Consider the following 72,089-nt stretch of genomic DNA (forward strand, 5'->3'; position numbering starts at 1 on the left):
ATTTTCTAATATTAGAAAATTCTAGTAACCGCGCCAAAATACGGGTGCACCTGCGTGTCCACATGCGATTTTGCCACCTGCCCAAGTGCAGTAGCAGAATTGTGCTGGATTCCACTAGCACTCAGAGCCATGGGGGTGAGCATACATCACTGTTCCACCTTAGCAACCCACCTCTGGGCTATAGACAACACAGGATAAACAGAGGTAATAATATAAAACCAGGCGAAGATGGTTATTGAGAAAGCTCCAAGGTTTTTTGGGGGGATGGGGAGGAGAGCTCCAGTTTCAGGGGTGGGTTGCTCCCAGTTTGGACTGTTCTTAGGATTGGTAGCACCAGCAGTGGGAGGCTCACTTACCCATCCAGGAAACTTCTGTACATGCGCAGAAGCGTCATGCATAAGCAAGCATGTGAAATGGGTAGCAAAATAATTTACAACTCACCATTGTCTAGTTTGTAAGATGGCAGGCGTAGTATAACAATCAAACCTCTGCCTCTTTTCTGCATGCATAATTACCATTTTGCACAACCTCCTGTGAATATCCCAGAGGGTAGTTTTACCATTTTTGTAAATGACCCTTCCTTGTTGCCTCAATCTATAGGTAGCTCTCCAAATGTTGCTGTAGCATGGATTGTTTTAGGCTGCAACATTTACTAAGAGTGCTGTTATAAATTTACTGCACAAATTCTACAATATTTGCAGTATAAAATAAATATCCAAGTGTTTGGACCCCTGAGACATAAGCAAATACAGTATATTCTTCCTAGGGAACCTTATTAAGTCTGCCTTCCAGCAGAATTTATATAAGAATGTACATCAAATCCGAGATGAGACGCTGTGGTGTTTAGGCTGTTCCAAAGTAGTAAGATATTTTACAGACTCCAAGTCTTGGATTCAAGTCTCAGACTAGATTCAACTCATTCTTAATCTGGGATTCACTTTGGAAGAAGTACCTTAAATGGAGGATAGTCCATGGAAAACAAAAATTCTGAAACAGTTTCCAATTTTTTCCCCAACAGCTGCCAGTTTAAATCAAATTTGTCAAAAGTTACTAAGGGCCCTAAGACTATTGGATAAAAGTTAAGCTGCAACCTTGAATTAAACCTACCTCACCTGCCAAATGAATCTCTACTTTGGTTGGACAACTGCCAGTGCACTCTGACATTTGGGATACACTCAGAGATCCTAATGAATTTAGATTGAACAGTTTCCAGGGGCTAATTGTGCACTGGGCTCCATTAAGTCAATGACTTAACTTTAAAATATTTGATAGCATCCAGCACAAAGCTGCTTCCCTTTTCATAGAAACATTGTCTCTTTACTGGATGTTCAACATTGACCTTCTTGCCTGAGGCATGGGATACAACCTCAAATTTAATATTGTTAATCTTTGGTTGTATTAACAAATTTGATTTGATTTAACCTGTTTAAAATATGTTTAAAGCATTTAATCTGTTCTGTAATGTGATCTTGGTCCTTCTAATTGGCAAACGCTTACAAGCCTTATTATTTATTTATTTTATTTATTATTTGGATTTGTATGCCGCCCCTCTCCGAAGACTCGGGGCGGCTTGTCTTGTAAAAGATTATTATGAGTGCAGAAAAGGATCCTCAGATATGTTTTCAGGCCAATTGGTGTCCAGGACAAGATCACAGCATTGTCTGCATCAGTAGTGGGTTCTAAATCCCATTGCTACTGGTTCATGTGCATGCACACTTGCACATGTGCACAATGCTTCTGCACAGGCAACCCACCGCTGGTCTGCATGCTATAGTAAAGATATTATTCCAAGATTTCCTCATTGCAGTGTAACAGAATGCAATTAATTTTGCTAGTCTCTGATTAATTTATATATATATTTAAACTTGTGTTTTATATTTTAAATGTTATGCCCTATAATGTGCCTTATTTTAATTGTGATACTTCTGACACAATAAACAAACATTCCAGGATTTTCAAAACTGCATTGTGGAGAAAACCATGATTATTCGAAACAGGGCTGGACATCTTTGGGAATGTTTATGGCTGACATTTTGATATTTTTGACTCATGTTTTCTATAAAAAATTATTTGAAAAAATTCCTTCCAAATTTACCTGAGAACAAATGCAGCACCTCTTTATTGAAAGAAGGAAGCCAAAGATTCTAAGGATTCTAAGCATGATTTTTCTTACTTTTAGGAAGTTCATGCAGCTTTTAATTACTAAGTTCATGGAATGTCCAAAGCATTAACCTGAATTTGAAGCATACAAACCGATAATTATCATCAAGAGTTCTTTTCATTGTGACAGGTATAGATTGACTGAGTGATTGAAAGAATGAATGAATGAATGAATTCAGAAATAAATGTTCGTTCTATATTTGGCTGACTAAATTTGGCCAGAGTCCTTTTGTTCAGCTACTGAAAGTTTTGCAGTTGAAATAAGTCTTTCTGATTTATGACTTAAGCTATAGAAATAGAAGGATATAGAAGAATATAATGGAACTGGAAAAGGTGCAAAAAAGGGCAAAAAGAGTGATAAAGGATATGGAGCACCTCCCTTATGATACTAGGTTGCAACACTTTGGTCTCTTCAGCCTTGAAAGACAGCATTTAAAGAGTAACTTGATCGAAGTGTATAAAATCATGCATTGGATAGAAAAGGTGGATAGAGAAAAATTATTTTCTCTATCACACAATACTAGGACAAGGGGACACTCCCTATAACTCATAGGTAAGAAAGTGAGGACAAATCAAGGGAAATATTTATTCACCCAGAGGGTCGTTGGTTTATGGAATTCACTTCCAGAAGAGGTTGTGACCGTTGTCAGCCTTGATAGCTTCAAGGCAGAATTAGACAGATTCATGGATGCCAAGTGTATTGGTGGTTATTGAAATGGATGTCCATGTGCCGCCTCTATGTTGGTTGAGGCAGGCAGGATTCCCTTGAGTACCATTTGTTGGGGGTCAGGGGAAAAGGAGGGTTCTGCCTTCTCTTTCTGCTCAAGATCCCCATGGACAATTGGTGAGCCTCTGTGTGACACAGAATGCTGGACTAGATGGGCTTTGGCCTGATTCAGCATTGTTCTTCTTATGTTATTATATTCTTAAATATATGACTTTGCTTTGTCTTAGGCAGAGCTTTCATAAAGATTGAGAAGTACAACTGAGTTATGAAATTTCTATGGAATAAAAAAAGTGATGGGGAATTTTGTGGAGTTGGCTACGTATGCCATTTATTGCATTTGGTAGCAATAAAATATAGGACTATGGGGTTTTTTTTCTTTTCTTCATGACTGCCATTTTTAAAAAGCTGTTCCACTTCAAAACAAACACCATGTTTTTCAGAAGTGAGATTTTATTTTTTAATGAAACAGAAAAGTCCTCAAAGAACAATGTGGTGGCCTAGTATTGAAGATGCTTGCCTTGAAAGACAAAATAGAGGCTCGGTGGCACAGTGGTTCGAGTGCAGTACTGCAATCTACTTCTGCTGATCACCAGCTGCCAGCAGTTTGGCTGATCAAATCTTAGTAGGCTCAAGATTGACTCAGCCTTCCATCCTTCCAAGGTCAGTAAAATGAGGAGCCAGATTGTTGGAAGCAATATGCTTACTCTCTGTAAACCACTTAGAGAGGGCTGCAAAGCACTGTGAAACGGTATATAAATCTAAATTTTATTGCTATTGCTAAAGTGTAGGGAGGGAGGGAAGGAAAGAAGGAAGGAAGGAAGGAAGGAAGGAAGGGAGGAAAGAAGGAAGGGATTTTTAAAAAATTGTATGCCATATTGTACAAATCAATTTTACCGTATATACTCGAGTATAAGCCGAGTTTTTCAGCCCAAAAAATGGGGTGAAAAACACAACCTTGGCTTATACTCAGGTCACTGGCAAGTCACCACAAGGGGGTGCCATACGGGAGCCCGGCAGGCATTGCTGGCTTGGGCGGGTGAGGAAGCTATGGTAAGTGCCGCCTCTTCCCGGCTGAAGTAGCTTCAGGGGTGCCTTTGGGAGGGCATCGCTGTCTGTATACAGGGAAATATGTAGTGCCTAGCAGTGCCAATAGTAGGACTGGGCTGTAGAGGTCACACTTTTCTTACCCTCCGCGGCTCCAACTTTCAATTAGGAAAGAAAGGTGACGCAGGGGAACGATGCCGGTGCCAAGGAGGCGCCTTAAAGGCAAATTCAAGGGTTTTTTTTAAAAAATTGCTTTCCCACCTGCAAAGGCCGGAGCTCTCGGGACTACAGTTGGCTGGTGTCTTTGCTTGAGCCAGGGAGAGGAGGCACCAGCCCCACCCCCTCCCACAGGTCCGACGGCACACAAGAGGGGGGGGAAAGCCGGTGAGGTGGGGGGGATGCACACACCCGACCTCACCGGCTTCCCATTGCTTTGTTCCCCTTGGAGCGCTTGGCTGGCACCTTTGCTGGAGCCAGGGAGAGAAGGCACCTGCCGGTGAAGTGGGGGGTGGCATGGCGAGAAGACAGAAGCAGGAATCTACCACACACACACACACACAAACGACCTCACCGGCTTCCCATTGCTTTTTTTCCCTCGGAGCAGTTGGAGCGCTTGGCTGGCTCCTTTGCTTGAGCCAGGGAGAGGAGGCACCAGCCCTACCCCCTCCCACAGCTGTGACAGCATGCGAGAGGAGAAAAAGGCAATGGGAAGCCAGTGAGGTCAGGGGCGGTGGATTCCTGCTTCTGTCTTCTCAACACCCTCTTCCCCACCTCACTGGCTTTTTTCCCCTCTCGCGCGCCGTCGGAGCTGTGGGAGGGGTGGGGCTGGTGCCTCCTCTCCCTGGCTCAAGCAAAGGAACCAGGCAAGCGCTCCAAATGCTCTGAGAGGGGGAAAAAAAGCAATGGGAAGCCGGTGAGGTTGTGTGTGTGTGTTTGTGTGCGCGCCCGTCCATCCTGCAAAGAATACCAGCTACTTTGAAGGAGCGGGTGTGTAGCCTCCTTTTTCCCTCGCTGAAACTGGGAGGTTTTTTTTTTTTTTTTTACTCCTCGCTCCCTCCGTGTGTGAGTTGGCAGGATGTGGGGGTGGGCGTGTGAATGAAAGGGAAGCCAACGCAACAAAGAAAAAGGGGGAGGATGAAGTTTGGAGGGCAAGCGTGTGTGTGTTTGTGTGCATGCCCCCTCTCCCCCCCCCATGAAAAATGCCAGCTACCTCTTTGAAGGAGTGGGTTTGTAGCCAAAGTGCCTCCTTTTCTCCTCGTTAAAACCAGCAGGGTTTTTTTTTTACTCCTCGCTCCCTCCATGTGTGTATTTATCAACAAATAAACCCTATCAGAGTCGACAGGACGGAGGAAGCCCTAGAGTGGCATGGGGGTGGGCATGTGAATGAAAGGGAAGCCAGGCAACAAAGAAAAAGGGGGAGGATGAATTTTGGAGGGCGAGTGTGTGTTTCTGTGTGTGTGCATGCCCCCTCTCCCCCCCCGTGAAAAATGCCAGCTACTTCTTTGAAGGAGTGGGTGTGTAGCCAAAGTGCCTCCTTTTCCCCTAGCTGAAACCAGCAGGTTTTTTTTTACTACCTCCATGTGTTTATTTGTCAACAAGTTTAACTATTCCTTACTCTCTCTGTGTTGCCCTTAGTTGGATTAAAAAGGCCCCCTGCTGTCCGATTCTCCTCCCCCTCCTTTGAAAGGATTTAAACTGTTTAAAAATGGCATTTTGTGGTAGTTGCTGTCCTTTCTTGGATAGGATCTAATAATGTGTTATGAGGCAAGAGCTAGACAGGTATTCCTAAAGTGTGTTTGTGGATTTTTAAAAGTTGCCTTTTATAAAGTGGGTTTTTAGAGCAAGTTTCAATTAACAAGTATGAGGGGAAGCATTTTACATATTTTAAAAATGAGTTTGATTCTAAATAGGACCTGCATATTTAGGATACAAAACCACAAGAGCTGTCTGTGTTTAGCAAGTTTTGCTTGTCTCGCTAGTCTGTCTCTCTGTCTGTCTGCCTCTCTATCTATCTATCTATCTATCTATCTAGCTAGCTAGCTAGCTAGCTAGCTAGCTATCTGTATCTATTTCTATCTATCTATCTATCTATCTTTCTATTTTTCTATCGATCTGTCTGTCTGTCTGTCTGTCTGTCTGTCTGTCTATCTTTCTATCTATCTTTCTATCTATCTTTCTATCTATGTATCTATGTATCTATGTTTCTATGTTTCTATCTATCTATCTATCTATCTATCTATCTATCTATCTATCTATCTATCTATCTATCTATCTATCTGGTTTTCTATGCTGATAACCTCACAGCAGCTAATGCTGAAGCTCTTCTTTGGATACACAGATTTGTTTGTTTGTTTGTTTGTTTGTTTGTTTATCTATTTATCTATCTATTTAATTGGATTTGTATGCCATCCCTCTCCAAGGACTCAGGGTGGCTCACAGCATATATAAAAACAGAACAATAATGTAAATCCAATTAATGATGACATGAGAAGGAATCCAGTTTTGAAGGATTTTAACTCTTAGGTTTTAGCTTTGTTGCTGATTGAGCTACTTTTTTTACTTTTTAATTCATTGTTAATATTGTTAATTTGTTTACCCTGTTTTAAATTTACAGAGCTAGTTTACTGGTTTTCTTTAAAATAAATATTCTAAAACATGTAATCTACTGATGTCTCAATTAATGCAATTTTATATACGGTATATTTCTGGACACATTGGCAGATACAGTATGTATTAATGATTTACTGTATTTTTCGGAGTATAAGACACACCAGAGTATAAGATGCACCTTAGTTTTGGGGGGAGGAAAATAGGGGGGGGGAATCTGCCTACCAGATATTCATCTGGCTAGCATCTTTAGTCTGGTCAGATTCAGAACATTATTTTATTTCCTGGTTAGCGTTAAAAAACCCCACCTTATTCAGAGAGAGTAATAATGAAAGAGCTTGCAAGCTGCTAAGAGCTGGGAACATCATTAGCACCTGGTTAGTGCTGGAAAGAAACATTCTGAATAAGTAAAGCAATGAAAAAAAACTTGTACAGATGTATGAAAGAGCCTGCAAGGTAAGAGCTGGGAAGATCGTTAGCAGCTAGTTGGGGCTGGGAGAAAAAAGCTACATTCAGAGTATAAGATGCACCTGAATTTTCAGCCTCTTTTAGGGAGTAAAAAAGGTGTGTCTTATACTCTGAAAAATATGGTATATAGCAGCAAATGATCTTGAAGGGATAATTTGAATTTTCTATTTATATTACTATAAATATGGTTTCTTTAGAAGTCTATATGAAATTTTTAGTATTCTAGTACACTTTAAAACTACACATATGGGAAAATATTGTGGTTACATGTTTCTCATAGTAAAACGTTGGGGAAGGCTTGCTTTGTTTAGTTCTGTTTAATCATGCATCCAATTGTGTGGGTGTCTTTTCCCCCTACGGCTGCTGCTTTACACATTATTTTCTTTCACTAAACATTTCTACCCTGCTTCACTTTGCATTTCCAAAATAGCTGGCATCTAAAAGAACAATAAAATACAGTATGAAAAATTGAATAAAGCATTACATGGTATAAAACACAGTGGAACCATAATGAAAAGAGCAGAGCATTATCATAAAATGCTTTTTGGAATTTTTAAAAAATATGTTCAATCATTGCCTATAAATGAAAATGAATGAGAGGTTGGGTTTACTGCAGTACCATATTTCCACTGCCCATGCTAACTGTATTTGTTCGTCTCAACTCAGCACTACCAGAATAAAAGAAAAATAGAGTTGGGAGAGACCTTGAAGGTCTTATAGTCCAACACCCTGCTCAAGCAGAAAGCCCTTTACCCATGATGGCGAACTGATGGCACATGTGCCACAGGAGGCATGCAGAGCCATATTGGAGAGCACACAAAACTTTGCCATGTTTCAATTTCAACACATGCCATCTGATTTTCGGCCTTAGGAAAGGTCATTTCATCCTCCGGATGCTTCAGGGAAGCTTCCCTGAAGCCTGAAGGCAAAAAAAAATCCCCAATGTACTGTTCTGTCTGGGTCACTCCGGAAGCTATGACCAACCCAAAAAGATAAGCCAGACACACCGGTTGAATACAAACACAGTTTTATAATGATAAAGAGAAAAGAAGCCAACTGAAAATGTCCTTACAAGTCAGAAAAGCCCTGGAACTTCAAATAGATACATGAAGGCAATTGTTCATACATAAACACAGGATCCTCACTGCCAAACAAGGCTGTTGCTAACATACACCAACCTCCCACGGGTCTTCAAGATTGGTGGGCCACGAGCCAGGAACAAAAACGCTGAGAGAAAAGGCAGATAACAGCAAATCCACTTTGATAACACTCCAAGCTGCCGAAAGAGTTTGCCTGCCTTATAAACCCTTCCCTGCTAATGAGGACCACACCCCACCCCCTGGTGTTCCTCATTCACTGCTGATAATATCTCTTCAGTTGATTCCTCCTTTGATCTATGCGTCTCTGTCGCATACTAATGATAGCTTGTGCTTCGTCATCCAATGACTCCAAAGACTCCAGAGAATCCAAGCTACTTGCTTGAGAGAGCCCCTCTTCAGGGCTACCAGGCCTTTCTTCCTCATCACGTTCCTGACTGTAATCTCCCCTGTCTGACTGCCCAGAACTCTCCTCTTCGATCTCAGCCTCCCCCGGGCATGGAGCCAGCAGAGACGCAGCTGGTCTTTGCTCTGACTCAGGCTGAACCACAACAATGTACAAACCAGAAGTTCAGAAAAATGCACTTCCGTTTTGCCATTGTGTTGGTGTTTGCACTCCAGAGGGTTCAGGGAAGCTTCCTGAAGCCCCAGAGTATAATAACAGCACAATAGGCAGAAATAGGAGAACTTAAAGAGGGATGCTGCCCTTTCACCACTGGATACAGCTAACATGATTTCTGGATTTATTAATTGATGGCAAAAATTTAGAAAAGGTTTTTTTTAAAGTCTCCACTCATTCATTTGTTTTCTATAATAAGAATACCAATTTGCAGCTATTTCTGAATACTGGGAATGGAAGATATTCCTTTCTATGCTAATTGCCTTGGGATATCTTCATAAATTTTAAGGTAGATAGAAATGCTACTTAAGAAGAACCTTGAAATATATTTAGCTATTACTTATTTGAATTTGCAGTATACATTTTTTTTAAAATGGTGGGTAATTGCTCATCAGGTAAATGCATGGCCAGTGTCTTAAAACGCCGGCCGAAATTGCCGCCGGAGCTGGGGGATGATGCCGGAGCTCTGCAGAGCTTCAAACTTTGAATTTCTGGTGAAACCGGAAGTTCGGCTTTTGGCAGCACGCCAAGCTAGGGCGCTGCGTCCTGGACGGCCCCAAGCGGACCTCTCCCTTTTCCACCGGCATCCTGAAAGCGAACAGGCACAGATCAGCCTGTTTGCTGAAGAGGACCATGTGGCATGGCCTATCGAGGCCACACCGAAGGTTTTGGCTGGGTTTGAGGCCTAATGCCTATTCAGACATGCCTTCCTTAGCGAACTGAGCTTGGAGGCCTTTTTGGCCTACAGCCCTATTTGGGAGCTGGGGGGGGGTTCGCACTAGTGGCCAGGGCCTTAAGCCCCCCCCCCCCCAGGCCCTTTTCAGCCTTGCCTGGACTTAGGCACCCCCCCCTTTTGTAGTCTTTTGGATGGGGGGTCAGTTTCCTTTAGGGCAGGCCCTCTGGCCTACCATCTGAGGGCTTGAGGCCTATTTGGCCTATTGCCCTCTCCCCCTTTTTTACAGGCCCGGTTCCTACCTTTAGGCAGGGTGGGCATTGGGGTTTAGGGCCTAAAGGCCTATAGTAATCTGGGGTTTTCCCATCTATTAGGCCTTTTTTGGACTGTTTGGTTATCCGGGCTTGAGGCCAGTATAAATTTCTGGGGGGATCCTGATCAGGTTAGGCTCAGGGGCCTAGGCAATACTGGCTATCAAGCGGTTAGGCCTAGCCCTACCAGGCCAGATTAGTCATCTGTGCCCTGGTTCTTGTTGTTGGTCTAGTGCCTTTTCTGAAAGGGGCCTACAGGCCTTGAATTTTCAAAGGGACAGGAAAATGGCTCCCAAGAGGAAGACCTCAACCCCTGCTTCCCCCGGGCCCTGCCCCAGGAGGGCAGTAGCACCCTCGGTTAGGGCCAGGGAGGCAAGGGTGATGGCATCCAACCCTCGTGGTAGGTTTTCAGGTGGGCCTTGAAGGCCAAGGCGCGCTGAACCAGCTCTTACTGCCCAGTGTTTTTCTGCCATCCTAGATTACCTGAATGATGGGAATCTGCCTTCGGCTCGAATCCCATACCGGCAAATCCTGGACCATCTGCCGCAATGGACAATCTGCCGCCCCGAGTCTGCAGAGAGGGGTGGCATATAAATCAAATAAATAAATAAATAAATAAATAAATGAGTGAGTGAGTGAGTGAGTGAGTGAGTGAATGAACGAATAAATAAATAAATAAATAAGCACTCCGCCCACACCCATGGAATCGCAGCCAGTGGCCATGGAAGGGAGTAACATGGAAGCAACACCCGTTTCCAGTTTGGTCACTCCCGTTTCTGGGCCTCAGCAGGAAGGCAGGGGTGAGTCCATGACAGCCGACACACCCACACCGGGACACAAAGGGTTAGCCACACAAACCCCCCTTTAACAACTGGGGGTCAAGGACTACCCCCTCAGGGAGCCAACCAAATGGCTGTCTGTGCCCAGGTATGGGGAGTTGCTGTGCCTTCAATGGCAGCCACTACTGTGGTGATACAAGGGACTATACTCCCTATTAATCAGGGGGTGTGGGAGGATCCATTGCCACCCAGAGTCCCACCTCTGTACCTGGGTCCCTGGAGGTATCAACCATCACCTCCTGCCCACCTGGGGCAATGGGGGCGGGGACGCTGTCCACTGGGGTAGGGGTGCCTGGAGTCGCTCAGAGGCAGATCAACCCATTAACCATCTCAGTAACCCTGGGGGTGGCCCAAGCTGGTACAGTCACAGCATTTGACTCCCTGGCGGCGGTTCAGCTAGGAGATATTCTTTGGGGCCTGCCATCCACCCCCCTTGGGTACCATCTATATCCCACAATCAGGGAAAAGATCTGGCAGGGTGACTATGTGGATTTATACACCCTACCTTACCGGGAGGTACCCAAGAAAGAAAGATAGGAGGAGGCCCGGACTGACCAGGTCAAGAAAGTTAAAGTGAAGAGCTGCTTTAGCTCCTGGCTATATGCCTTTTTAACTTATGCGACCATGGTCGTACAGAAGGAGCCAGCTAGGGCAGAAGCACTGTTTAAATACATTGATCTGATTGCCATGGCCCATTTCGAAGTAAAGGGTGATGCATGGCAGCAATATGATGAGTCCTTTCGGATGAGGGTGGCCTTTGAGAAAACCCTTCCGTGGGACAGAGTGGTGCCCGACCTGTGGTTTCACACCACTCATCAGTCAGGCAGCGGGCAGCGGACTGACAGTGGTCACCTGATGGAGGGCAACAAGCCTTCTACTCCCCGCATGAATGTGGGGCAGAGTGTTCAATCCACCCAGGTTTGTTATGAGTTCAGTGACAAGTGGTCCTGCTTCCGCTCCTCCTGTAGATACTGCCATGCTTGTGGCAAATGCTGGGGCACGCATGCCACCCATGCTTGCTCTCAACAAGGTAGAAACAGGAACAATCGAGACATGTCCAAACAAACAAAACCCGCCACCGCTCAAACAAAAGGGTCCCAGCTTGGTCAAACTTGACCGGCTGGCCAGGTTACTTGAGGAATATCACCCACGCAACCGCGTGGCCACCATTCTTCATGGTTTCCAGGAAGGATTTGGGATACCCTATCAGGGTCCCCGGAAAGACTTCCTTTCTCAGAACCTCAAATCAGTCCTGGGAAGGGAGGAGCTAGTTAGAGCAAAAATTAGGAAGGAAGTAGATGAGGGCAGGGTCCTCAGCCCCTTTTCCTCATCCCCTTTTCCCCACCTGAGAGTCTCCCCCTTAGGGGTAGTTCCCAAGAAGGCAAGTGGTGAGTTTCGGCTGATCCGCCATCTGTCCTACCCCTGGGGTGAGTCAGTCAATGACTTTATCCCCAAGGATGTATGTTCCATACAGTACACATCTTTCGACGCGGCTGTGGCCATGGTACGGGCTTGTGGCATTGGGGCATTGATGGGCAAGAGTGACATTAAATCAGCTTTTAGGCTCCTCCCCATACACTCAGACAGTTTTGATCTCCTGAGCTTCCATTTCGAGGGAGGCTTCTTCGTAGACCGGATGCTTCCCAAGGGGTGCTCTGTGTAATGCACTCTCTTCAAAAGTTTCAGTACCTTCCTCAAGTGGACGCTCAGGAGACAAACAGGATTGAAGTCAATTATACATTACCTAGATGATTTCCTGGTGGTGGGTCCCGCCGGCACACCTCAATGTAAGGCATTGATGACGGTGTTTGAGACATTATGTTCATATTTAGCGGTGCCTTTAGCCCCAGAGAAGACCGAAGGATCCGCTTCCAGGATTACCTTTCTGAGTATTGAATTGGACACTACAACGCAGTTTTGTAGATTGCCTGACGAGAAGCTGGAGAAGATGTGGCTTAAATTAGGCGAGGTGCTGCACTGTAATAAGGTGACATTACGTCAACTCCAAGAGATTGCTGGACTCCTCAATTTTGCCAGGTGGGTGGTAGCACCCAGCAGGGCTTTTTTACCCAGGCTCTACAATTCAATGCAAGGCCTGCATCTGCCCCACCACCAAGTGTGTCTGAATGCTGGGGCCAGGGATGACTTGCGCACCTGGCAGCAGTGTTCCCTCTAATTTTTTGGGGGGGTGGGCGGAAAAGTATAGTGTCTGAGTGGCAGTCGCTTCGGGACTGGGCGGCACAGAAATAATAAATAAATAACTAAGTAAGTAAGTAAACAAATAAGCAAATAAGCAAATAAGCAAATAAGCAAATAAGCAAATAAGCAAATAAGCAAATAAGCAAATAAGCAAATAAGCAAATAAGCAAATAAGCAAATAAGCAAATAAGCAAATAAGCAAATAAGCAAATAAGCAAATAAGCAAATAAGCAAATAAATAAATAAACAAACAAACAAACAAACAAACAAACAAACAAACAAATAAACAAAAAACCCACCATGTTTTGCCTCAGAGAATTTCAAAATAAAATACTGTACTGTGTGTCTATAACAGTGAGCTCATAATAGGGCAACTCTATCAATATCAAAATGCCACTTAAATAGTTGAGCTAGTTTCAAACTAGATTTTGATTTTCTTTCTCTCTTCCTTACTCCCATTCTTTTTCTTTCTCTTTTCCTTCCTCTCTTTTTTCTATCTGTTTCTCTCTCTTCCTCTCTCTCTCCTTCCCTCTCACTCTTTCCTTCTCAGCTTCTGGGCAGGTTTGGAAAACTCTGAGTTGATGATGATTTTTAAGTGAGCGATTGCTCACTGCTCAGCTTAGAGGGAACTATGCCTGGCAGTCCTTACTACACCATTTTAATGGTGTTTCTTTCTGGCAACAAGAGCTTCTACTAGAAGCCGACTTACAATTACACTCGAACGCCACTGGTTCTTTGGGCTTTGGGGTGATACTAGGAGACAGATGGTGTCACTCCACTTGGCCTAAGGATTGGGCAGCTTCCGGAATCTGCAGGGACCTTACTTTTTCAGAATTTTTTCCTCTAATAGTAGCTATAGAATTGTGGGGTGAGGAGTTCGCCAACCGGACCATCCACTTCTGGTTTGACAACTTGGCTGTTGTCCACGTGATCAATTATCTATAGAAACATAGAAACAAAGAAACATAGAAGACTGACGGCAGAAAAAGACCTCATGGTCCATCTAGTCTGCCCTTATACTATTTCCTGTATTTTATCTTACAATTGATATATGTTTATCCCAGGCATGTTTAAATTCAGTTACTGTGGATTTACCAACCACATCTGCTGGAAGTTTGTTCCAAGGATCTACTACTCTTTCACTAAAATAATATTTTCTCACGTTGCTTTTGATCTTTCCCCCAACTAATTTCAGATTGTGTCCCCTTGTTCTTGGGTTCACTTTCCTATTAAAAACATTTCCCTCCTGAACCTTATTTAACCCTTTAACATATTTAAATGTTTCGATCATGTCCCTCCTTTTCCTTCTGTCCTCCAGACTATACAGATTGAGTTCATTAAGTCTTTCCTGATATGTTTTATGTTTAAGATCTTCCACCATTCTTGTAGCTCGTCTTTGGACCCGTTCATCAAAGAGCGAGCTGGTGATGCATCTGGTCCGCTTCTTTGTGAGCAGGGCTTTGGTGCTTAATGCCCTGTTTTTGGCACGCCATATTCCTGGTTTGGAAAATGGTGCTACTGACGCTCTATCCTGTGGACAGCTGGCCAGGTTCCGGGCACTGGCACCCAGACGACATGCCCCGGTGGTTATGGAGCTTGATGGGACAACCGAGCCTTGGAGTTATGAAGTAGACCGGGCCATAAGACTGTCCTTGGCCCCGAGTACCCAGGCTTCTTACCAAAGAGCAGGTAAGGAGCTGTGGCATTTCTGGACGGAAAGGGGTTATTTACAGTCTTGGCCCATACCCATAGATCCTTTACTTGAACACTGCGTGATTTTGCATCAACGCAGTCTATCCAACAAGACTATTCAGGGTAAGCTGGCAGGCTTTATGTTCATCGCCAAGGCCCACAGCATCACCGATACCGGTAATGACTTTCACATCAAGAGGATGCCTGAAGGATGGTCCCAGGAACGGCCCCGGCTCGTGGCCGATCCCCGGAGACCCTTATCTATCCCAAAGATGTCTGCCCTAAGCGAGATGTGGACAAGGCTATGTTCTTCCAGTTACAAAGCATGCCTTTTCCTCGCAGCAGCTACGACACTCTTTTTTGGAGTTTTTCAGGTGAGTGAGGTCCTAGCCACGTCACACAGGGATACTGACTCATGTGCTTTGCAGTGGAATGACATAAAGTTCAAAGAGGCAGGTGTTTCCCTTTGCTTACGCCGGTCCAAAACGGACCAACATGGCAGGGGATCCTTAATTGCTTTAGCGCCAACATCCAACAATAAGGTTTGCCCTGTTGCAGCATTAGCAGCCTTTCATGCTATCAGAGGACAAGGCCAGGGATATTTTTTCTGTCACGCCACTCACCAGGTATCAATTTTGGGCAGTCACGTCCAGAGCTCTTAGAGAGATGGGTTTAGACCCATCTGTTTTTGGAACACACTCTTTCCAGATCTGCGCCGCCACTGCGGCTGCGGTATCTGGCTTTGGGAATCAAAGGATCATGTTCATCGGCCGTTGGCGGTCACCTGTTTTTCGGTCCTACGTGAGGGCTCCCGATCAGGGTGCACACCTCAGCAGCCATGTCTAATTTTTCTTCTGTTTTCTAGCCAATTCTGGTTCTATGTCTGCGGTGTGGCTCTATGGCCACAGCTTCATCTTCTGGGCTGGAAGATACGCTGCTTTCGGCTTTCGGATCGCAGCTGTCCATGGGCCGTTGGACTGACATTACCTAGTTAGGCCGCAGAGGCCTACATTAGGAGGGGCTCCTCCCTCTGGTTTTTGACAGGTGCCATTCCGGGCGAGCACCTAAGTGGTTGGTTATTCACCTTGGGGGCAATGACCTTGGAATCCTGAAGGGCATGGCAGTGATCTCTGCTGCCTGTCTGGACACATGAATCGTGTGGTCAGAGTCTGGCAGAATGTACTGTCACCTAGTGCCATTGACAAAGCTAGGTTACGAGTGAACCAGCCCATAGGCAAGGTGGTCAAGGAACGGGGGGGGGGTTATATAGTTAAACATCCCCTTATAAAGTTTTCTAAGCCCTGGCTCTACCAAGCCGACAGCATTCACCTCTCAGACAAGGGGAATGCCAATTTCCTTTCAGACTTGCATAGGTGCCTCCAGGAATTAGTGCAGGAGGAGGGGGGAGTCGGGGGGCCAAGATAGAGATCCGACCCCCACTCCATGGCAGGTTAGGGGCAGAAATGGGCAGTAGGAGCAACTGCGCATTTTCCTTTTGGGCATCTTTTCAAAGATGATGGGCTGCTTCTCCCCATCAACTATAGGTTGGTGCAACTTCGGGGATTGAAGAGCCCATGGGACTAATCTGATCCAATTTCCCTTGGGGATTGGAGGGTGAGCGCCTCCCACATGCTTTTGGGTGTGGCTCGGATCCAGTTGAAGGTGGCTACCTTTAACTGGTTCAGCCAGGAGTTATGCCCAATAGTTGCCTAGGAATATTTTGATAGGAATTTCCGCCCTGTTAGTTGTTGGCCTCTGCAGGTCCTTTGTTTACACTGTTATAACAGTTGAGTTACATTATTTAAATTGACATTATTTAAATTTATGCTAATTTAATAAAGTGACCCTATATTAAAATCCATCTACTGTCTCAGCATCATTACTCTGCTTCCGTGGCAATGAAAAATCTAGTTCAACGGTATATAAATTCTTCCTGTAGCTCTTTCTTCCCACTGTTAAGAATTTGAACCCAGAGATTTCTAACTTTAGTTTCTTTTTGTTGGGCTTTAGTTACTAGATTAATCTATGCTTGGCCTCAAAAGACCTCTGTCTGTAAACTTGTGTGTGTGAGTACAAATGTATTGTGGCTATGATAAAAGATTTAAGAATTCTCAAAAATATATTTGATAGATTTGACTTATCAACCTACTTATTCATCTTTCCTCCCTAGGTATCGTTTTTATGCATTCATCTTTGTAGAAAAAAAAATTAAGAGTTTTTCCCATTCCAGATTTAGCTTTGCAGTTTTGCAGTATATGGAACTATTACTAGTGCTTTTTAAGTGAGATTATTTTTCAAGCTTTACCCTGCTGATAAGGAATATTTCTAGTGCAACTTGATAGTGTGACATTTTTGGGAAAATTGTACCAATAGCCCCTAATTCATGGATTGGTTCAAGTAACTGAGAACTCATAAATATTTCCTGATATGTCCATTAACAATCATTATTTTGAACAAGCTCAGTAGATACTGAAGTTAGTTTATGAGACTACTTTTTTTTCTAAATAAGAAAGGGGACATTTAAGAAATTTTGAAATCTATCTCTTCAATCACAAAAACCCTGGCATATTAAATCTTAACTTTAAGCTCAATATTTATTAAAGCAAAAACATTCAGGATATTCAGGAAGAATTATCTGTAGAGAATGTTGTGATTGGCTTCAAGCCAGCTCCTATAGCTGGGGATTTTGATGTAGATCAGTGGGAATCATCTGTGCACAGAAGACCAGTCTGGTTGCAGCAGCCAGATGCCTCAGACAGCGAAGCAGAATCACAGGCAGAAGAAGGCAGTGAGGAGGAAGAGACAGACAGGGGAATAGGTTCAGCCAGCTCACCAGCTAGCTCACCAGATAGAGCAGACCTGGGCAAGGGGCTGTCAGTGCCCGGCCCGCCTGCTATCTGTGGCCGCACAGGCAAAGCATGGGGTTTTCTAAAACCCGTGCAGTGGAGCTGGCACTGTTTCTCCCACCCAACAGCTGATTGCCTCAGGGCAAACTTCTGCACCCTGCCATGTGTGGGGGGGAGGAAGCTAAGCACTCTGCCGTGAGCTTTAAAGAGAAAGGTGGAGGGAGGGCGAGGCAAGAGTTCCAGTTTGGGCAGCGCTGCAAGAGTATGTGTGTGTGTGTGTATTCTGTGGGGGGAAAGGGGCGATCACTCCCATTGCCCAGTGACAGCACTGCCCAAACCAGAGCTCTTGCCTCGGCCTCCCTCAGCCTTTCTTTTTAAAGCTCGCGCTCAGCCTCCCCCCTGGAGGCAAGAAAACAGCTATTTGCCTGTCTCCACAGCTGCACCCCCCACCTGAAATTAAAGTGAGGGAAATTAGAGCAAAAAGGGAGGAGGAACAAATGAGAGAGAGAGAAGGGGAGAGGGAGAAATACACAGAAATGAGAGAGATCTGGAGGGAAAGAATGAGAGGGAAAAGGGAGAGAGAGAAAAAAGGGAGAAGGAGGGAAAGAGAAATGGAGAGGAAGGAGAGAGGGAGGGAAGGAAGGAAGGAAGAAGAATTAAATGAATGGAGGGACAGAGGATGGAAGGATTTTTTGGGGGGGGATAACTTTTTTTTAATTTTTCTCTAAACATACTTTCAAACAATACAGTGTGTCTAATTTTCCATGAATAAAATACGGTATTTTATTAGTAACTGTTCTGATCTCCAGCTAAGGCCACTGTTAATTGGAATAAAGGCTTGCTAAATGCAGATATCTGTAAAAACAAAACATCATCTTTATTTTTCTTCCTTCTGTTACATACTGAGTCATCTTGGCACGCAGCGCTCTCTTATCTCAGTCTTTAGTAGTCAAGGCAACATCAAAATCATCAAAGTATTCCACAAGTCATTCTAAGATTTATGGCAAGGCAGTGTTAGCCCAGGGTAATAAAAACTGCAATTAAAAGCACATAAAGCAAAGCTTACTTTTGGAGCTACTGAAAGACACCTCCATATTACTTAATAGCAGATTGAGAACGCCACCCTTCTCTTCCACTGACACCTGGACCTGACGAATTAATTACTTAATTAATTAACCCATTCGTCTCCTTAATATTTCTTCCCTGATACTTGCTCCTGGACTGGAAGCAATAGCGAGCGAAGAAAAACAGGATACATACGCATGGAAGGAGGTAAGTTCAAATGGTATGTGACTGGATTGATGACCGTTTCAACAGGAAAAGGGCCAATGAAATGTTGATCAAGCTTGCGGTGAGGTTCAGAAGAGAAGTATTTGGTAGAAAACCAAACTTGATCACCAACGTTGAAATAAGCCAACTTGGTTAACATGTCCACCACTACAAATATAGCAGCGAATCCTTGAGAGACAGGTAAACAGGTGAGGAAGTCCATGGAAGTGGTACCCCAGGGTCTTTCAGGTGTAGGCAAAGGTTGCAATAATCCTGGAGGGGGTCTGGTGGCGGCCTTGACTTGGCAACAATGGATGCAGGAGTTAACGTAGGCACTGACATTATGGCAGAGTCTGGGCCACCAAAAGGTGCGAGAGACGATGCGTAGGGTTTTGAAGAGGTCAAATTGGCTTGCTGCTGGATTATTGTGGCACTGGTTGAGGATGAGACCTCAGAGTGGACCTGTGGGAACGTAGAGCAGGTCACGGTAGCGGAGCAAGTCCTCAGGGATGGTCCATGGAGAATCAGGTTGTAGGTCTTGGTTTTTTTGGGTGACAAAGGGGTCCTGGTGTTCCGTTTCCCAAATTCGTTCTCGACGATCTACCGCATCATGGGCAGCTGCAATCAATGTGAGAGGCAGAATGGTATGAAGTGGCGCAGGTTCTTGGATTTGGGTGTATTCAGGTTTGCAAGACAATGCATCAGCTTATTTGTTGTCCCACTTGGAAATGTAGGTAATGCAGAAGTCGAATATGGCGAAGAAAAAGGACCATCAGATTTTGTCTCTGGCTCAACTTCCTGGCAGTTTGGAGAAATTCCAAGTTTTTGTGGTCAGTTCTGACCTGTACTTGGTGATGGGCTCCTTCCAGGTGATATCGCCAGGTCTCAAAAGCAGTCTTGATGGCTAAAAGTTCTTTTTTCCAAATGGTATAGTTACATTCCTCAGATGTTAATTTCCTAGAATAATAAACATAGGGAAATAAAGGTCCGCTCTCTTGGCATTGTTGGAGAAGTACAGCCCCCACTCCAATATCGGAGGCGTCAACTTCTACGATAAATGGATGGGTGGGATCAGGGTATTGGAGAATAGGTTCTTGCATGAAAGCTTTTTTGAGGTTGAGAAAAGCTTGTTGCTCTGTAGTTCCCCATTGAAATGGAACTCCTTTCTGGAGAAGGTGGGTGAGCGGCACTGTCAAGATGGCGAAGTTGGGAATGAAGATAAAGTAGTAGTTGACAAATCCCAAAAATTGTTGGACATCTTTGGCTTGAGTTGGAGGTTGCCAAGTTTGTAAGGCATTGAGTTTTCCAGTGTCCATGGCGATGACTTGGGGGGAAACGACATGGCCTAGGATGTCGATGGAAGTTTGGAAAAATTGGCATTGTTCTAACTTTTTAAAGAAAATATATTTTATTAATTTTCAAAAAAACGAACACAACAAACATAACATACAACATTTAGTGGAGCTACAGTCACTCTGCTCAAATTGGAAGTCATCATTATAATTTAAAAAGAGAAAAAAAGAAGTATTTTGTTATTTAGCATCTATAGATTATGTAAAATTATCAATTTTAAAATAGTAGAAATCAACGTATATAAAAGTTTATAAAAATCTATATAAAAATTTTTAAGAGAAGAGGTTACATTTATTTATATTATAGATAATTACCAACTAATGCAATTTAACTACTAAATTCAAACATTCAAAATAATACAACATCCCATTTATTTCTTTTTCTTTGTTTCCCACCAAATATATACCTTCTGCCAAATATCATAAAATTCTGATTCTTCTTGGTTATTTAATTGTCTCGTCATCATATCAAGCTCGGCACATTCTAAAACTTTTTTAAGAATATCTGTTTGGAATCTCAGTATCTTTCCATTTTTGCGCAAAAGCTATCCTAGCTGCTACTAATATGTGTACCATTAAGTAAAATATGTCTTTTTTATATTTGTTATTTGATATACCCAGTAAAGAAAATTCTGGTGTTTTCTTAATTTCTTGTTGTGTTATTTCTCTCATCCATTTTTCTATTAAGTTCCAATATTCTTTTGCTTTTGGGCAAGTCCACCAAGTGTGATAATAGGTACCTATTTCTGTTTTACATTTCCAGCAATTAGGTGAGTTTGTTTGAAACATTTTTGAAATTATATTTGGTGGTAGATACCATCTATAAAACATTTTGATCTGATTTTCTTTAAAGGAAGTTGACTTTGTTATTTTCCAATTATATGTCCATACCTTTTCCCAAGTATTCAAATCTCTCTCTTTACATTTTGTATTTTTTTTAATTCAATGAGGTGGGGCAGATATTACTGGCTGTAAGGGACAATTTTATTGGCAGTTTGTGTTCAAGCACAGACCACTCACAGATTAGGCTGGAGTTCAAGCACAGACCACTCACAGATTAGGCTGGACTGGGAAGTATAAAAAGGAGGGAAAAGCCATTTTAAATTGCACTTTCAGATCACAGAGAAAGAGGAGAGAATGGTAGTGCTCTTTACATTTTGTATTTTTTGAATTAAAGGAGGTGGGGCAGATATTATTGGCTGTAAGGGACAATTTTATTGGCAGTTTGTGTTCAAGCTGTAAGGGACAATTTTATTGGCAGTTTGTGCTCAAGCACAGACCACTCACAGATTAGGCTGGAGTGGGATTAGACTGGGAAGTATAAAAAGGAGGTAAAAGCCATTTTAAATTGCACTTTCAGATCACAGAGAAGGAGGAGAGAAAGGTAGTGGCCCATATAACTATAAACCAAAATCAGCAAAGTTTGGTAGCAATAGGGGTTGTTGATTTTCTTGCTAAGTACTTGTATTTCAATACATTGTTAAGATGACTGGCTTGGTGCAGTATAACACTTGTTTGGCTGTTGTGTTCTGTAGTACCTTGTGGAACTTGGGGTGCTGCCCTCTTTGCATAAGGACATCTAGTTTATATGGCAAGATCTCTAGATTGCAGTCCTTAGTTTGTAGCTTGCAGTCAGAAGTGGAAAGATTGTCCCAGCCACATGCTGTAATGCAGCCATGTGTGCAGCCTCCACTTCCACAGCGCCCCCTGAGGAGGAGGGCTGTGTGGACAACTGTCGGTTCAGGAAGATTATGTGCAGTCGAGCAAAAATATAGCAATTTTGGTCACTCTGTATCAAATTCCTATAATGTTCTTCCAGATTTAAATAGTAAGGATGTTGTAGGTATTAGCAAGGCCCCTCAGGCGGAGAATGAGGGGATGTTCAAAGGAGAAGTTGTTGTAAATGAGGTGCATAGTGTCACCAAACCATCAAGTGCAGTTAGTAGAAATAAAAAGAGGACACATTTTCTTGTGGGTGACTCGACTGTTAGAGGTGTTGATTTGGGACAGAGTAAGGATGTGGTGAAGCTGATGAGGTGTCTCCCAGGGGCCACTGCCAGCAGGGACAGGAGGCGGATTACAAACATTGTCAGGGCTGTGAGTAAAGGTAATAATGTTGATGTGGTGGTGCATCTTGGCACAAATGATTTGTGCCAGAGAAATGTTAATGTAGTAAAAAGAGATTTTCAATGTTTAAGTGTGGAGCTGGGTAAAATAACTGATTCAGTGACTTTCTCAGAGGTGTTACCGGTTTGTGGCCAGGAGGATAAAACAACTTGTATCAGAGAGTTTAATGTGTGGTTAAGGCAGTGGTGTAAAGCTGAAGGTTTTGGCTATGTAAGTCATGATGTCAGTAGGTGGTCTAATAGGGAGTTGTTTAAGAGGGATGATTTGCATCCATCATACAGAGGTACCCAGGTGCTCGGTGAGGAATTCAGAACTTTTTTGGACAAGCATTTAAACTAGGTAAAGGGGACAGAGATGTAACTGATGTGGATGATTTCTGTCCCCAATCAATGAGGATAAATCAGTTTCTGGAAGCTTATGAAAAGGGAGCTGTAAATAAAATAGATGTATTTGTTGATGATAAGGGGCAAACTAATAATGAAAATAATATTCTTCGGGTAATGTGCATGAATGCTCGAAGCTTGAGCAACAAGCTCTGTGAGTTAATGGCCATAATATCTAGAGATAATTTGGATCTGGTTGCCCTAACTGAGACATGGGGAATTCTAATGAATGGGAAATATCCATACCAGGATATACGCTGTATAGGAAGGATAGAATAGAGAGAAGGGGAGGTGAAATAGCCATTTATGTTAAAGAAAGCCTAAAAACAACATTAATTCAAAATACATGTAAAGATCTGGAGACTCTCTGGATTTGCATGCAAAATAAAGACGGTTCTGTCATTAGAATTGGGGTGATCTATAGGCCTCCAGGGCAATCTGAGGAATATGACAACAAGACGGTGGATGAAATTACCCAAATGGCAGTGAATGGAGATATTGTGGTTATGGGTGATTTCAACATGCCTGATGTTGACTGGAATATCCCCAGTGCCCTTACATGTAAAAGTAAGAATATAGTAGAGGCCTTTACAGGAGCAGCTCTGGCACAGATGGTTAAGACACCAACTAGAGGGGAGAATATTCTAGATTTAGTTTTTACGAATGGGAATTGGGTTTCAGAGGTCAAGGTGGGAGAAAATTTAGGTTGCAGTGACCATCTATGTTTGTGGTTTGATGTAAAAACTGATTCTGAGCAATCCTATACTGCAACCAAAGTATTGGATTTCAGAAAAACAAATTTTAATGCAATGGGGGAATATTTAAATAATGAATTAAAGGGGAGAGATAAAATGGCAGGAGCAAGCACCCAGTGGACTGTATTAAAAAAGGCCATCTTAAAAGCCACAGGATTGTATGTAAGGCAAATAACTAAAGGTAAAAGAAAGAAGAAACCACTATGGTTTAGCAATGATGTAAGGGCTATAGTCCAGCAATCATATCACAAGCAACTGTGTTCTCATTGTAGAAACATAGAAACATAGAAGACTGACGGCAGAAAAAAACCTCATGGTCCATCTAGTCTGCCCTTATACTATTTCCTGTATTTTATCTTACAATGGATATATGTTTATCCCAGGCATGTTTAAATTCAGTTACTGTGGATTTACCAACCACGTCTGTTGGAAGTTTGTTCCAACGATCTACTGCTCTTTCAGTAAAATAATATTTTCTCACATTGCTTTTGATCTTTCCCCCAACTAACTTCAGATTGTGTCCCCTTGTTCTTGTGTTCACTTTCCTATTAAAAACACTTCCCTCCTGAACCTTATTTAATCCTTTAACATATTTAAATGTTTTGATCATGTCCCCCCTTTTCCTTCTGTCCTCCAGACTATACAGATTGAGTTCATTAAGTCTTTCCTGATACGTTTTATGCTTAAGACCTTCCACCATTCTTGTAGCTCATCTTTGGACCCATTCAATTTTGTCAATATCTTTTTGTAGCTGAGGTCTCCAGAACTGAACACAGTATTCCAAATGTGGTCTCACCAGCACTCTATATAAGGGGATCACAATCTCCCTCTTCCTGCTTGTTATACCTCTAGCTATGCAGCCAAGCATCCTACTTGCTTTTCCTACTGCCTGACTGCACTGTTCACCCATTTTGAGATTGTCAGAAATCACTACCCCTAAATCCTTTTCTTCTGAAGTTTTTGCTAACACAGAATTGCCAATGCAATACTCAGATTGAGGATTCCTTTTCCCCAAGTGCATTATTTTACATTTGGAAACATTAAACTGCAGTTTCCATTGCTTTGACCATTTATCTAGTAAAGCTAAATCATTTACTATATTACAGACCCCTTCAGGAATATCAACCCTATTGCACACTTTAGAGTCATCGGCAAATAGGCAAACCTTCCCTACCAAACCTTCCCCTATGTCACTCACAAACATATTAAAAAGAATAGGACCCAGAACAGACCCTTGTGGCACACCCCTTGTAACCTGTCTTTGCTCAGAATACTTGCCATTAACAAAAACTCTCTGATGTCTACGCTTCAGGCAGCTTGAAATCCACTATCCAGGGATTAAGTCCAATCTTCACTAATTTATCTATCAGCTCTTTATGTGGAACCGTATCAAAGGCTTTGCTAAAGTCCAGATAGGCAATATCCACGGCACCACCTTGATCCAACACCTTTGTGACATAGTCAAAGAAATCAATAAGATTAGTCTGACATGATTTGCCTTCAGTAAAGCCATGCTGATTTGGGTCCAATAAGTTATTGTTTTTTAGGTGCTGATTTATCCTCTTTTTGAGTAGAGTCTCCATCATTTTAACTATAACTGATGTCAAGCTAACTGGCCTGTAGTTACCAGCTTCTTCTCTACTGCCCTTCTTGTGGATAGACACAACACTGGCCATTCTCCAATCCTCAGGAACATCTCCTGTTAACAGGGATTGGTTAAACAAATCAGTCAGGGGGGTAGCAATGACAGATCTGAGTTCAAGAACTCTGGGGTGGATGCCATCTGGACCCATTGCCTTATCTTTAATCGCTCAAGTTCTTCTAAGACATCGGCTTCTAAGATAACTGGAGCTGAATCCGTACAGCTGGAAGCAATGCTATATCCCTCTATAGTATTATTTTGTAAGGTGTCTTTTGAGAAAACTGAAGTAGCTATTGAAATGGTCAGCGATCTCCTTATTCCCATCAATGCATGTATTATTCCCAGCATTAAGCTTTGTGATGCTGCAGTTTTTCTTCTTCCTATCACTAATATAGCTGAAGAAGGTTTTATCCCCGTTCTTTACAGATTTGGCAATTTCTTCCTCTTTTGAGGCTTTAGCAGCATATATTATCTGTTTCGCCTCCTTCTGTCTCATTTTATACACCTCTCTATCAGCTATACTTCCAGACTCTTTATACCTCCTATAGGCAGCCTTTTTTCATTGACTATAGCCCTTACATCATTGTTAAACCATAGCGGTTTCTTCTTCCTTTTACCTTTACTTATTTGCCTTACATACAGTCCTATGGCTTTTAAGATTGCCTTTTTTAATGCAGTCCACTGGTGCTTGCTCCTGCCATTTTATCCCTCCCCTTTAATTCATTATTTAAATATTCCCCCATTGCATTAAAATTTGTTTTTCTGAAATCCAATACTTTGGGTGCAGTATAGGATTGCTCACAATCAGTTTTTACATCAAACCACAAACATAGATGGTCACTGCAACCTAAATTTTCTCCCACCTTGACCTCTGAAACCCAATTCCCATGGTGTCTTAACCATCTGTGCCAGAGCTGCTATAGTCTTACTTTTGCATGTAAGGGCACTGGGGATATTCCAGTCAACCCTTGTAAAACTCTTCAAAACCACTGACAGCACAGCTATTCTCCAAAAATACCTAGACTCTGTTTCTGATTGGTCTAACACATGGCAACTCCAAATCTCAATCAGCAAATGCTTTGTCCTACACATTGGCAACAAGAATCTGAACTACAAATACAAACTGAATAAACAAATTATCACAGATTACCCTCACTTGGTTAAAGACCTCAAAGTACTAATAACAAAACACCTAAGTACCAAAGCCTACTGCAACAACATCGCCAAGAAAGCTTCAAGAGTTGTTAACCTGATCCTACGTAGCTTCTGCTCTGGCAATCTCACACTACTTACCAGAGTTTCTACCACTACTGCACCAAACCCATCCTCAAATACAGCTCATCTGTTTGGAACCTATACCGCATCTCGGACATTAACACCCTTGAAAATGTCCAAAGATACTTCACCCGAAGAGCCCTTCACTCCTCCACTCGAAACAGAATACCCTACGAAACTAGATTTACAATCCCGGATCTAGAAAACTTAGAACTACGACGCCTTAAATATGATCTAAGTATTGCCAACAAGATCATATGCTGCAACATCCTGCCTGTACTTCAGTTTCAACCACAACAACACAAGAGCATGCAACAGATTCAGGCTTAATATTAACTGCTCCAAACTTGACTATAAAAAATACGACTTTAGTAATTGAGTTGTTGAGTCATTACAGGACTCCATAGTGTCATCCCCTAACCCCCAACATTTTACCCTTAGACTATCCACGATAGACCTCTCCAGATTCCTAAGAGGTCAGTAAGGGGCGTGCATAAGTGCACTAGCATGCCTCCTGTCCCCTGTCTTATTGTTTCTCCTGTATCTCATATCTCTTCTCTTCTATCCCTATATCTTTTCTTCTATGCTCTCATTGATATATTTTATTCCTATATTTTCTCCTTTATTCTCTCCTTGATATATTTCACTTTGTGTATATCCACTATAACCTTCATTGTGTATTATTATGTATTGGACTTGTTTAGCTATTCTATTTGGTGAAGCCTTGGTAGAATGGAAGTCAACAAGACAACAACACATTAGTCTGTCTATGATGGAGGCCGAATTTGCTAGACTGTCACAGTTATGTACAGATTTAGTGGTGTATCAGCAGTTGCTGCTTGACTTAGGTATTGAGTGCCAAAAATCTATTATGGTATATGAAGACAATCAGTCAGCTATAAGTATGGCAAAAGGTAAAGCTGTCAAGACGAGATCAAAACACAGAGACTTAAAATACCTGAATGTAAGAGAGTGTGTGAAAGATGGGCTGATCAAGCTTGAGTACTGTGGGAGTTCTGCACATGCATCAACAGGAATAGAGGCCTCTCTGAACCCTCCCTCCCTACCAGAACAGAAAATGTTCTAAAAAGACTTCAAAGAGTGACAAAAGACCCTTAAAAGTATTGGAAAGTGAAACTGGATATTTTACAGATCTGCAGAGGTGGTGGTGAGTAGAGTTTGGCTGGTAAGAACTGAAAAAAAGGGCAAAAATTCGGAGGGGAAGGAGGAGAGGAAGAAACATTTTAAAATGGCTCTGAAAAAGCAAGAGATTATGGCAGCCTTCAAATAATCATTTAGCAGGCTTGAATGAAATATTAATAAGAACCTTGATGATGTAACAGCTAAGTTGGAGGTTATCTCTGTATATTGTTTTATTATTGTTGTGAGCCGCCCCGAGTCTGCAGAGAGGGGCGGCATACAAATCTAATAAATAAATTAAATAAATAAATATCCAAATAGAATTAAAGACAGTTAAAAAGATGGCCAAACAGGCTGCCACCACAGTAGATAAAAACACTGAGAGGATTGAAAGAATGCAGGAGAAAATGAATCAATTGGCTGACCATTTAAGACCCCAAAATTTAAGACTGTCTGGAGTCCCAGAGAAAGTGAATGCAGACACTACAGTTTTGCTGGAATGGCTTGGAAAACAGAAGTTGGAAATAGAAAAGACTGATGTTGAAAGAGTGCATCATGTAATATGTGCAAGACCCACCAGAAAACATCCCCCCTATGACGTTATTGCTTTTTCAATGGGGAGAGTAAAGGATATGATATTTAAAGCCTTGAAGGAAAAGACACCTACCTGAGTGGATAGAGTTAGAATAAAGCCCCAGCTTAACCTCTGCCAAAGTATGTTGCAGAAAAAAGAGAGCTGCAAAAGTATGCTGATGTGTATGAATGGGCAGAGTCAGCTGGGGAATTCCATTATGCTTGATTATGCAGTTACTAACATAAAAGAATCAGAGGATACGTTGGAGAAACTCGGGTGTGTTACAACAGGAAAAACAACAGGAAAAACATTGGAAACGTCGCAGACACAATGTAAGGAGAAAAGCAAAGCAAAGCACAGACAGTCTCCAAAGTCAGTGGAGGAGGAATTAAGTTCTAGCGAGGAATTGGAAGAAGAAAAAAAGGAAGAAGACAAGGAGGAAGAAGATGATCAGCAAGCGACACCTTTTTTAGTAAAGTGATGGAATAAGGGGGAGGAAGGGGGAATATATGTGATACATAAAAAGGAAAAGTTCTACAATGGAGAGAAAGGGGGGGAGGGAAATGCAGGATTTCAAGGGATCTCCATATGTGGGGAGATGAAGGTCTCCTAATACAGCTGTTGGAGGAGAAGGGGGAGAAGGGGGAGGGAATGGATAATATATTAAATAAAAGCCCAGGCAGGGAAGAGGGAGGGACAAGATATGAAGTAATATGACAGCTTTAAGAATTGCTAGTATTAATGTGAATGGCCTATCTACTAACAGAAAAAGGTATAGATTATAAAATGTTATGAACAAAGAAAAATTGAATATTTTATGCTTTCAAGAAATGCATAAACCGCAAAGGGACAACAGGTTATTGATAAAAGTCAACAAATGGTCTTCGATATTCGAGTCCAGAGCAAGAACAAGCAGCAGGGGGGTGGCCATCCTACTGCATGATGATCTTAATGCACAAGTAATAAATACAGATACTAATAAAATACAAATAATAATAAAAGCTCAAGAGAGAATAATATCCTTAGCAAATCTCTATCTCCCCAATAAAAATCAAAAAACATTCCTAAGGGCAACGTTTGGGAAAATAGAGGAACAATACCAGGGGGAATTAATCATTGCTGGAAATATGAACTGGGACTTGAGAGGGCAGTCAAAGGAATTACAAAGATATGGATTAATCAATATTTATGATAGGGTAAAGGAAACTCAGCCACCGATGTACTACTCTCATAGGCATGCAATATATACAGTGGTACCTCAAGATACGAACCCCTCGTCTTACGAACAACTCGTGATACGAACACGGGGTTCAGAAAAATTTTGCCTCTTCTTATGAACTTTTTTCGAGTTACGAACCGGCGTTCGGAGACTGCTGGGAAGCCGCGCGGCTGTTTTAAAAGGTGACAGCCGGGCGGCAGGGCTTCCCAGAAGCCTCCCGAACGCCGGTTCGTAACTCGAACAAAGTTCGTAAGAAGAGTCAAAATTTTGCTGAACCCCGGGTTCGGTTCAGGAGGTTGCTGGGAAGCCCCCCAGGCCGGCTGCGACCTTTTAAAACAGCCGCGCCGCTTCCCAGCTGTCTCCCGAAGCCGAACGCGGAAGTTTGGCTTTAGCGTTCGGCTTCAGGAGACAGCTGGGAAGCGGTGCGGGTGTTTTAAAAGGTCGCAGCCGGCCTGGGGGGCTTGCCAGCACCCCCCCACACCCGGCAGTTGCTGAAAGCCCGTTTTTTGCGGAGGGTTTTTTGGTTGCACGGATTAATTGACTTTACATTGTTTCCTATGGGAAACAATGTTTTGTCTTACGAACCTTTCGTCTTACGAACCTCCTCCTTGCACCAATTAAGTTTGTATCATGAGGCATTACTCTACTTATATAGATTATGTATTATTAAAATAAATAAATAACTGGAATATAAGGAAAGTTAAAACTGGAGGGATATGGATTTCAGATAATGCCATGGTAATTGTAGAGATGGGATTAGGTAAAATTGATAGGGAATATAAATGGACATACAAGAATTATCTATTTAGGGGTAAAAAAGAAAGGGAGGAATTGCTAAAGGTAATGGATAATTATTTTAAGGATAACTTAGAGTCAGCGGAGGATGCGATTGTTTGGAATGTGGCTAAGCCAGTCCTTCGAGCCCATGCTATTTCTCAAAAAATTATCTATAATAGGAAAAGAAAGAAATGAAGGATAAAAAGATTAAAGAAATTGTGGAATGTCAGAGAGAGCTACAGGAATACTATAGAATAGAAATAAAACAAAAGTTGGAGCAATCAAAACAGGAACTGAACCAAATAGAGGATCTAGAATTATGGAAAAAAGATATTTTAGTGAAAAGGGATTTTCAAAGAACTAATATAAATACAATGAAAAAACTAGCTAATTATCTAAAAAAGAGACAGGGAAACATGGAGTTGATGAAATTAAAAATAAAAGAGGGCAGATAGAATATAATACAGAGAACATCTCTGAGGTTTTGATAGAATTTTATCAAGATTTATATAAGAAAAGAAGAGTTCAGGAATGGGAAGAACAGACTTCCACTCAATTAAATAGGAATGAGTCAAATAAGATGGGAGAGGAGATATCAGAGAAGGAAATAATGGAAGTAATACATGGATTAAAATGTAAAAAATCACCAGGTACAGATGGACTTACAGCAGAATACTATAAAGAACTGAAAGAGATATTAGTACCACATATGTATAGATTGTTTAATAACATACTGAAGGGGGGTATGATATCAGAGTCATGGAGGGAAGCGGAAATTATAACAATTTTAAAATCAGGTAAGGGCCCTAAAGAAGTTAGTTCATATAGACCAATCTCATTACTTAATCAAGATTACAAAATTTGTACAAAAATTTTAGCAAAGAGGTTAGATGAAATCTTACGTAAAATAATTGATAGGTACCAGTATGGTTTCATAAAGGGGAGACAGATTACACACCCAATCAGAAATATATTAAATATAATGGCTAGAAAGGGACAGAAAAAGTGGGGTATAATTAAATTGGAGGTATATAAAGCCTTTGATTCAATAGATCATAAATATCTATATACTGTAATGGAAAAATATGGAATTAATAAATCATATATAGAAACAATGCAAAGACCGTACACAGGTGCAGGGGCAAGAATTAGAGTTAATAATAGGTTATCAAAAAGAGTAGAGCTACAAAGGGGTACCCATCAAGGTAGTCCTCTTTTGCCAGGGATATTTCTAATTGGTATTGAAAGTCTAGCAGATAAAATTAGGAATAATGTAAGAATACAGGGTTATAAAATAGGCAATGAAGAACTAAAAATAAATTTGTATGCAGATGATATCTTACTGGTCACAGAAAATCCGCTGAATACATTATATGAACTTAAAATAAGTTTGAAAGATTTTGAGGCAGTTTCAGGAATGGAAATAAATTTGAATATATCAGAGATAATGTTAATGAACATGAGTTTGACAGAGCAAAAAAAATAGCAGAGGAAGGAGGGATACAATTAGCAAAAAGGAGAATAAAATATTTATGTATTCAAATAACTAAGAAAGAAGAGTGGCTTAAAAATGGAATTATGATAACATATGGAGGAGAATAAGAAGACAAATTAAGGAAAATGACATGTTTCGGCCGGCCAGGAAGGACGTCTTCATGACGTCGAAGCTCCGCCCATGGAATTCCCTATTTGGATTCCCCACCTCCGTTTGAGCCTCCTGACCGGCCCGACAGCTCCGCGACTCTTTTGCAAAGCTGACAGCCAGGCGGCGGGGCTTCTCAGCGTCCTCCTGAACCCGAACGCCGAACCTGAACTTCCAGGTTCGGTGTTCAGGAGAACGCCGAGAAGCCTCCCGGCTGTTTCAAAAGGCGACAGCTGGGCGGCGGCACCCAGTGGAGCGCCATTTTTGTGTGTGTGGGGGGGTTTCTTGCTCGCATTAATTGACTTTACATTGTTTCCTATGGGAAACATTGTTTTGTCTTACGAACTTTTCGCCTTACGAACCTCCTCACAATGCTGGGAAAGATAAGAACACAAGTCACTCAACTGTGCAAGTCATATAACTCGAGAAGAACTATTTGTTTAACTCAAGAAAAACTACTAGTATACTAATTTGAGCATTTCCAAACACAATGAAATGAAAAATGAAATGAAATAAATTAATGCTTATTTGTTTATTTTGCTCAGAATAGGGCCTCCCCCCCCCAAACCAGGCTAATCTATCTATAAATTGAAAAAACTGCACACAGCTGCAGGGGGGTGGGTTTTTCTGAGCAAAATAAACAAATTAGCATTAATTTTTTCAGTTTATTTTTCTTTTCATTGTGTTCAGAAATGTTCAAATTAGTGTACTAGTAGTTCTTCTTGAGTTATATGACTTGCACAGTTGAGTGACTTGTGTTCTTATCTTTTCCAGCATTGTGATTTCTTCAAAGAAGTGCTGCTAGTTCTTCGCACAGTAAGAGGGCAGAAAACTGCTTTCAGCAGGTTAGTTTGAAAGTTAAAAGGTGCACTGGGCAGGGAATCTCTTGGAAGTAAATAAACATTTGTGGCATGTTTGGTGATATCACATCTCCAAACATGATGATAATGATTTTTGAAAATTACAGAACAGACTGAGGAACATATGCCGCATGAATCCCAGCGACCGATTAGTTCCCACAGAGTGGGCCTTCTCCGGGTCCCTTCAACTAAACAATGTCAGTTGGCGGGCCCCAGGGGAAGAGCCTTCTCTGTGGCGGCCCCGACTCTCTGGAACCAGCTCCCCCCAGAGATTAAAACTGCCCCTACTCTCCTTGCCTTTCGTAAGCTCCTTAAAACCCACCTTTGTCGTCAGGCATGGGGGAACTGAGACATCTCCCCTGGGCATATACAATTTATGCATGGTATGTTTGTAGGTATGTTTGTTTAGTAAATGGGATTTTTAAAATATTTTAAATTATAATTTAGATTTGTCACGAATTGTTTTGTTTTGCTGTGAGCCGCCCCGAGTCTGCGGAGAGGGGCAGCATACAAATATAAATAAACAAACAAACAAACAAATAAATAAATAAATAATAAAAAATATAGTGGGCTGAGCTGGCACTTTTCTACTTCTGTAGAAAATATGCATGTTTTAGTTTGTAAATTATTTGAAGATTGACAAAGATGTGTTTCCTTCAAATTAAATAAGGCTTAGAAGCTTAATATTTGATATGAAAAATTGATGCACTTACTGCCATTCAGTAAGTGCATCAATTGATTTTTTTGAATTTTGGATTTTTTTTCTTCAGACGTTGCATAAAAGCCAGTGGCGACGAACCCGCAAGCCCCTCATCCAATGGCAGGCAAGGCTTCTGACTGTGGTGCTTTGCAAGGGTTGAAGCGCAAAGCTGATGATAGTACCGGAGTAAATTTTATGAAGAAAAGGTGCAGCTTGAAGTTTAAGCCAGAGTGGTTGAATGAGTTCATGGAGACTAAACTGCCCACTTCAAGTAAAAACCAATTAACAAAACTGGGCAACATCTTCACTTATCGTGAAAGTACGGAAGACATTGTTTGCCAGATATGCCAAGAAGCTCGTGAATCAAAAGATTCACCTGGATTCAGTCACCAAATTACAGTACCAGAAATCTGGAGGGCTGCAGAGACTACTGACTGAAAGTGCAAAAGACAGAGCAAAGAGAAAAGGAGTTTCCCTGTGAAGAAATGCCAGGGCTGATGGAGTTAGGGTTTTGATTGAAAATGTATTGCTGGCCATAAAAATGGATGCGTCGATGTTATCAGTCCAAGACATACGTGAGCATATAGCGAAGTATGCTTCCCTTCCAGAGAGCTGGCGCAGCCTTTGAGTTTGTGGAGTGCATCAGCGCAGTTGTTCAGAGGGAAGTATTGCATGAACTATGTAATGCCAGTTGCCATACTCTTATTGTCGATGAAAGCACTGATTTAACATTAACCAAAATGTTGATTTTGTATGCCAAATTCTGTCCATCTAATGCCACAATTTATAAGACCATGTTTATAGGAATTTTAAAGTTGTCAGCATGCAACAGCACAGCAATCACAACAGCCATAAAAGAGTTCTATGCTGCGAACAACATCGACATTCAAAAGATGGTCATGCTTACGTCAGATGGTGCATCTGTGATGCTGGGCAAGAATAATGGTGTGGCTGCACAGCTTCGTCGAGATGTGTCCCATTTCACTGTGTGGCACACCGAGAAGACCTTGGGATTGATGATGCTTGTAAGGATATCCCACTGATGAATGTCATTGAGAAGTGTCTACAGTATATTCGCCCGCTCCTCTCTGAAGAAACAAGCATTTATAGAACTAGCAGCCATTATGGAATGTGATTCAGTAGCCTTCAGAGCTTTGAATGAGGTACGATGGCTTTCCAGACATTTCGCATTGCGAGCATTAATGAGAAACATTCCAGTTTTGCTTGAGTACTATAAAGAACAAGTAGAAAAATACAGGGATCCAACCTGTAAATATTGCTACAAAAAGTTGACAAATGCACAGGTTCGTGCTGCAATGATCGTGTTTGATTACATTGTTTGCGAATTGGCTGAATTGATCAAGCTGTTGCAAAGAAGCAACCTGACACCAATTGAAGCTGCTCAGTTTGTGAGGGCCAGAATAGCCAAGCTTCGCATTCAGTATTTAGGCGAAACAGTTCACTGGAATGAAAAAGTTCACAAATATATGCAAAGCAACCCAGACATTAACATGACTCCCATACTGAAATTTATTGAATGTTTGTGCTTCCATCTTGAAAGTCGCTTTCCAGAGAATGAGTTGACAGATTGGAATATATTTGAAACTGCTATTCTGTCAAAAGTGACCTCTTTTAATTTTGGGCAAACTGAAATTGCAACCCTGGTTGGAAAATTTCAGCATTTCTTTGATAATTTTGATGAAGTCAGCATCACATCAGCTGTACAGAAACAATATTGTGACTTCAGATTTCTGATCTCAGAGAAATTCAAGTCTGGATCAATGCACTCATTCGATGATGTGGTGCAGTTTGCACTGAGAGACCAACAGTTTGGAACTCTATCACGTCTGCTGGATATTTGCGCAACATTACAAGCATCAAGTGCTGATTGTGAGTGAGGTTTCAGCCTGATGTATGCCATTAAGAACAAAGTTTGTAATAAGTTGCAATCTGAGCACTTGGATATGCTGATGAGAATCCGCACTTACCAGACTTCAGGGACACAAATTGATCTTGAAAAGTGTGCTTGGAATGGTCATCAATGAAAGACAGACGTGAGAAACTCTAAGGTGAACCTGAGCCATACTTTCAGTGAGTAACCAGTTTTCCAATAACTCTGATTCCTTTTTGAACTTATAGTTAAATACAGTTAATATTTTTGATCTGACAGATTGATCTTGGCAATGATGGAATGGACAAAGACAATGATGGAATGGACAAAGACAACAATGGAATGGACAAAGACAACAATGGAATGGACAAAGACAACAATGGAATGGACAAAGACAACAAAGGAGTGGACAAAGACAAAGATGGAATGGACAAAGACAAAGATGGAATGGTCATCATGAATGAAAGACAGACGTGAGAAACTCTAAGGTGAGCCTGAGCCATACTTTCAGTGAGTAACCAGTTTTCCAATAACTCTGATTCCTGTTTTGACTTATAGTTAATATTTTTGATCTGACAGATTGATCTTGGCAAAGATGGAGTGGACAAAGACAAAGACAAAGATGGAATGGACAAAGACAACAATGGAGTGGTCATCATGAATGAAAGACAGACATGAAAAACTCTAAGGTGAGCCTGAGCCATACTTTCAGTCAGTAACCAGTTTTCCAATAACTCTGATTCCTGTTTTGACTTATAGTTAAATACAGTTAATATTTTTGATCTGACAGATTGATCTTGGCAATGATGGAATGGACAAAGACAAAGATGGAATGGTCATCATCAATGTGAGAGACAGACGTGAGAAACTGTAAGGCGAGCCAGACTTTTTTGACTTATTAAATGCATTTATGAATATATTGGATATTGATAATGTTTTTAATCTGAGACTGACAGGCTAAACCTAAAGTTCTCAAATACATCTTGGTATTTCTAGAGGGAAAGATGTATAATTTGCAATGGCTGTTGTAAGAGGCTAATCTTAGGTAGTTTGGAGTGTTGAATGATTACTGTGTATTTGAAAATAAACTATTGAAAATATAGAATTATGGATGCAAGAACTCGCTCATGTGTGATAGCGCACACCCACACTTACTTACTTACTTACTTACTTACTTACTTACTTACTTACTTACTTACTTACTTACTTACTTACTTACTTACTTTATTTATTCATTCATTCATTCATTCACTCATTCATTCATTCATTTATTTACATACTTACTTACTTACTTACTTACTTACTTACTTACTTACTTACTTACTTACTTACTTACTTACTTACTTATTTATACTTCTATGCCGCCCAGTCCCAAAGGGACTGCCGCTCAGACACTATACCTTTCCGTCCACCCCGAAAAAAATTAGAGGGAACTCTGCCCCCCACCCTTAGAAAGAACCCCTCAAATGAGACAAAGTCATTTAATTTCAAGTTTCAGATATGCAGTGAATTTTTTTTTACAATTTTTTACAATTTCGTTTTGGATCTAAAAGGACCCGAGGAGAACAGCGGGGTTAAATATAATGTTTGCATTGTACATTTTCAGGGATGTTGATCTGGAAAGTATAACATTGCAATAAAAAATGACAGCAAATTTGAAAAGGTGATTAAGGGATGGGGAGATGCACCTTCTAGTCCTCCTGCCTTGAGCACAGAAATAAGCTGGGTGATTTTGAGCAATTTGTTTTGAAACTCTCTTGTTCCAGGAAGAAATGGGATATAGAGAAAATTGAAATAAATTTAGGTTGAGCTACAGCTTTAATTTTTAATTTTCAAGAAAGTCTTATTGATTAATTCTAGAAGACCAGGAAAGAGAAACATAATTATCACTTTAAAAAAAAAAAATCGCTCCCCCCTCCTTTCTCTCTCCTCCTTCCTCTCTCTTCTCTCTTTCTCTCCCTCCCTCTTTATCTCTTTCCTTTCTATATCTCCCTCTTTCTTTCTCTCACTTTTTTCCCTCCCTTTTTCTCTCTATCTCTCCCTGCCTATCTCCCTCTTTCCCTTCTATCTCTCCCTCTCTTTCTTTCTTTCTTTCTTTCTTTCTCTTTCTTTCCCTCTTCTCTTTCTCTCCCTCCCTCTTTCTCTCTATCCTTTCTATCTCTCCCACTCTCTTTCTTTCTCTCCCTCCTTCTTTCTCTCTTTCTCTCCCAGCCTTTCTCCCTCTTTCCCTTTGATCTCTTTTCCCTTTGATCTCTCCCTCTCTTTCTTTCTCTTTCTTGGTCTCTCTCCCTCTTTCTCGCTATCCTTTCTATCTCTCCCCTCCTCCCTCTCTCTCCCCCTCCATTTATTTATTTATTTATTTATTTATTTGTATGCCGCCCCTCTATATCTCCCTCCTTTCAATCTCTTCCCCTCTCTTTCTCCCCCTCCCTCTTTTCTTTCTATCTTTCCCATTCTCTTTCTCTCCCTCCCTGTCACCACTACCACCACCCCCACGGATGGTAGGAGGCCTGACAGTGGGCCACACTGCTAGGCCTAGGGCCCCTGGTCGCCGCTACCACCCCCCACGCACGGTTGGAGGCCTGGTGGTGGACTGCGCCACTAGGCCCAGGGCTTCAGTCACCACTACCACCACCTACAGATGGTAGGAGGCCTGGTGGCATGCCACGCCGCTAGGCCCAGGGCCCCCGATCACCGCTACCCTCCCCCACGGGTGGTTATCTTACCTTACCTGGACGGCAGCTGAACAAGAAAGACCATTTGGCTGCTGGGGGGAGGAGAAAACCTGGGGTTTAAGGGGCGGGGAAGAAAACAGGCCTGCAATTGGCCCCTTTCTTTCCCACCTTTATTTGAAAGGAACTGTTGCTGCCCTATCATTGCAGAGCAGCAACAGTTCTTCTAATTTTCAATTCCAGCACAGAGGTCAGACCCATGCTGAGCTTTCAAATCTCATGCGCTACAGCGCACAAGTCAGCTTAGGGGGAACAGTGATAGGGAGGGGTGCAAAAGCGCACAAGTCAGCTTAGGGGGAACAAGTCAGCTTAGGGGGAACAGTGATAGGGAGGGGTGCAACTTAGGGGGAACAGTGATAGGGAGGGGTGCAAAAGAGTTAGAAACAAATGGGTATAAGTGAGCGGGATCAATGGCCACGACAACCCAGAGCTTCCCTTGCTCTCATGAGGGTAGCTCTGAATCCCCACAGTCTGGGGGTCTCGGTTCTTCTGAACTGAGCCCTCACCTCCTTGCAGGGGAGGTGACATAGGCTGGTCGTGCAATTGGGGGGATCAGCAAACCCCCATCGGACGAACCAGACTGTCTTGTGCCGGCGGTGGTGCAAAGTCGGCCAGACAGCAATGGCTGTGCCAACAATAGTCATGGGAAGACAATGCAATGCAGGAGATGAAAGAAGATCGGTAATATTTTATTTTATTTTATTTATTTATTTTATTTATTTATTTGTCAAACAATTATAGGGTGATAATTTGTACAGTACATATAAAACATTAGATAATTAATGATAAAAATTAGACAATAGGACAGGGACGGTAGGCACAATGGTGCACTTATGCACGCCCCTTACAGAACTCGTAGAAAGGAGGAGAGATCAATTGTAGATAGTCTAAGGTTAAAGGTTGATTACTCTGTTGCTGAAGTCGTATTTTTTGCAGTCAAGTTTGGAACGGTTGACATTTAGTTTAAATCGATTTCGTGCTCATGTGTTGTTGCGGTTGAAGTAGTCGTTAACAGGTAGGACATTTTGGTATATGATTTTATGAACTATAATTAAGTTGGAACGGAGACGACGGAGTTGTAAGTTGTCTAAACCAAGAATTTCAAGTCTGGCAGAGTAAGGTATTTTGTTGTGAGAAGAGGAATGAAGGACTCTTCTTGTGAAATATTTCTGGACTCTCTCAATTGTGTTGATGTCAGATATACAATGTGGGTTCCATACAGGCGAACTGTATTCTAGGATTGGTCTGACAAATGTTTTGTAAGCTCTTGTTAGCAGTTCAAAATTACCAGAGAAGAAGCTGTGAAGGATTAGGTTAACAACACTTGAAGCCTTTTTGGCAATGTTGTTGCAGTGGGCTCTAGGACTTAGGTCATTGGATATGAGTACTCCAAGGTCTTTGACAGACTGAGAGTTATCAACAAGTTCGATTTTTGGTGAGAATTGGGGCTAGATGGGAAGCTTTTGAAAGAGCGATATTTGGAGAGATTTGGGGCTAGATAGGAAGCTTTTGGGGCAGCAATTTTTGGAGAGATTTGGGGCTAGATCGGAAGCTTTGGTGGGAGTGATTTTTGGAGAGATTTGGGGCTAGATAGGAAGCTTTGGGGGGAGTGATTTTTGGAGAGATTTGGGGCAAGATTTTTGGAGCCCTCCTTGAGCCCCCGGCATCACACCCTGCACTCTACCGACGCGGGAGCCTCCCCAGAGCCCCCGATGACAGCAGAGGACTCTAACTCAGCCTGGAGCCCTCCTCGAGCCCCCGGCATCAAACCTGGTGCCCAGCTGACACCGGAGCTTCCACGGAACCCCCGAAAACAGCGGAAGACGCACGGAGCCCTCCTTGAGCCCCCGGCATCACACCCTGCACTCTACCGACGCGGGAGCCTCCCCAGAGCCCCCGATGACAGCGGAGGACTCTAACTCAGCCCGGAGCCCTCCTCGAGCCCCCGGCATCACACCCCGCACCCAGCTGACGCAGGAGCTTCCCCAGAGCCTTACGCTTAATCAAAGCATAATCAACTAATAAATCAGCAAAAACAAGACCGACCAAAACACAACTAAATACAAAAATGGCACTCATCAGCAGCACTCATCAACTACTTTACTACCAGCCTCCTACCATGAAGAATGAATCACACACTCAGAGAGAAGACACTCCTACTACCCACATGGAAGACAAACCCACCACACACAAAGGAGATGAAAGAGCTGACTTCCTAGTGAGTTGCACACTGTGCTCCATGTATACACTCCTACCCTCAAACTTCCAAAACTTCACTTGCAATAAATGTAAAGTAATCCAATTACTTGAGGAAAAAATAGAAAACCTAGAGAGAAACCTCAAAACCCTGCATCACCAACATCAAAACAAGAAAGACCAATATACTCCCAACACATCCAACACCACAGAAGAGCACATCAGAACCAACTCCCTCAAGCACCGTTCCCTGTAGGCTGCGCGCATGAGTGCGCACGCACCCCAAAATACCGTCCCGCGCACCCTTTTCCATGGGCGCGCAGTCCCCATCCAACTGCCAGCCCGTGGGGGGGCGGGGAGGCGCCAGCAGTAGAAGGCGCTGCCCCCGCCCGCCCGATCCGCTCCCTCTCCTCCTCTTCCACCGAAAGAAATGCGCGGAAGCTGCCTACTTGAGCCTCGCGTTGCTCCACCCTGCTTCGTCCTGCTTGTCATCCTCCGTTGTGTTTTTGGGGGAGAGCGGCAGGAAAGCCCTGTGCTGGCAGGAAAGCCGGGTTTGCTTTCCGTGAAAGCAGCGCACCTTTTAAACACGCTGCTTTCCTGTACCTATTTCCTGGGGAGGGTGGCCTCCTTTCCCCCCCCCACCCAGGAAAGAGTTGCAAGAAAGCAGCGTGTTTAAAAGGCGCGCTGCTTTCACGGAAAGCAAACCCAGCTTTCCTGCCGGCACAGGGCTTTCCTGCCGCTCTCCCCCGAAAACACAATGGAAGTCCAGGATGACATGCAAAGCGGGGTGGAGCAACACGAGGCTCATGCTGGTGGCAGAAGACCTCCGTTATGTTTTTGGCTGGGGGGGGCAGGAGGACCTTCCTGGCTTTCCAGGGCAGCTGGCTTGAGCCTTGTGCCGGTCAGCAAAGCCAAAGACGTGAAGAGAAAGGAAAGAGTGGGAGGGAAAGAGGAGAGGACAGAAGGAGGGAGGGAGGGAAGGAAGGAAGGGAGAGAAAAGTGAATGAGAGGGAGAGAGAAAGGGAGGAAGAGAGGAAGGAAGGGGGAGATAAATATAAAGGGAGAGAGGGAGAAAGAGAGGGAGGGGAAGAGGGGAAGGAAGGAAAAGAGAGAGACAAAGAGAAAAAAAGTGGAAGGAAGAGCAAAGAAAAGTAAGGAAGGGAGAGAGAGAAGATAGGAAGGAAGAGAGAGTGAGAGAGCAAGAAAGAAAGAGGGAAAGAGGGAGAAACGCAATGTGTGTGGGGGGGGTGCGCACGTGTGTGTGTGCCACTGATGGTCCGGGAGCTGCAGCGTGTGCTTGGAGAGATGAAGGGAAAGGGAGAAACGCAGGGAGAAACGCAGCGTGTGGTGTGTGTGTGTGTGTGCCACCGATGGTCCGGGAGCTGCAGTGTGTGCATGGAGAGATGAAGGGAAAGAGGGAGAAACGCGGGGAGAAACGCAGCATGTGTGTGGGGTGTGCGCGTGTGTGTGTGCCGCCGATGGTCCGGAAGCTGCAGCGTGTGTGTGTGTATGGGGGGGGGGGGTGCCGATGCTAAGGCAGTCTGTCCGTGGTGGGGCTGCAGGGCAGGCACAGCAGCACAGGGAGAAAAAGGGAATTGAGATAAAGAGAGAGGGAGAGATGAAGGGAAAGAGGGAGAAAGGGACAGAAAGATAGAAAGGAAAGAGGGAGAGAAAGGGAGAAAGGAAAGAGGGAGGATGAGATAGACAGGAGGGAGAGGGGGGAAATAGGATAGAGAGAGGGAAAAGGAAGGGAGAGAAAGAGGGAGAAAGGCAGGGAACGAAAGATAGAAAGTCTGGATGTACCAATAGGTATGGTTAATTTATTATATTTGATTTGTTCTAGCACCCACTTAAGCACTGCAAACTACCTAAAATTAGCCTCTTACAACAGCTATTGCAAATTATAAATCTTTCCCTCTAGAAATACCAAGATGTATTTGAGAATGGACAAAGACAAAGATGGAATGGTCATCATCAATATGAGAGACAGATGTGAGAAACTGTAATGCGAGCCAGACTTTTTTGACTTATTAAATACATTTATGAATATATTGGATATTGATAATGTTTTTAATCTGAGACTGACAGACTAAACCTAAAGTTCTCAAATACATCTTGGTATTTCTAGAGGGAAAGATTTATAATTTGCAATGGCTGTTGTGAGAGGCTAATCTTAGTTAGTTTGGAGTGTTGAATGATTACTGTGTATTTGAAAATAAACTATTAAAAATACAGAATTATGGCTGCAAGAACTCGCTCATGTGTGATAGCGCACGTCCACACTTACTTTATTTATTTATTTATTTATTTATTTATTTATACTTTTATGCCGCCCAGTCCCAAAGAGACTGCCGCTCAGACACTATACTTTTCCGCCCACCCCGAAAAAAAATTAGAGGGAACACTGCCCTCAAGGTTGAAAATGACTGGACACATATCACCCAAAGAAGAAAAAAACAAACCATCCCCAAACTCCCACCAACTCCAACCCACCTCCCTCTAACCCCAGTGCCTACAAGTAACAAATATGCAGTACTCCTGGCACAAGAAGATCAACAAACACCTGACAAGGAGCCACCAAGAACCAAGCACAACAATACAACACCATCAAACACAGTCATCACGAAGGCTAGTCCCCCTCTCCCCAACCCAACCAAAAAGAAAAGGAGAGTGGTGGTAATTGGTGACTCAATTCTCAGGGGAACTGAACCTGACATCTGCAGACCGGACAATCAATCCAGAGAGGTGAGCTGCCTCCCTGGAGCCAAAATCTCGGACACAGCGCTAAACCTCACTAAAATCCTAAAACCCACTGACTACTACCCTCTACTAGTGATCCATGCATGAACAAATGACACAAGGAAAGACATGAACCAAATCACGAAAGACTACGACCACTTGGGCAATACAGTCAAAAAGATAAGGGCACAGGTCATCTTCTCCTCTATTCTACCCACAAGAGGACAACATCCTGACAGAGAATGCAAAATCCCACAAATAAACCACTGGCTAAAGAGATGGTGTTGCCAAAACAACTTTGGGTTCTTCAACCATGGTCTACAATCCTAGCAACAGACGGACTACACCTTACCAGAGCTGGAAAGAACCTCCTTGGAAACCAACTAGCCCAACTTATCAGGAAGGCTTTAAACTAGATCTGAGAGGGGCGGGTGACCAAAGTAAGAGACTGAACAATGAACCAAATAAGAAAGGAGTGCCAATTAAGCCCACTAACATTTCAGAGGATAAAAAAATGCCTACCCAGAATCAGACACAAACACCTAAAATGCCTGTACACTAATGCACAAAGCCTGGGGAACAAACAAGACGAACTAGAAGTACTAATGCACGAGGGCCAATACGATCTAATTGGTATTACAGAAACATGGTGGGACTAATCACATGACTGGAACACACAGATAAAGGGCTACAATCTCTTCAAGAAAGGAGGTGGAGTTGCACTATACATAAAAGACCACTACACCGCCACTGAGCTATATCAATCCAAAGAAGATAACCCCCTTGAAACCATATGGGTTAACTTAAAAGAAAAAAAGGACAGCATTACAATTGGAGTTTACTACAGGCCCCCAAACCAAACAGATACAATGGACAACCTCTTTACAACCCAACTATCAGCAATATGCAACAAGCACAGCACAATAATAATGAGGGACTTTAACTACCCCGACATTAACTGGAAAACAAACTCAGCCCCATGGAAAGTCTGACAGATTTCTCACCAGCCTCGCTGATAACTTTCTAACTCAAAAAGTGGAAACAGCAACCAGAGGGACTGCAATACTAGACCTAATTTTAGTAAACAGGGAAGAAATGATTGAGGGAATAGAAGGAGAAGGGATGCTAGGTGAGAGTGACCATACCATCCTAAAATTCAACATTGTGCAATCACTAACTACAACACCTAACTCGACTACAGTCCCAGACTTCAGAAAAGTGGACTTTAACAAGCTCAGAGCGAACCTGAAGAATAAACCCTGGAAGGAACTTCTAAAGAGTAAATCTACACAGGATGCCTGGGAAGCCCTAAAAAACACTATCATTGAGGCCCAAAACAATTCAATCCCCATGAAAAAGAAAAGCAGAAAAACTAAAATGAAACCAGCATGGCTAAACAAGGACCTCGCAGACAACATAAAATAAAAAAAAGCCAAATACAACAAATGGAAAGAAGGACTCATAACCAAGATGGAATATTAGCAAACAGCCAGAACCTGCAAGCAAAACGTAAGAACAGCAAAAGATCAACACGAACAGCACCTCGCAATGAAAATTAACGACAACAAAAAAAGCTTCTTCCACCACAGAAACAACAAGAAAAAAAATCAAGGAAACAGTCACCATACTAAAAAACAAAGATGGTAACGAAATCACTGACAACAGAGACAAAGCACAGCTGCTCAATACTTACTTTACATCAGTCTTCACACATAAAGGAACCACCAACCAACCAACCTACAACCTAACTGCAAATAACAGCCCCAGAACTGAACTCAACACAGACAAAGCTACCATTAGGGACTACTTGAGAGAGCTTAACGAGTACAAATCACCGGGACCTGACGGACTCCACCCCAGAGTCCTAAAAGAACTGGCAGACACCATAGCGGAACCTCTTCTCCTCATCTACCAAAAATCTTGGGCCACTGGAGACCTACCAGAAGACTGGAAACGAGCGGACATAGTTCCCATCCACAAAAAAGGGAAAAAGACAGATCCAAGCAACTACAGACCTATTAGCCTGACTTCAATACCTGGAAAAATACGGGAGAAAATAATAAAAAAATAGCTTTGCCACTACCTGGAAACAAACAAGATAATATCCAACAGCCAACACAGGTTTGTCAGAAACAAATCATGTCAAACCAATCTCATATCCTTTTTCAACACCATAACCAAATCAGTAGACCAGTGCAACACGGTGGACCTCATATACTTAGACTTCAGCAAAGCTTTCGACAAAATCGACCACTATCTCCTAATCAACAAATTAGAAAAAAGTGGAGTAGATTACAACACATGCAGATGGATCAATAGCTGGCTGACCAACCGCACCCAACGAGTTGTCCTCAGCGGTTCCAAATCCACATGGAAGAACATAGGCAGTGGGGTACCACAGGGTTCAGTCCTGGGCCCTGTGCACTTCAACATTTTCATCAACGACTTGGACAAGGAAATAAAAGGGCAACTGATCAAATTTGCAGACGACACCAAGCTGGCGGGGGTAGCCAATACCCTAGAACAGTGTTTCCCAACCTTTTTTGAGCCGTGGCACATTATTCACATTTTCAAAATCCTGGGGAACATTGAGCGGGGGGGGGGGGGGCGCAAAAAAGTTTGGACAAAAAAATCTCTCTTCCTCCCTTTCGCTCTATTTCTCTCTCCCTCCCTCTTTCTCTCTCCATCCCTTTCTTTCTCCCTTTCTTCCTCTCTCTTTTGCTCTTTCTCTCTCCCTCCTTCCCTCTCTTGCTGTCTCTTTCCTTCTTTCCTTTCTTTCCTTTCTTTCTCTCTCTCATTCTGTCTCTTGCTATCTCTTTCTTTCTTTCTCTCTTTTTTCCTTCCTCTCTCTTTTGCTCTTTCTCTCTCCCTCCTTCCCCCCTCTTGCTGTTTCTTTCTTTCTTTCTCTTTCTCTCTCTCATTCTGTCTCTCTTGCTGTCTCTTTCTCTCTCTCATTCTTTCTCCCTTCCTTCTCTCTCTTTGCTCTCTTTCTCTCTCCCTCCTTTCCCCCTCTTGCTGTCTCTTTCTTTCTCTTCTCTCTCATTCTGTCTCTCTTGCTGTCTCTTTCTCTCTCTCCTTCTTTCTCCCTTCCTTCCGCTCTCTTTGCTCTCTTTCTCTCTCCCTCCTTTCCCCCTCTTGCTGTCTTTCTTTCTTTCTTTCTTTCTCACTCTCTCTCTCATTCTGTCTCTCTTGCTATCTCTTTCTTTCTCTCTTCCTTCCTTCCTGTCTTTTGCTCTTTCTCTCTCCCTCCTTCCCCCCTCTTGCTGTCTCTTTCTTTCTCTTCTCTCTCTCTCTCATTCTGTCTCTCTTGCTATCTCTTTCTCTCTCTTCCTTTCATTCTCTCTCTTGTTCTCTCTCTTCCTTTCTTCTCTGCGGAGGCCGGCAAAGCTTTTTCCGGGTAGGCTGGCTGGGGGATAGGGTGCGCGCGCACACACGCACGCACCCCCGACGTTCCAAAGAACCTTCTCCGACCTCCGCTGTGAGAAGGTTTTCTCCGAACGCTCGCCGCCGTTGCAGCCACCACTGCGGGAGGGCTGGAGAAAGGGGCAGATCGGGCGAGCGGGCGGGCGTCAGCGGCGAGAAGCCAGGGGCGCGAGGGGAGTGGAGGCACTGGGGGGTGGGGGCAGCCGCAGAGCCGGCCTCCACACTTTCATCGCTCCCCACCCCAAACTCCAATGCCCAGCTCCTTACGCAGAAGAATTAAGTTCTCCTTTTTCCTGCCTTCCTTCTTTGGGGCCCAGCAGGTTTGCGCCGGCAGCGCCCCACCCAGCTGGAGCTTCCCTAGAAGCTTTGCGGCACACCTGCCCGTGTCTCGCGGCACACTAGTGTGCCGCGGCACACTGGTTGGGAAATGCTGCCCTAGAAGACAGGCTCAAATTACAGAAAAACCTAGACAGACTAACACAGTGGGTCCACACCAACAAAATGATGTTTAACATTAACAAGAGCAAAGTTCTTCACCTAGGCAGAAAAAACCCTGGACACACATACAACCTGGGAGAAACCCCTCTTAGCAGTAGCGACTGTGAAAGAGACCTCGGAGTCTTGGTGGACAATTAACTAAACATGAGCCAACAATGTGCAGCAGCAGCTAAAAAAGCCAACACAATCCTAAACTGCATCAACAGGGGAATACACTCCAAGACCAGGGAAATCGTAATACCACTGTACTACGCACTGGTCCGACCACACCTGGAGTACTGTATTCAGTTCTGGTCACCACACTTCAAAAGAGACATTGAAACTCTGGAGAAGGTGCAAAAAAGATGATTAAGGGATTGGAAACCAAGACTTACGAAGAGAGACTAAGGGAACTGGGCATGGATAATGAAATGATCCGAGTAAACGGCACTGAGTTAAAATGCTTTATTCTCCACAGGAAACAAACAGCCGCGACTTACTTTCACTCCCGAATGAATCTGACAGGAGGCGCGTAAGCCCGGTAGCACAGGAAAACTTTCGCCCGGCAACAAGCGACGCCTGACAGCTCCTTCAGTTTGTCGCCAAAGCCCAGCGGCCAATCAGAGGCAAGTAAACAGTCCTGTCTGAATATAGTGACTTTTGCTTAACAACAACTGCTTAACTATTTTTCCTAGTTACAGAAACTTCTGGATTTAACATCCCTCCCCCTTCTGGTTGGTTTATTACAGATGTTTACTCAGATAGGTATGTAATAAATTCGTACAAACGTGCTGGTCTTCTGGGTGCCCGCTCAGACCTTCGGGGTTCATGGAGGACCTGGGTATCCACCGACGAAGATGGCTCTTCCGGATGTGACTGTCCAGCACCCCCATGGCTGGAGCCTGGCTGAGCTGCAGCTGCGCTGGCTTGACTAGTAAATCCAGGTAAGTCCCAGTCTATTTGTTCCTGGTTCCTAGTAGGTCTTGAGTAATTTCCTGTGGGGTGTGAAGGAGGAGAGGCCCCATTACCTATGGTAGCCATATTGTCCCTTATACTGGCAGATGCAATTCTCCCCCTGATGTGATCTATGTGCCTCTTCCAGAGGTGGCCATCATTTAATGCAATTGTATATGTTTTTGGACCTGTTTGTTCTGTGACTAGTCCACTCTCCCAAAGTCTGCCCTTGTCAAAATTTTTAACATACACATTTTGACCTATACATACCGAGCGTTCCGGAGTTGTGACATTTACAGTTTTTAACTGGACATATGCTGGGTGCAGCCTATCCAAAGGTGACCTCAACTTCCTCCCCATAAGTAATTCAGCAGGGCTTCTATTTGTAGTCATACTCGGTGTGATATGTTGCATGAGAAGGAAAGTGTCCAGTCTACCTTGAATTTCCCCTGGGGATGACCTTTTGATGGCCTCCTTGGCCACTCGGACATACCTTTCCGCCATCCCATTAGCCCACACTGCGTGGGCTGAGACTAAGGCATGTTTCACCCCCAACTGGGCTAGGAGCATTTCAAACTCCTTGGAAGTAAATTGGGGGCCATTGTCCGAAACTAGAACATCTGGACACCCATGTGTCGCAAACAATTTACGTAATACATTTGTCACTGATGTAGTTGTAGTGGACCCTAGTAACAATATTTCCAGCCACTTGGAGTATGCGTCCACCACTATTAAGAACATGTTATTGTTCACTGGCCCCGCTAGGTCACTATGTATTCTTGACCAAGGGCCCCTAGGGGTGTCCCACTGTGCAGGGGTGGTTTTGGGGGGATTTGGTCTTGTCTCCTGACAGGGCTTACATGTGGCAACCCAGTTTTCTATAGCCCTGTCCAGCCCTGGCCACCATAAATATCCCCTTGCCAAGGCCTTCATCCTGACCACCCCGGGGTGCCCTTGATGCAGCATCTGCATCACTTGAGGCCTTAGGGAATGGGGGATGACTACCCTATCACCCCACAACACACATTCATGCATCACCGACAGTTCCAACCGTTTTGTTTTAAACTCACCCACTATGGGGTCATCCCCATTAGCTGGCCATCCCTTTAAAATATAGTGTAGGACTTTTCCTAATACAGGGTCAAGTTTGGTTTCCTTGGCCACCTCTTTAGCTGTCACCAGGGATGGTGTGCCTATGTCTATTAAGAGGACATCTCCTGCAGGGGTCTACCACCTGTTGGCCCAATGGGCAGCGGCTCAAGCCATCGGCATGATTAATTTGAGAGCCACCTTTATGCACTAGAACATAGTCATAGCCAGCTAAAAATATAGCCCACCTTGACATGCGGGGGGACATGAATGGAGGGGTAGGTTTCCCAGTGGCCAATAATCCCAGCAACGGTTTGTGGTCAGTAATCAATTGGAAAGGGCGCCCCAACAAATAATTATGGAATTTTTTAACTCCTGCCACCAATGCTAAAGCCTCTCTATCAATTTGGGCATAATTTCGTTCAGCCTGGATTAATGTCCTGGAGAAGTAAGCTATAGGTGCCTCTTGACCAGTGGGTAATAGATGGGCTAGGACAGCTCCCACCCCATACGGAGAAGTGTCGCATGTGAGCCTAAGGGGTAATGTGGGACTATATTGAACGACCACACTTTGTGAAGTCAGGAGTTGTTTGACAGCAGTGAAAGATGCCTGTTCTGTATCTCCCCATTGCCATTGCGCCCCCTTGTGGAGAAGTCTATGAAGCGGCTCAGCTGCAGAGGCTTTATGCTTCAGGAAAACCGAGTAAAAATTCAATAACCCCAAAAAGGCTTGTAGCTCTGTTTTACAGGTGGGGGCAGGTGCGTCTCTAATGGCCCTAATCTTGTCATCAGTGGGGTGAATTCCTGCTGCATCTATTTTGAAGCCTAGGAAATCTACAGACGGAGTTCCCCATACACACTTGTCAGGCTTAAGCCTTAACCCTTTAGCTTGTAACCTGGTCAACACCTGCCGGATTCTAGAGTGTAATTGGTCCCTTGTGTCCCCACAAATTAAAATATCATCGAAGTAAGGGATTACCCCCTTAAGCCCCCATAGTAAGCGTTCCATTAGTCTCTGGAAAATACCGGGGGCTACGCTAATGCCAAATTGCAGGCGTGTGCATTTGAAGGCGCCTCTGTGGGTAACTATTGTCTGGGCTAAAGAAGTGGCTTCATCAACGGGGAGCTGCTGGTATGCCTGGGCAAGGTCCAGCCTCGCAAAGACCTTCCCAGACCCTAAAGTGTGCAGCAAGTGCTGCACAACTGGAATTGGATAAGAGTTGTGCTGCAATGCCTTATTCAAAGTGGATTTGTAATCAGCACACACACGCAGAGATCCATCTGTTTTAAGGGGGGTTACAATAGGTGTCTCCCATGGAGCATGCTCAATAGGAACCAAAATGCCTTGAGATTGGAGTTTGTCCAATTGGGCATCTAATTTGTCAAGCAAAGGCAGAGGTACCCTCCGAGGTTTCAATCTCAAGGGGGGAATGGCTGGGTCTAAGGAGAAGGAGATTGGGGGTCCCTTATATGTTCCCAAACCTGGTTTAAACACATCTGGAAACTCTTGCACAAAATCAGGTGTGTTGGGTGCAAAAATTTTGTGAACACCGGTGATGGCTAATCCTAAGGGAGCCATCCAATTTAAACCCAACAAAGAATGATTTGCCCCGTCAACGATTAATAGAGGCAACCTATGTTGCACATTTTTAAAAGTGATAGGGACGCTAGTAGTACCCAACACACTAATTGGGTGTCCCTGAAAGTCTTTGATAACAATATCGGATGGCAGCAAAGAGTCTCGAGACAAGTCAGGTAAATAAAGTCTTAGTTTGTGCCACGGCATCAGAGTATATTTGGAGCCCGTATCTAGCTCCATGTGGCAGGGATGTTGATTTAACAAAAGAGGGACAATAATTTTATTAAGGGGAGAAGGAGTAGTTGCAGAAGCAGGGCTTGCAAGGTTACCTCGGTTGTACCACGGTCTCCGGTTTCCCCATCCCTGTTGCCGGAATGGCCGGTAGGAACGCTGGGTAGGGAAAGTTGGCAGCAGGTCTTGGTTCCCTGAGTTGTCATCAGGCAGAGAGGCACGGCATACAGCAGCAATGTGGCCCCGTTTGTCACAGCGGCAGCAGAAGGCATCCTTGAAGGGACATCTGGAGCGTGGATGTTGACCTCGGCAGCCAGCACAAGCAGGGAAGTTTTGGCGGAGTTGCCGGGGAGGGGGTCCTCGAATCAGGCAACAGTCGTCGTCCTGGGCATCAAAATCAGAGGTGTAGTAATCTAAAGAAGAGTTGACTTGTGCGCGAGGATGTGCAGTGAGTTTGCAGACAGTTGACAGCTTGTCATTTGATTTTAATTCAGCGGCAGCAGATTCTGCCACTTCAGCTGTCTGAGCAGCTTTGATCACGTCTTGCAGAGTAGAATCCTCAGTCGCTAACAGCTTATTACGGATGGAGACATTCTTCATGCCAAAGATAATGGCATCTGTCAATCTAGCCTCAGGGTTTTCAAATTGACATTTTGCCAATATCGTCCTGAGGCGAGTTGCGAACTGATTAATTGTTTCCCCTTCGGCTTGGGCCGTGCGGGAAAATTGGTGCCGGTAAACCCTAGCGGGCTTAGTGGGTTTGAAATGAGTGGCTAACTTCTCTTTTAGAATTTGCCAAGAGACCGAATTGGCAGGCTCCGGGTCTGTCAGGGTGCCCGCCAGCTCAAAAATTTGAGTGCCGCAATAGTTAAGGAATAAAGCCCTTTTGCGGCTGTCAGCGGCATCTTGCATGCCGGCTGCTTCAAGAAAAATTTCAAATTTTGCCATATAGGCAGTCCAGGTTGACCATTCAGGGTCAAAAAGCTCCGGCGGCTGTATGATTGACGGGGTAGACATACTGATTTAATGAGAAAAATCTGTCCTCAAGACCCTCGTCGCCAATGAAATGATCCGAGTAAACGGCACTGAGTTAAAACGCTTTATTCTCCACAGGAAACAAACAGCCGCGACTTACTTTCACTCCCGAATGAATCTGACAGGAGGCGCGTAAGCCCGGTAGCACAGGAAAACTTTCGCCCGGCAACAAGCGACGCCTGACAGCTCCTTCAGTTTGGCGCCAAAGCCCAGCGGCCAATCAGAGGCAAGTAAACAGTCCTGTCTGAATATAGTGACTTTTGCTTAACAACAACTGCTTAACTATTTTTCCTAGTTACAGAAACTTCTGGATTTAACAGATAACCTAGAGAAAAGGAGGGCCAGAGCGGACATGATAGCAGTCTACAAGTATATGAAGGGATGTCACAGAGAGGAGGGGATCACTTTATTCTTCAGGGCACCAGAGGGCCGGACGAGGAACAACAAGAAGAGATTCAACATGGAGATAAGGAGGAACTTCCTGACGGTCAGAGCGATCAACCAATGGAACAACCTACCAGCAGATGTTGTGAACTCCAACACTCTGGACATTTTTAAGAGAAGATTGAACTGCCACTTAACTGGTGTACTATAGGGTTCCTGCTTGGGCAGGGGATTGAACTCGATGGCCTTCATGGTCCCTTTCAACTCTAACAATAAATAAATAAATAAGTTCAATTCCTCCAAGTTTATATTTAATATTCTGATTCTTTTTACCAATGTGTAAGACAGAGCATTTAGTGGTGATTTGAAGTTGCCAGGTTTTAGACCATTCTGCTATGTGGTTAAGGTTTTTTTTAAGGGTAGCAGCATTGTCGGTAGTATTAAATAGTCTGCAAAGAGAACGCAATTGCTAGTGATGCAATCACAAAGATCGCTTATGTATAGTATGAATAGTGTGGGTCCTAAACCACTACCTTGAGGGACACCACTGTTAACAGGAGCAGGAAGAGAAGTGGCACTTCCTATTTTGACCACTTGTAGTCTGTTAGATAGGAATGCTGTTAACCAATTGTGTAGTAGTCCAGAGATGCCATAAGATTTGAGTTTCAGAAGAAGTTTGTTGTGGACAACTGAGTCAAAGGCTTTGCAAAAGTCGATATAGATCGCATCAACTGGATTACCTTGGTCAAGTTGAGTGGTCCAAATGTTTTTACAGTGTAAGAGTTGTAGATTACAGGATAATTTTTTTCTCAAACCAAATTGTTTATTGGAAAGTAGGTTATTAGCTTCAAGGTGGAGTGTAATGGATTGGTTTATGATTGATTCCATAACTTTGCAGGTGACACAACACAAGGAGATAGGTCTGTAATTTTCAACTTTGTTTGTATACAGGTACTTAAGGGGTTGCCACAGAGAGGAGGGGGACACACTGTTTTCCAGGGCACCAGAGGGCCGGACGAGGAACAACGGTTGTAAACAGACCAAGGAAAGAGTCAACCTGGAGATAAGAAAGAATTTTTTGACAGTGAGAGCGATCAACCAGTGGAACGCCCTGTCAGCGGAGGTTGTGGACTCCCCAACTTTGGACACTTTCAAGAGGAGATTGGACTGCCATTTGGCTGGGGTGATGTAGGATTTCCTGCTCAGGCAGGGGGTTGAACTTGATGACCTGTAAGGTCCCTTTCAACTCTAATAATAAATAATAAACTCTAATAATAAATAAATAAAATAAATAAATCAGTGAGGACTTGGACTGACGAAGCAAAGTTAAAGCTACAGGCTTGCTTTGATTGTACAGACTGGAATATTTTTAAAGACACCTCTGCAGACCTAGATGAACTCACAGATACTGTAACATCATATGTCAGCTTCTGTGAAGACCTATGTGTACCAACCAGGAACTTGCAAATATACAGTAACAATAAACCTTGGTTCACAGCCAAACTCAAGCAGTTACATCATTCCAAAGAGGAAGCATACAGAAAAGGTGATAGAATGCTGTACAATCAGGCCAGAAATATATTAACAAGGGAGATCAGAGCAACAAAAAGTAACTACTCTGAAAAGCTAAATAATCAATTCTCAACAAATGAACCAGCAAACGTGGAAAACTCTCAAAAACATCACCGGCTACAGCAAACCACCTTCCCAAGCTGAAGGAGATCAGCAATTGGCAGATGACATGAATGTGTTCTACTGCAGGTTTGAAAAGAAGCCACATCCACATATCTCCACAACCTCCATCCCAGACACACCAACAACAGCTAAATCTTCTACAACTGAACCCATCCAATTGGGTTTACAACCCCTAGTGATCACAGTAAAGGAAATGAAAGATCTATTTCACAGACAGAAGCCTGGAAAAACACCAGGCCCAGACAAGATAACTCCTGCTTGCTTAAAAGTCTGTGCTGACCAATTGGCATCCATCTTCACCCAAATCTTCAACAAATCACTAGAGTTGTGCTATGTTCCTTCCTGCTTCAAATGCTCTACTATCATCCCAGTGCCAAAGATCTCCTCCATCAAGGAATTGAATGACTACAGACCAGTTGCTCTAACATCTGTAATTATGAAAACCTTTGAAAGGCTAGTGATGTTCTATTTGAAAACCACCATGGACCCCCTGTTAGACCCCCTGCAATTTGCATATCAAGTAAATAGATCGACAGATGATGCTGTTAATATGGCTCTACACTACATCCTTCAACATCTTGAATCTCCAATTACCTATGCTAGGGTCCTCTTTGTAGACTTCAGTTCAGCATTCAATACCATCATACCGGACATTCCCTTAACCAAACTAAATCAGTTAACGGTACCTGAACACACTTGTAAGTGGATCACAAGCTTCCTAACAGACAGGAAGCAGCAGGTGAAGCTAGGAAAAATCACATCAGATACATGTACAATTAACACAGGTGCCCCCCAAGGCTGTGTACTCTCACCACTTATCTTCTCTCTATACACTAATGACTACATCTCAAGCGATCCATCTGTTAAACTGCTGAAGTTTGCAGACAATACAACAGTGATAGGACTCATTCGAGACAATGATGAATCCGCATACAGATGGGAGATTGAACAACTACAGTAATACCTTGTCTTACGAACCTAATTGGTTCCAGGGGGAGGTTCGTAAGATGAAAAGTTCGTAAGATGAAACATTGTTTCCCATAGGAAAAAATGTAAAATAGATTAATCCGTGCAACCAAAAAAAAATGCAAAAAACCGCCACCGCCCGGCTGTCACCTTTTGAAACAGCCGGGGGTGCTTCCCAGCATCCTCCTGAACCCGAACGCCAAACCCAAACTTCTGGGGTCGGTGTTCGGGAGGCCGCCGAGAAGCCCCCAGGCTGTTTTAAAAGGTGACAGCCGGGCGGCAGGGCTTCCCAGCAGCCTCCGAACGCCGAACGCGGAAGTTCGGGTTTGGCGTTCGGCTTCGGGAGGCTGCTGGGAAGCCGCCCGGCTGTTTTAAAAGGTGACAGCCGGGCTGGGGGGCTTCCCAGCAGCCTCCCAAACCCTGAACCCGGAGGTTCAGCAAAAGTTCGGGTTCGGGAGGCTGCTGAGAAGCCCCGCCACTCGGCTGTCACCTTTTAAAACAGCTGGGGGGCTTCTCGGCAGCCTCCCGAACGCTGAACCCGGAAGTTCGGGTTTGGCGTTTGGGTTCAGGAGGACGCTCGGAAGCCCCCCGGCTGTTTCAAAAAGTGACAGCCATGCGGCGGGGCTTCTCGGTGGCGGCGGATTCATAAGAAGAAAAAAGTTCGTAAGAAGAGGCAAACATTTTCTGAACCATGGGTTCGTATCTCGGGTTGTTCGTAAGATTAGGGGTTCGTATCATGAGGTACCACTGTATTCTTGTGGTGTGACCAGAACAATCTAGAACTGAACACACTCAAAACCGTAGAAATGGTGGTAGACTTTAAGAGAAACCCTTCCACCCTTCCACCTCTCACAATACTAGACAACACAGTATCAACAGTAGAGACCTTCAAAGGTTCTATCATATCTCAAGACCTAAAATGGTCGCCTAACATCAAAAACATCATCAAAAAAAGCACAACAAAGAATATTCTTTCTGCGCCAGCTCAGGAAGCTCAAACTGCCCAAGGAGCTGCTGATACAGTTCTACAGAGAAACCATTGAGTCTGTCATCTGCACCTCTATAACTGTCTGGTTTGGTGTGGCAACCCAACAGGACCGACACAGACTTCAGAGGATAATCAGAACTGCAGAAAAAAACAATTGCTACAAACCTGCCTTCCATTGAGGACTTGTATACTGCATGAGTCAAAAAGAGGGTGGGGAAAATATTTACTGACCCCTCACATCCTGGACACAAATTGTTTCAACTCCTACCCTCAAAACGTCGCTACAGAGCACTGCACACCAAGACAACTAGACACAAGAACAGTTTTTTCCCAAATGCCATCACTCTACTAAACTAATAATTCCCTCAACACTGTCAGACTTTTTACTAAATCTGCACTTCTATTCCTACTAGTTTTTCTCATCATTCCTATCATCCTTTCCCTCCCACTTAGGATTGTATGACTGTATCTTGTTGCTTGCATCCTAAGATTTTTATTAATATTGATTGTTTCTTCATTGCTTATTTGACCCCTATGACAATCATTGAGTGTTGTATCACATGATTCTTGACAAATGTATCTTTTTCTCTTATGTACGCTGAGGGCATATGCAGCAAGAAAAATTCCTTGTGTGTCCAATCACACTTGGCCAATAAAAATGCTATTCTATTCTATTCTATTCCATATTAGCATATGGCTTTGTTATGGCAGCCAGGAGATCATCATGCTACTGTAGAGTAGTTGTCTGGCTTGCCAAGATACCAGCCCTCTTATAGGAAATGCTTGTGCACTTCCCAAGGTGGGCCACAGAAAGGTAAGCTTCTTGATTATTGCAATGTGCTCTACATGGGGCTACCCTTGAAGATTGTTTAGAGACTGCAGAAAATCCAGAATGCAGCCACACGAGCGATCATGGGTGTACCTCGGTACACCCATATAACACCAATGCTCTGTGTGCTGCACTGGCTACTGATTAGTCTCCAGTCAGAAAGCCCTATATGGCTGACTTCCGGGTTGCGGCAGTGCTGTGACGGGAGGTAAGGGATAGAGCTCCGTCCCCGAACCTCCGATTTTCTTTTTGGAGGCCGCTATCTGCGGTCTGATCAGACTTGGAGGGTCTGATCCTGGAACAGGGCATCTTCTGGATCCCGAGGGGCTGATCTCCACAGCCCCAATGGAGAGGGATTACCCCGCAGCTCCTATAAAGGAAAGCCATGGCAGGCTCTCAGCCATAGCAGCGCGCACACGCAGAAGGAAGGAGAAACTTTTTAAAAAGAAGTCAACCAGAGAAGATCAACAGAGAAGAAGATAAGGGAAAAGGAAAAGGGAAAAGTAAAGAATCCAGATTTCACAAGATTAATCTCATAAGGAAAGACTTTGAAATAAGGCAAAGATAGAGAAGTTTATAAGTTTAAAGCCAGCACGAGTGGATTATTACTAACCGGAATTTGATTCCCTGTGGTCACACTGTGAGAACAAAGGAGTTGCATTAATATTTTTCATTTTTCTATTTTTATTTTTTTTTGATAATCATAACCCTGGAAAGAACTAAGAACTAAGAACTAAGAAATATTCTCCAGTTAAGTGTCAGGGGCTTAGGATTTGCACTTGTATGAATTTTTATAACCTAAAGCAAAATTGTATTAGCTACTCATTTGCTCTCTGGGGACATATTGCAGTTAATTCCGTGATCTTAAAGAGACAGTGTGAAAGAAATAACAACATGAAATATAAAGACAAAAAAGGGCTAGAACCATAAAAGTGAAACAATAGATCTGAAATTTAAGAACTGGCTACATGATGGTTTAAAGTTGTGATCGTAATTGAATCAATGCTATTGGAATAAAAAGAGAAAATTACAAGTCGGATTAAATTAAGAGAGACTTAAACTGTATCTGGAATATTTTGATTCCATGGTGAAATAATTTGGACATTGCAATTGGACTTTTGATTTGGAATAACCATGAAGTCAGAGGATTAATTTGAAAGTGATTGAACTAAAATTTGGACAGAACTTTCATCTTATTGGATTACAAATTACAATTGAAGACTTTTGCTTTCACCAGTGTGAGACTGTCTGACTCTTTGTTTATTTATGGAAATAAATTTGAGATTTAAAGACTAAATAAAAGAAGAAAGAAAGAAGAATTGACATTGATATACTTATTGTGAATTTTTTAAATTATATATTATGGGTTTTTTTCCCCCCTGGTAATGAAGTGCTAATTTTTTAAATTTTCTCCCTCTTGGCCTCCAACTCCTAATAACCTAATTGTTTTGCATATTGCAATCTTATACTACTATAATACAACATATATTTTTTCTTTTTATATTAACTGACTAATAACAAATATATTGATAAATATTAGATGTTTATTTAGAACTGTTTTTAAGCTGCAATAATTAATCAATTATATAACTCGATATATAAACTTTATAATTAAGGTTTGTCTTTTTTTCTCTTTTATTTGTTGTTTAATTGCTTTGTACTTTTTAATTTTTTGTACTTTGTACTTTTCAATTTTTTTATTATTGTGATTTCATACATTTGAATAGATTATATTTAATTAATTTCAAAATAGTTAGACAAATTAGGCTATATAACAATATTTTGAATAACTACGTATATATTTGAAGAATTTCTCTTTTTCCTTTTTTCTTTTAACATTTAATATTTTATATATCTACTTCATTTATATTGCTAAACAAATTGTTGTTTTCTATCCCATTTATATTTTACCTAAATATTTGTATTAAGCTTATCACATAGTTATATTTAGTTTATTAATTGATGTTTTAATAATTAATTTAGCTAAAAATATCTGATAAAAGACATGATAAATTACCTAGAAATACTTTCAAGTCATTAAGTACATGCCATTTTGGAAGCATATTAATTTTAGAGGTTTGAGAAATTCTTTTAGGATGTCAAACATGACAACTATAATTAAAACTTCAAAAAACAGACTTTGACTCCATCTTCAACTCCACAAGGATCTCCATCGCCATCCCCACTACAACAAAGAATGATAACAACCATGTTGGTGAAGAAAAAAATAAGGAAAAGGAGAAAAGTTCGCCCCAGCCAACTCTTCAGACCATTCAAGATTCCTTGGCAGTTATTCAAGACTTCATGCAGAAAACTCAAATTTCCATGGAAACAAATCGAGAAGAAGCAAGAAAACACCATGAAGATATAAAAACAGAAATGGGAGATTTAAAAGTCGAAGTGGGAGATGTGAAAGAAAGTATGAAAGTAATGGATGGAAAAATACAACAAACTTTGAAAGATAATGATCAAAGGATGAAAATAGTGGAAGAAAAGATGGAGAAAGCAGAACAGAAAATCGATGAATTTGAAGAACATAGTAGCATAATCAATAGAGGATTTGATGGAGGGGGCTACCTGCAAAGAGAGGGAGGAAGCACAAGGTGCTAGGAGAAAACAAAAGACAAATACAACAAGAACTGGTACTAAGCAGCAGACTATGAGAACTTAAAGAAACCAAGAAATACTATAAATAGAGATGTCATCAGACATAAAAATCTTTCGGTAAATGTAAATGGATTAAATAATGCAAAAAAAAGAAATCAAATATTTGCAAAACTCAAAAAACAAAAAGCACAAATAAATATTTTACAGGAAGTGCACATTAAAAAATCGAATAGAAAATTATTATGTAATTCAAAATTAGGAAATATCTATACAAGCTTAGCCAATCAAAAAAAAAGAGGTATAGCAATGTATGTTGATGATACAATAGATACAAAACAACTATATAGTGATCAAGAAGGCAGAATTTTAATTGTACAATTAAAATTAGAACCAAAACCTCTCGTCATTATATCTATATATGCACCAAACGACAATCAAAAACAATTTTACAAGGAACTACATGATAAAATAATTGAATTATCAATTGAAAATATGATAATAGTGGGTGATTTCAACACAATTCCAAATAGTCAAATGGACTATTCAGGTAAAAAGAAAGAAAAGAAAAAGAAAACAATTTTGACAACAACTTTCTGGAAAATGAGTTCAGAATTACTTTTAAAAGATATTTGGTGTGAACGCCACCCATGAAATAAGCAATACACTTTCTACTCGAATCCTCATAAAATCTGGACCAGGATAGACATGGCTTGGGCCCCAGCCCATACGTCTGAATTTATTACTGACATCGAAATAGAAACAAATAGTTGGGCAGATCATTACCCATTAGCAATTTATTGGAAAGGAAAGGAAAAACTAAATAATTGGTGAATGAATAGAAATATCCTGCGAGATCCTCAATATACAGAATGGACTGAAAAAGAATTAGAAATTTTCTTTAGTATAAATAAAAATACTGAAACAACGCCACAAAATTTGTGGGACACAACAAAGGCATATATTTGCGCTTCGCGCTTCTGCTGTTGCCAGAAATAAAGATGGTGGCCTTCACTGCGGAGGCGGATTTGGTGACGGGATGGTGTCTCTTCGGCCTTGCTTTACTGGTCATTTTGGTGTTTTGCTGGATTTATGTCCGCAACTACCAAAGTAGGCAAGAAAGTGAAGTAATTTCCACCATAACATGATCGAACACTTGTAAGAGCTTTTATTAAGACTTACAAAGTGGCGCTCAAGGCGGCAAGATGCCGCCTTGATTGCATCAGCGGAATCCCGCCCGGCCGTTCTGTTTAGGGTGACCCGCTCCCTTCTTAACCAGGGGAGAGTTGGGGAGCCCTTACAGAGTAGTGCCGAGGATTTTAACTCGTTTTTCGCTGATAAAATCGCATAGATCCGTGCGGAACTCGACTCCAATTGGAAAACAGAGTCGGCTGACAACAAGTCAGTCGAGGTGACTGGGGCCCGTACTTGTCCACCTGTCTGGGAAAAGTTTGATCTGGTGACACCTGATGAAGTGGACAAGGCCATTGGAACTGTGAATTCCACCACCTGTTTACTGGATCCGTGTCCCTCCTGGCTGGTTTCGGCCAGCAGGGAGGTGACACGGAGCTGGGTCCAGGAGATTGTCAACGCTTCCTTGGAGAGGGGATCCTTTCCATCATCCTATAAAGAGGCGCTCATGCGCCCCCCTCCTCAAGAGGCCTTCCCTGAACCCAGCCGTACTCAATAACTACCGTCCAGTCTCCAACCTTCCCTTTAAGACTCCAGCTCCAACGGTCCTTGGAAGAAGCTGATTATCTAGGTCCCCAGCAGTCGGGTTTCAGGCCCAGTTACAGCACGGAAACTGCTTTGGTCACATTGATGGATAATCTCTGGTGGTCCCGGGACAGTGGTTTATCTGTCCTGGTGCTTCTTGACCTCTCAGCGGCTTTCGATACCATCGACCATGGTATCCTTCTGCACCGGCTGGAGGGGTTGGGGGTGGGAGGCACTGTTCTCCAGTGGTTCTCCTCCTACCTCTCCAGTCGGTTGCAGTCGGTGTTAGTGGGGGGCAAGAGGTCGACCCCGAGGTCTCTCCCTTGTGGGGTGCCTCAGGGGTCGGTCCTCTCCCCCCTGCTATTTAATATCTACATGAAACCGCTGGGTGATATCATCCAAGGGCATGGGGTGAGGTATCATCAGTACGCTGATGATACCCAGCTTTACATCTCCACCCCATGTCCAGTCAACGAAGCAGTGGAAGTGATGTGCCGGTGCCTGGAGGCTGTTGGGGCCTGGATGGGTGTCAACAGACTCAAACTCAACCCGGATAAGACGGAGAGGCTGTGGGTTTTGCCTCCCAAGGATAATTCCATCTGTCCTTCCATTACCCTCGGGGGGAATTATTGACCCCTCGGAAAGGGTCCGCAACTTGGGCATCCTCCTCGATCCACATGGGACTACCTTTGAAAAGTGTTCGGAAACTCCAGATCGTGCAGAATGCAGCTGCGAGAGCAGTCATGGGCTTACCTAGGTATGCCCATGTTTCACCAACACTCCGCAGTCTGCATTGGTTGCCGATCAATTTCTGGTCACAATTCAAAGTGTTGGTTATGACCTTTAAAGCCCTTCATGGCACTGGACCAGAATATCTCTGAGACCGCCTGCTGCCGCACTAATCCCAGCGACCAATTAGCTCCCACAGAGTGGGCCTTCTCCGGGTCCCGTCAACTAAACAATGTCGGTTGGCGGGCCCCAGGGGAAGAGCCTTCTCTGTGGCAGCCCCGACCCTCTGGAACCAACTCCCCCCGGAGATTAGAACTGCCCCTACTCTCCTTGCCTTTCGTAAGCTCCTTAAGATCCACCTTTGTCATCAGCCATGGGGGAACTGAGACATCTCCCGCGGTCATATACAATTTATGAATGGTATGTCTGTATGTATGTCTGTTTAGAAAATGGGGTTTTGTGTTTTTTTTTAATATTTTTTTTAATATTTTGTAATTTAGATTTGTTGTAAATTGTTTCGCTTTGTTGTGAGCCGCCCCGACTCTGCGGAGAGGGGCGGCATACAAATCTAAATAATAAAATAAATAAATAAATAAATAAATAACATCTATTTTTGCTTTGGCAATTGTACTTATTACATCAGCTCTCCTTCCTGTAGACATTTTTCTAGTTTCTTATGTGAAGAACCAGAATGGAACTTTTAAGACCATAGAAGAACTGTGCTCCTAGTGGGAAGATTATGGAAAAACAGCAGACTTTAAGACTCTAAAACTATATGGAAGATCTATAGAGGACATCATACCTGGATTGATTGATTGACTGATGATTGATAGTGACCAAGACCTGATTTTATATTTTTTATATTAACTTATTAACTTATTACAGATTTATAATTTTATATCTTATATATTTGTAATATATTTTATCAGTGCACTAATCTACTTCTAATTTAATCTATTTTTAATCAATGGGGGGGGTTTAACTGATGGATAACTGGGGTGGGTGCAATAATGTGTATTGGATGAATGATTGGTATGTTTGGGATGGTTGGAGTGGGTGGGGTTATGCCAGGGATGGGATGAATGGAAATAGTATGAATGATATATTTGGGCCACCTGACGCTGGAGAGGCAGGAGGGAAGGGGGCACCAATCTCTGGGGTGGCAGAGGGTCAGAATATCCCGGTGTTGCTGGGGAGAGGCAGATATGGCGGGAGCCATGGAGTTAGCTGTTCCAGGGGAATGAGGGATCGCTGTCTCATAACGATTCCTTGTTCCGGCTCCGTGAGCTCAACCCTGGTCACTGGTGATGAGTGTAATCCTGGCCCTGGGCTCAGGTTGCTGCTACTCAATGCCAGGTTGGTGGTAAATAAAGCTCTCCTCATCCGGGATTTAATCCTGGATGAGGAGGCCGACCTGGCATATGTAACTGAAACCTGGCTGGGCCCGGAGGGAGGAGTTCCTCTCTTGTGCATATCATGCCACCTTGATTGCATCAGCGGAATCCCGCCCAGCCACTCTGTTTAGGGTAACCCGCTCCCTTCTTAACCAGGGGGGAGTTGGGGAGCCCTTGCAGAGTAGTGCTGAGGATTTTAACACGTTTTTCGCTGATAAAATCATTCGGATCCAAGCGAACCTCGACTCCAATTGTAAAACAAAGTCGACTGACAATGAGTCAGTCAAGGGGACTGGGGCTAAACGTCTTTGTCCATCTGCCTGGGAGGGGTTTGACTTGGTGACACCTGATGAAGTGAACAAGGCCATTGGAGCTGTGAGTTCCGCCACCTGTCTACTGGATCTGTGTCCCTCTTGGTTGGTTTCGGCCAGTCGAGAGGTGACACGGTGCTGGGTCCAGGAGATTGTCAATGCCTCCTTGGGGAGGGGGTCCTTTCTGGCTCCTTATAAGGAGGCACTTGTGCACCCCCTCCTCAAGAAGCCTTCCCTAGACCCAGCCGTGCTCAACAACTACTGTCCAATCTCCAACCTTCCCTTTAGGGGGAAGGTTGTTGAGAAGGTGGTGGCACTTCAATTCCAGTGGTCCTTGAAAGAAGCCGATTATCTAGGTCCTCAGCAGTCTGTATTCAGGTCCGGTTACAGCATGGAAACTGCTTTGGTCACGTTGATGGATGATTTCTGGTGGGCCCAGGACAGGGGCTTGTCCTCTATCCTGGTGCTTCTTGACCTCTCAGTGGCTTTTGATACCATCGGCCATAGTATCCTTCTGCACCGGCTGGAGGAGTTGGGAGTGGGAGGCACTGTTCTTCAGTGGTTCTCCTCATACCTCTCTGGTCGGTCGCAGTCGGTGTTAGTGGGGGGTCAGAGGTCAACCTCTAGATCTCTCCCTTGTGGGGTACCTCAGGGGTCGGTCCTCTCCCCCCTGCTATTTAATATCTACATGAAACCGCTGGGTGATATCATCCAAGGGCATGGGGTGAGGTATCATCAATATGCCGATGATACCCAGTTATACATCTCCACCCCATGTCCAGTCAACGAAGCAGTGGAAGTGATGTGCCGGTGCCTGGGTGCTGTTGGGGCCTGGATGGGTGTCAACAAACTCAAACTCAACCCATACAAGACAGAGTGGCTGTGGGTCTTGCCTCCCAAGTACGATTCCATCTGTCCGTCCATTACCCTGGGGGGAGAATCATTGAACCCCTCAGAGAGGGTCCGCAACTTGGGGATCCTCCTCGATCCACAACTCACATTAGAAAAACATCTTTCAGCTGTGGCGAGGGGGGCGTTCGCCCAGGTTCGCCTGGTGCACCAGTTGCAACCCTATTTGGACCGGGAGTCACTGCTCACAGTCACTCATGCCCTCATCACCTCGAGGCTCGACTACTGTAACGCTCTCTACATGGGGTTACCTTTGAAAAGTGTTCAGAAACTTCAGATCGTGCAGAATGCAGTTGCGAGAGCAATCATGGGCTTTCCTAAATATGCCCATGTCACACCAACACTCCGCAGTCTGCATTGGTTGCTGATCAGTTTCCGGTCACAATTCAAAGTGTTGGTTATGACCTATAAAGTCCTTCATGGCACTGGATCAGATTATCTCAGGGACCGCCTTCTGCTGCACGAATCCCAGCAACCAGTTAGGTCCCACAGAGTGGGTCTTCTCCGGGTCCCATCAACTAAACAATGCCGCTTGGCGGGACCCTGGGGAAGAGCCTTCTCTGTGGCGGCCTCTGGAACCAGCTCCCCCCAGAGATTAGAATTGCCCCCACCCTCCTTGCCTTTCATAAGCTGCTTAAAACCCATCTCTGCCGTCAGGCATGGGGGAACTGAGATACTCTTTCCTCCTAGGCCTTTACAATTTTATGCATGGTATGTCTGAATGTATGTTTGGTTTTTACTTTAATGGGTTTTTAATTGTTTTTACTATTGGATTATTCTATATACTGTTTTATTATTGTTGTTAGCCACCCCAAGTCTCCGGAGAGGGGTAACATACAAATCCAATAAATCAAATCAAATCAAATATTCGGGGTTGGACAATTTCTTACACAGCAAAAAAAAAAAAGAGAAAAAGAAACTAGAGAAAGAATTGAAAGAATTAGAATTAGAATTACAATGTAATGAATATGATAATAAAGTGAAAAGGAAGATAGAATTGTTAAAACATAAAATAAATTTGATAGATCAAAAAGAAATAGCTGAAAAAATAAAAAGAGCTAAACAGGAACATTTTGAACATGCAAATAAGCCGGGAAGATGGTTAATTTATAAACTGAGAAAAGACAGAGAAACTAAAATAATAAAGAAATTAGCAGATAGTAAAGGTATAATAAGACATAGAACAGATGAAAAGAAGGAAATAGCATTAGAATTTTATAAAAATTATATCAAAAAGAAGAAATAAAAGAAGAGAAGATTTTTGACTTTTTAAGTTCAATTGATTTATCAATATCAACAGGAGAACAACAACAAAAGCTCAATGCACCATTTACAATGCTGTAATTACCACAAATACTTAAAAATCAGAAAAATAACAAAGCTACAGATCCAGATGCTATACCCACTGAGTTTTATAAATTAAATAGTAATATACTTACCTTAAATATGCTAGAGATTTTTAACAAGATATTAGCAGATGGTAAATTGCCTAGATCCTGGTCAGAATCTTTAATAACATTAATACATAAATCAGGAACTGAGAAGGAAAAAATTCAAAATTATATACCAATATCATTATTGAACGTAGATTGTAAAATTTTTGTTTCCATGTATGCTACTAGATTTAAAAATATTATGAATGAAATAATTCATGAAAATCAAAATGGATTCTTGCCAGGTAGACAAATTAAAAATAATCTAAGGACAATTATAAATACATTGGAATTTTTTGAACAACATCCAGAAAAACAAATGGCGTTAGTATTCTTAGATGCTAAAAAAGCATTTGACAACGTTAATTGGACTTTTATGAAATTGCAATTAAATAAGATCAATATTGGTACAATTTTTTTTAATATTATTGATGCTATATACTCAAACCAATCAGCAAAAATTATATTAAATAATGAACAAACAGAAAGGTTAGAAATACAAAGAGGAGTTAGGCAGGCTGCCCCATCTCACCATTGTTATTTATTTTAACATTAGAAACATTGTTAATAAAAATAAGAGCTAATAATGACATTAAAGGATTAGAGATTTAAAAAGAATCTTACAAAGCTCAGGCATTTGCTGATGACATGGTCTTTATTATAGAAGATCCTTTGACATCAATATTAAAATTAATAGACCTAATAGAAGAATATGGGAAAGTGGTGTCGCGCTGGAGATTGCCAGCCTCCAAAGACATTGAGAAACATCCAGTAGTTAGATAGTTAACTCTGTCTAGTAATGTAGCTCCTCCTTTGTGATGTAACCTTTTTGCTCACATCCTCTCTTCTTGATGAAGAAGGCGGTCTCTAACTTTAGAGATCTCCATTACGGTTCATCTTCTCTAGCTATAAGATGTGCCATCTTGTGTCTCTTTAGACATTTTTTATTTTTATACTTTTCTAATAAAAGTAATTTGTTCATTCGAACATGCTCTGTCTGTACTTCAATAACCATCACCTCCGGAAGGTCCTGGCTCACTCCTCACGGGCTGAGCGCCTTGATAAGGTAAAGGTTCTTCTAATCCCAACATGGTAGACAGAGTGACGGTTATTATTGAAGAAACAGACCCCGCTTACACTCTGTAAGCTCACTAGCAATTTCTCCAGATGCCAGCTAAGAAAAAGCGCAACCCTCTTATGCAATCCTACATTGATTCCCTCTCAAGCCAGCAGCTTGCCGAGCTAAAAGAGACTATTCGTGCTACGGATAGTAAAAGGAATCCGATCATGTCTTTGTATTCTGAGAAGGAAGCCTCTACAGCTGACGACATCCAACAAACTGTAAGTCTCTCTTACATGATTGATGATGTTGGGATTCGGGAGGAAGAATGTAAATCTGCCCAAGGGGGGCCCTCCGGCAGTATTTCAAATCAGCCTAGTGATGATGAAGAAGTTGAGGATGAAACGTTAACTCTATTCCCATCTCAATCATCTGCTTTGCATGTAAAGGCGTCAGCCAAAACAAAGCATCTAGATGATTTGAGCTCTCTCACTTCTGCTAGAATAAAAGGCACATCCCTAACTCTGCAGAAAATTGAGGAACTCATTGAAAAGGATGAGAAAGAAATTCATGCGTTAGAGTCAGTCTGTCTTCACCTTGATAATTTACCTACTATGAAAAATAGTGAGCAGCAAGAAATCTATTTCAGTTATCTAAAAAAGGCTGATGATGCCAGAACTGAATTAAGAGCTTTGAAGAAACTCCAGCTTAAACTAATCACAGAAAAGATGGAGGCTGTTTCCCTGAGAGATGCCACGTATGCTCATTCTCCAAAGGGAGAAAGAGAAGGAATCCATTCCTCCTATCCACCCGAAGATAGGCATGCGCACATTAGCCATTCTCCAGTGGTCACGCGCTTCTTCCCCCCTGCTTTATCTAACATAGAGGACATTCCAAGCGAAGGAGGGGGAGCTAGATCCCCCAGAGTAAAAAAGCCGGAACTTTTGCCTTTTGAAAATTTGAACTACAGAAGGGGGGCGATTTCCCCCACTGCAGCAAGTTACGCAACAGCGGCCACTAGTGGATGGAATGCCCAAAAGGAAAAGGCATTACCTGAAACTCAACAGGGCTTTTCCCAAGCCTTTTTGGCAGCACAAATGCAGAAAGACTCAATTCCATTTATTTCAGGTACTTCTGTTTCACCGCAGAGACCTCCAGTCCTTATTCCACAGATGCAAGCACCACTTCCCCAGATGGGACAGCCACAAGGTTTGCCAGGAGGGGTTGGATCCCAACTCCAGCCGCTCCAAGCAGTTCAGATGACTGCACCAACGAGGCAAACCATCACTTCTTCTGCTCTGAAAGGTGAGTTTGTGCTGTTACCTAATGGACACAATTACAGGAAGTGGCTTCACAGAATAAATTTGCACCTACTGGCTCATGACATAGATGGGATCGCTCATAATCCCCCAGTAAGGCGCTGGACTGCAGAAGAAAGGGAAGCTGACATAAAAGCCAAGCTACTCATTCTTATGAGCATGGACTCACAATTGTCAATAAGATATGACACACGTGACATTACTTCTGCTCAGATATTAGAGTCAATAGACGGCATGTTTAGGCCAGTATCAGATGAAGGCAACTACATACTGATAGCCAAGTTTAATAACACTAAACTTCCAACTGGGGGTGAACTTGCACCACACTTATCTAAGCTGTTAACTATGCATAAAGATTTAGAAGAAAGAGGATACCGCTATGATGACAACCAAGTAAATGCGGCTATCATAACTTCCCTTGGTCCTGAATGGAAGGAAGTCATTTACAAGTTCAGTATACTCCCACTGGCCCAGAAGACTACTCAGAGACTCTGTAACATGCTAACTGAAGAAGCAGAGTTGCTGAACACTGGCCTTAGACCTATGTCAGCAGCATTTAAACCTAACTTGGCCAAGGGCGGTCAGCAGAAAACAAGTACTCCAAAGTACCCAAGCCAGAAACCTTTTAAGAAGGATTACACTCGCAAGTCTCCTGATGTGCAAAGTGTGAAATCTGGCGAAACTGACCATCCACCTTATCCAACTCAGCCTAAAGGCGCACAGAAGAAAGGATCCAGAGGAAAGAGTTCTGGAGTTGCAAAGTCAACTCCCAAAGACTCAAAAGATGAGAAACCTACTTATGTTAGTACCATCCACCTCAGCACCGTTCCCGAGAAGAGTCCACTCTACGACATTCGTGAGTTATGGACCCTAGACAGCAGAGCAGCGGCACATATTGCATACCGGAAGGAATCCTTCACTGAGCTACACCAGACAGATGTCAAGGAAGTATTCGGAGTTGGTGATCTATGTTCCAAGGTGGAAGGAAAAGGAAAGGTCTTCGTCAAAGAACTGGACTCCCTTATCTCAAATGTTTTCTACGTTCCAACTGCCAAGAACAACATCCTCAGTGGATATTGCCTGAGAGAAGAATTAAAAGTTGTAATAAACTTTGAACTCAATGACACTAACATTATCAAGGATGGCAAACTTCTTGCTACTGCCATTCCCATCAAAGGTGTTTTTTATTTGCAACCTAAACCTCCGAGCAAAGGTGGTGTAAGTATAAGCGTTCCAAAGGGTGTTAGCACAGGTCCAGAGAGAAACCCTGGTGCCACCGCTAGTTCAAAGGCTCCCGAAGCCAATGAAACTCCTGAGGTTCCTAATGCTGTTACAAATGTTAAACATGTATTAACAAATAAATCTTTTCATTCCAGGTGCATTCACAGATGGCATCGTCGCTTGGGGCATGCTTCTTACCCCGTCTTAGCAAAGATGTCTGAATATGTTGATGGTTTCAAAATTGATGGGGCTTGCAAAGTTTACTTAGATTGCAAAATTTGTAACTCAGCCAAGTCCAAGCATTCACCCATACCAAAGGTTGCTGTCCGTTTGTGTTCACGCATTTTTGAATTGGTCCATACCGACGTTGTCGGTCCATTTCGGCCTACTGTTGGTAAACGTAAGTATTTCTTAACTGTAGTTGACAGTTACTCACAATTTGGCTATGTTTTTCTTTTAAAACAAAAATCAGAGGCGTTTGAGGCTTTTAAAGGCTTTGCTGCAGAGATACTCACCCAACACGACGTCTGGATCAAGCAGATTCAAAGTGATCGTGGAGGCGAATTTATGTCACAAGAGTTCCAAGGATGGATGGCCAGAAATGGAATCCGCCAGCAAACCTCATCACCCGGGACTCCGGCTCACAATGGGGTGTGTGAACGCAGGAACGGGATTTTGCAGACGATGTTTCGTTGTCTCATTGAGGATGCAAACGTGGACTTTTTGTACTGGGGCGAAGCACTAAGGTATGCTAATTACATTGTTAACAGAACATGGAGTAGCGTCATACACGACACTCCTTATTACTTGCTCCATGGCAAGAAACCTGATATCCAAAATATCTACATTTTTGGTTGTTATGCCACTGTTAACATTCCACTTGAACAGAGAAGAAAAGGAGGTCCTGTGTCAGAAAGAATGAGATTCATCGGCTTTGATGAAGTCTCCAAGTACCACAAATTTGCTGACTCTCATCACAGAGTTTACATTTCTAATTTAGCCAAATTTGAGGAAGACACAAATTGGTCCAGTATACATAGTAATGATACTTCAGTTTATTTTCCTAAGGAAGGTGTGGCGATACCTGATGACCAGGGAGCTGTGCCAGATATTCCTGATGTTCCAGATGATGAACAGCCTTCGACAGTCGCAGAGGAAACCTCTGGTGATGAACTTGAAGGCGGAGATGATGATGAAGGATGGACCAGCATTCCAAGACGTTCAAAGAGGACTACTAAAGGAACTCCTCCAAAGAGATTTGCACAGCAAGTATCTGAATCTCCTTATCTTTTCATGTGTAACAATCTTACACTTCCACCTGATCATTTTCACCAGATCAAACTTTTGCCTGACTCTGAACAAGAAAAATGGCATGAGGCTATGGAACGCGAACTGGACTGTTTAAAGAAACTCAAAGTGTTCCAAAAGGTGGAGCCTCCTAACAAGAAGAAAGTCATTGGCACACACTGGGTGTATAAAGTCAAACAAAAACTTAATGAAGGAAAGCTGTACAAAGCTAGACTTGTAGCTCAAGGATTCTCTCAAGTTTATCCAGATGACTACACTGATACATATTCACCCACAGTCAGAAATGAGAGTGTCAAGATTGCCCTAATCACTGCTGTTGCTTTGGACTTAGAGGTTTTTCAGTTCGATGTAGAGACTGCCTATTTGAACGCTGATCTGAATGAAGAGATCTACGTCAAGGGTGCTCCCGGATTCCAGGACCGAGAAGGTGAGGTCTGGTCTCTGAGCAAGTCTTTATACGGCCTCAAGCAAAGTGCCCTTATGTGGTACAAGTTATTATCCCAAAAGCTAAATTCAATGGGCTTTATTAAGTCCGAATCTGATGAATGCGTGTTCACAAAAGGGCAAGGTAAGACTTATGAAATTGTTCTTGTTTATGTTGATAATATTGTTTATGTGGGTCTAAATGAAAGCACTAGTCAAACTTTTGCTAAGGGCCTTGAAAAACATTTCACCTTAAAAAGCCTAGGGCATATCAATGATTATCTAGGTGTTCAGTTTGAGAAAACTGAGAAGGGGTTCTCTCTTTCACAAGAAAGTAAGGTTGACCAGCTTTTGCAGAATTGTAACATGTCTGATGCGCATACCTGTCATTCTCCTATGCAAACTGATTTTTACAGGTTAACCCGAGAAGAGTATCCTGATTTTGAGAACAAAACATTGTACCGGTCAGTGATTGGATCGCTATTGTACATCAGCAGCTGGACAAGACCTGACATTTCACTGAGTGTGAATCTACTGTCCAGATACGTTGGCAGAGCAACCACATTTCACTGGTCTTGCATAAAGAAGCTGCTCAAATACATGAAGCTCACAAAGGGCAAGAAGCTGTACCTCGAGCCGGATCATTTTGAGTACCCTGAAGTGATTTGTTATGCAGATGCTGACTGGGCAAGTGACACAGAAACACGAAAAAGTACTTCTGGTTATATAATGTTTTTAAATGGTTGTCCTTTCTTTTGGAAAGTTAGGCAGCAGAAGTTTATTTCTTGCTCTTCAACTGAATCTGAATATGCATGTGTTTCTGATTGCTGTAATGCATTAATGTCTCTTTTTCCTCTCATTGATAGTATTTGGGAAAGTCCTATGACACCAATTGTTATTATGGAGGATAATATTTCAGTTGCATTCATTGCTGAAGCTGAATTTGTTGGAGCTCGCTCACGGCACATTCACATCCGGTATCAAAATACCAGACAGAAGGTGAAAAAAGGATTCGTGAAAATTCAGTATGTATCCACTACTGAGCAGATCGCTGACTTGCTGAATAAGCCATTGCCAGCTGATCAACATGAATACCTCACCAACAAAATGTGCCTCAAGTGAATTGATGTCTTGATGTTCTGATGTCCCTTATGTCTCTGATGACTGACAAAGAAGGGGTGTCGCGCTGGAGATTGCCAGCCTCCAAAGACATTGAGAAACAACCAGTAGTTAGATAGTTAACTCTGTCTAGTAATGTAGCTCCTCCTTTGTGATGTAACCTGTTTGCTCACATCCTCTCTTCTTGATGAAGAAGGCGGTCTCTAACTTTAGAGATCTTCATTACGGTTCATCTTCTCTAGCTATAAGATGTCTCTTTAGACATTTTTTATTTTTATACTTTTCTAATAAAAGTAATTTGTTCATTCGAACATGCTCTGTCTGTACTTCAATAACCA

Source organism: Erythrolamprus reginae, chromosome 5 (assembly GCF_031021105.1).
Source record: "Erythrolamprus reginae isolate rEryReg1 chromosome 5, rEryReg1.hap1, whole genome shotgun sequence".
NCBI classification, from domain to species: Eukaryota; Metazoa; Chordata; class Lepidosauria; order Squamata; family Dipsadidae; genus Erythrolamprus; species Erythrolamprus reginae.